A 72089-nucleotide genomic window follows, 5' to 3' on the forward strand; every position below is an offset into this window, starting at 1 on the left:
TGTCCTGGAATTGTTTTCAAGAGCACTGCCTTTAATTCTTAGAGCTGTGCCAGTGTGGATGATAAAGTCTTGGGTCACCTAGACACACAGAATATAGAGGAATATAGGATATCACTCGCACATTTAGTGGGAGAGGCAAGCTATATATGCTCTTTGGGCTATAAAGCCTCAAGTTACCCAGGCAGATGGACACTCAGGGAAGGAACTTCCATAGCTACACTGTCTGAGCCAGGGCACTCTTCCTCATATTTCTATTAAACCCCTCTGATTGTCACATAGGCTCATTTGCTGGCTAGTGAAATGGAAGTGGAGACAGAGGAGAAAACAGGAGGGTGTGGGGGCAAGGGAGGAGGGGCGGGATAAGCCCGAGGAGTCATAGGATCATCAGTCAGCTATTCCATGCTGTGGCGTCAAATGGGGAAATGGACTCAATGACTGTGCTTGTCTGCTGTGGCTCAGTTTGTCTTTTTGGAAGGCAAAGAGATTGCTTACAGCATGGCGCCATTAGTCAGTGGCCTGGCTTGGCCTAAGTCAGTGTCTCCTTACTTCACCCTTTGTGTTCTGAGATTCCTAGGAAGGATCCTAAAGAGGTCACCAGTTTCTGACCATTCTGAGGCTAGAACATGGGTTTTTGGTATTTGTCCCAGTCCCACCAGAAGTGAATATGTGTATACGTGTGTCCGGTGCGCCTCGTGGGTGTGCCTCATTGATCCAGGATGTGCACAAAGGCCTCACAGTCCCCATGCCCCACCCTGCTGGGCCCCCTGTGTTCTATTTTAACAGCTCCAGGGTAGCCTGATCTGAGGTCCTTCCATCCCGTCCCCTCCTTGTTTACTGGAACATTGGGTCACCGCAGTGCAGCTGGAATGCAATCTTTGGGCGATTCAGTAAGGCCGAGGCGGGCCCTGCAAGGCGTCATGTCATTGCATTGTTTTTCCTCCCCTCCCACTGAGTTTTCTTGGAAGTTCTGAGCCAGGCTCAGTGTGTATCTCCAAAGATGCATTCCAAATTCCCAGCTGCTTGCAACTCAGCAAGTCTCACTGCCTCTCCTTTTAAAACCCAGGCACCCTGAAAGGTTAGAGATAAAAAAAGCCCACACATAGGCAGAGGGGGAGTGAAGCGCTATATGGGGCCCGGAATGGGGGTGTCAAGCCTCTTGTGGTTTGCAACTGCCCATTGTCACATAGCATTCAACCACGATTTCCTCTCTTAAAAGCAAAGAGGAAAACAATATCTGTGTAAGATGTTTTTGTGGCTTCATTGAAAAGAAAGAGGGGCAAGCTTGTCCCCAGTCTGTGCATCAGGCCCAGCTGAGGGGCCTGGAGGTGGCTGTGCTGCCCTTTTCCTCTCTGAGCACAGATCTTGCCTCATTCTCCACCATCCTGAACTCTGGTGATCTATCTCTGTCCATCTCCCTATTTCCTGCCAACTTCCCTGTCCCCATACTTTTTTCCCTTTTGTCTTTGTCTCTCCATTATGATTACTTCCTTCCTTCCTGGACTAGAGGAAATAATGGAGGGCAGGGAAAAATAGCCAAACACATCAACTATTTAAAAATCACATTTATTTTTATCAAGAGTGAAAAAGGCACTGTGTTTTTCTTAGATTTGTTCTTGCTATTGAGTGATATATTGATAACTTAGGGATGAGCCTTGGGTTCTCAATGTGTGATCATCCTCTGACATACAGCATCAACAGTCTTGGCACTTGCTAGAAATGCACATTCCCCAGCCCCACCTCAGACCTCTTGGGGGTAAGGCGCAGAATCAAAATTTTAACAAGTCCTCCAGGTGATTCTGTTGTGCATAAAAGTTTGAGAACTCCTGGTGTAGAGGATTCTCCAAGGGGCTGGGGGTGAAAGGAGGTCTTGAGGTTTCTTTCTGCCCCCCAGATGTGAGGAGGATGGGGTCTGTCCTACACTGGTTAGGCCTGGCTCATGCACCTTGCCTTTCAAATTGGGGCAGGGGTGAGAGTGACAGTAAGGAGAGGAAGGACTGGGAGGAAGTTAATGGTAGCTCTGCTGGTGTTCCTTGTGAGCTGGATTCATGAGCCATCCTCTGGTCAGGGATCTACAGCTTTCTGATCTTCACATTGTGTTCAGCTTCCCTCTGAAAGCATGTGAACACCTGACACATGTTATGTAATAATGTGGATTCCATCACTCTGCTTCTCATCTGACCTTCGGCAACTAAGCTGACTACTGGTTGTAGATGGAAGTTGTGAAATCTATTGTTTATTTCTTTTCTTTTCTCGGACTAAAGCAAATAACTAAAAATAGGCTCTTTACCTTGTCAATTCTGTTCCTATCTTCTGAAAGACTTTCAAGAAGAGCTCCAAAGATTATGAAGAGTGTTGGGATTATGAATTTAGACTCGTGGTGTTTGGTTTGGTAGCTACTGGCCACATGGCTATTCAGCAATTGAAATGTGGACAGTTGGAACTAAGTTAGGCTGTAAGCATACAACACCCACCAGTTTGCAAAGGCTTAGTCCAAAAGAAAGTGTAAGTTATTTCATGGATAATTTTTATGTTGATTTCATGTTGAAATGATAATACTTTAGATATACTGGGTTAAATACAATATTTAAATTAATTTCACTCATTTCTTTTTATATTTAAAAATGTGGCTACTAGAAGATTTAAAATTACAAATGTGGCCTATATTCATGGCTCACATTATATTTCCATTAGATGGTGCTGGTCTGGTATTCTGGGGTTCTGGGGGAGACTGTGCCAGAAACAAATACAAGCAGTGAGTATAAATTATAGCATGAGTGTTCAGGTGAGGCAATGTAGCATAAGGCAAGAGAGCTAATCTCTTGGCCTTTAGAGAAAAATATACTAGGGTTGAATCTAGATTCTGCCACTTACTTGGAAAAGTAACTTAACTTCTATGAACTTCAGTTTTCTCATCTGTAAAATGGGGTTGTCTGAGTTCCTAAATCAGAGGGCTTTTGTGAGCATTAGTTAAGACAATGAATGTAAAATATTCCTGACTGTTAATAAGTTCTCAATAATACCAACTCCCCTTAAGTAAGAAGAAATTCTGTTACAAGATGGTATTTGGCATTGATTGTGGACTCTTTATTTCTGAGGGCCTTTAACATGTACCTGATGCTCCTCTATCTGTAATGGTTTGTGTGTCATCCTGCCCCAAAGTATTGAATACTTAAAATACCTTCTCAATGCTTCTTCAGCGGGAAATCCACAGCTGGCTATGCCCCACTCTCAACATCCCCTACCATGATACTACAGGTCCTTGTGGTGAAGAACTGGATTACATGGTGGACTGTTCCCGAACAGAGACCTATCTGGTATATTATGCTTATAAAACTTGACATTATATATGGCATAGACAGTGAATGGGCTCTGCCAGTGACAAAAGCCATATACTTTCTGAATGAGGAAAGCAGAGTCTATTCATTTGCAAATGCTCCAGTTGAGCAAAGTCAGGACTGAGTGGAAAACTGGGAGGAAATTGTGATCCTGGCTTTGTGATTATTGACTAGCCACTAAAGAAGAATTTTAGCCCTTCTGTCCATATGATAGCACAAAATATCTAAGTTAGATTCTTTCAAAGAGAAAACTGTTCTCTCATGAAGTTTGTATGTAGACTGGAATGAAAGAAAAGGAGGATAAGTGAGATGAAGAGTGGGGAAAATATCAAACAAAAAGGTAATATGCCAGGTTCCATTTTGAAAGACACTGAATGTTGCGTCGTAGTAGCATATCTTCAGATGCAAAGTCTCTGAGTTTGCAGAATGCTTATGCTGTGATAAAGCCTGTAACAATTTGTTAGCCGCTAACAAAAATGGTCCTGAGTTTTCTTCCATGAGTACTGTTTAAAACAATTACAGGAATGAAGAAGCAGAGATCATGCAAGGTGTTTCTATCCAAAAGTAGGCGTCTCGTGTCATCTGCTCTGGCCAGTATTTAATCTTGAGAAAAGAAGAAGTGTAGAGATGATGTACTTGCCTGAGGGATGGATTAAAAAGTCTTTGTCTCTTTCTGAATGGTACTACTGAATTTATCCTCATCACCATCATCATTGTCATTGTCATCATCATCATCAAAACAGGTACCTTTGTTTAGTGCTTGTTACATGCCAGAAATTTTGCCAAGTGCTTTTTATGGTTGATCTCAATTAATTTTCTTGACAGCTCTTAACTGCTATTAGTAGGCTACTTTTGCAGATAAGGAAGCTAAGGCATAGAGACATTAAGTAACTTGCTCAAAGTTAACGCCCCTGACATTGGGCTTGCTGGAATTTTCATGCTCATTAAACAGAAATGCAAGCTGAGAGGGCTTGCGTATTACAGATCACAAAGGGAATCCCCAGATTAGAAGTCTTTAACGTTATATCAACTGTAAGATACCTTTTTATAAGAAATATTTCATAATACCACATTTATTATTCAGAAATAAAATTAGTATTATACAATCCACCTAAACACACAATATTTGAAAATCAATATTTTGTCATAAAGAGACGTGAAATAGATATGTTTTACAATGAAGTAAATACATTTCAATAAGTAAACATTCGGGCACAATGAGATCATCAGATACTGGCACTTGTACACAGAATCACCATGAAACCTGCATCTACAAATGCTGACTACTCAAATACCAAAAGTGGTGTTGACTCTCTAAAAAGGTAAGCAACTCTTAGTAAAGTTTTAAATAGAATAAAGTACAATTCTACCTTAATTTATATGTTGATTACATTCTGGGAAAATTCAATATACATTAATTAAAACCATGCAAAAAATTCTTTGTGTTCATATGTAAGGTAGAGTTAAGTTCCAGATCATATAAGTTTTTCAAGTTTATCAGTTATCCAGTAGGACATTCAAAAGGTGGGTGGAATAATTTTTCATTGTGAGGGAACTGTTCGAGGCACTGTAGCAACATTGAACCCATATCCCTGCCAAGAAAATGGCAGTAACACTTTTGCCTCAATATCTGGGATACCAGGGATACTTTGCAAATTTCCAGAACACCTTTGGACAAAGGTTCTCTGCCAGCCTTGGCTGCACATTAAAATGAGCTGAACTTTAATTCAAATACCAGTTGGTGCTTGGGCACCATCTGCAGAGACTCTGATGTAATTGGTCAGGCAGGGCTGCTGCCTTGCCATGAGGGTTTTTTAAGCTCTTCTGTTGAGTTTATTTAGTAGCCAAGGTTGAGAACCATGCCTTAGGGATGGTTCTGTCCCTTTGAGTACAACCGCCCCTAGCTGAATCAGATCACCAGATCATTGACCTGGTAGATTTTTGTCTTTTCTGCAGCACAGAGTTATTTTCTGTCCAGATAGAGTCCAAGCCCCTCTTAATCTAAGGAAAAACATCTCTAATGTTTATAAGGTAGGGAAGTGGGTATGTGACTCTAGGATCTGAGAAGTCAAGAACCTACTTTCAAGAAATCCCAAAAGTCAAGTAAAGGATTAATAGCTTACTTGCAAATGTAGAACAAACAGGAAAAGAGTTAAACTAAATAAAAAACAAACTGATTATTTGAGAAATAAACTTGTACTATAGTATGGCTAAGCCCCTTCTAAAACCCCTAGTCATCCCTCCTTAGGCTAGACTTGGGCCTTTATCCTTGTAGGAAAGATAAACTTACAATCATCCTTCCTGGTCTGGAGAGGACGTCCATTGAAGCCTTAAATCAGAATGGCAGGTACATTTTATCTCCACCAACAACTTTATATCGATCAGATGTGGCTGCCTGGAGAGGGATTTGGAGCTCAGTCCAGGCTAATTGAAGAATTCTAGGGTGGGTTAGTTAGTGACACCTGTCATGGGCACAGAATGGGAAAAGGAGGGGAAGTACCCTCATTTTTCCCTTAGACCGTAAGGTTACTATGGGGAACGATGCACATTTCTCAAGAAGAACAAGTAAGCTGCCTAGTTCTGGTCAACTTTTGGAACCTGATTGGATTTTATCATCACCATTATCATCATCCAATGACAGTTTCCATTTACTGAGGCCCAGTTATGTGCCTTGCACTTTACACTTTATTTATTACCTCATTGATTCTTACAACAACTCTATAAAGTAGACATTTTAATCAGAGTCTGGGATCCCACAGGTGGTAGAAAAATTAATTTTCAAATCTGGTCCTACCTGACTTTAAAGTTCTATGGTAAAATAATATAGAGCAAAATGTGGTCTCAGACCATCTTCCAAAGTGCTAATATTCTCTATCCTGCATCTGCATTGCCAAGATTCTTGCTCGAATGGTATGAGAGTTAACAGATACCAACTGTCAGGCTTACTGTACACATTCCTTTTTTATTTCTGAGACAGAGTCTCTCTCTCTCTCGACCAGGCTGGAGTGCAGTGGTGCGATCTTGGCTCAGCGCAACCTCTGCCTCCCAGGTTCATGTGATTCTCTTGCCTCAGCCTCCCGAGTAGCTGGGATTACAGGCGCCTGCCACCATGCCCGGCTAAGTTTTGTATTTTTAGTAGAGATGAGTTTTTGCCATGTTGGTCAGGCTGGTCTCCAACTCCTGACCTTGAGTGATCCACCTGCCTCAGCCTCCCAGAGTGCTGGGATTACAGGCATAAGCCACTGCCCCCGGCCTGTTATTGTACACATTCTTATTTCTCAGCATTTTCCATCATTTCCTAGTATTTGATCCTGTCCATGAGTTTAAATGAAAAATTACTTTTAAATAACAGAGATATTTTTTCTTATTGCTTATCTTTCTAAAATGTATTTTCCTGCTCCAGTGTAGTATAATAGAGGGAATGCAATTCATTGTCATAATATAACAGCTAGGGGGTACTGGCACATAATAAATACTTGAATAAATGAATTAATGTAATTAACATTTTTAGGGGAGAAGTTTTTAATTTTTATGAAGTCCAATTGATCCATTTTTTCTTTTATAGTCTCTCCTTTTTGTGCTGAATCTGAGAAATCTTGGCCTAATCCAATGTCACGAAGATTTTATTCTATGCTTTCTTCTAGAAGTTTTATTGTGTTAGCTCACGTTTAGCTCTCTGATTCATTTAATAGGCATTACTTTTTATTATTAAGATTTTTGTAGCCATCAGGGTTTGCTCTATAAGCACACCTTAATCTGCTTTGCAGACACACATGAAGCAGTTTAAGAGTATACATGTGATTTTCCTCTCTTGAAACATGGTCTAAAAGTTGTTTTTTCCAGACAAAAATCTCTCACAGCATTCTCATCTTTATCATTTGACTCTTTCTCCTCCCCTCCAAAATCTCAAGAAACAGAAGACTCTAGTCTAGCTAGTGGTGTTATCTGATATTTTTCTGTTTCAGAAAAACCCTGTCTAAAAAAAAAAAAAGAGGTATTGCTCAATGCTTTCTACCCTCCATCCACTTAATCACCTAACAGCCCTGAGCACCACTCTCTAAAGTAATCTCCACATTGTCAACAAAATAATCTTCAACCCAGGGCTCAAGAAACAGACCACTAATAGGAACTTGAGGCCTGTGCCAGGGAGCCACATTTACAAAAGCCAAAGGCCTTCCATTCTGGTTAACCTCTAGCCACTCCTACTTCATGCTGTGAACACCCCCCGAACAAGACTTCACTATTTAGGGACTTTTTTTGAGGAGTTGAGGGTCGAGTATGTGATTAAAATAATCTTGTCCTATGAATTTGTGCAGCCCCTCAGAAGACTTTATTTCATAGCTATAATGGCAACCAAGGTTTCTGTCCACTTAAAATTCCAGTTACATTTTGTTTGTTTGTTTTTGAGACAAGGTCTCACTGTGTCACCCAGGCTGGAATGCAGTGATGCCATCATGGCTCACTGCAGACTCTACCTTTTGGGCTCAAGTGATTCTCCCACTTCAGTCTCTCTAGTAGCTGGGACTACAGGCGTGCACTATGACACCCAACTAATTTTTGCATTTTTTGTAGAGACAGGGTTTCGCTATGTTGCCCAGGCTGGTCTTGAACTTCTGGGCTCAAGCAATCTGCCCATGTTGGCCTCCCAAAGTGCTGGGATTACAGGTGTGAGCCACCATGCCTGGCCACCTACTTGCAAATTTATATAGTTTTACCCTTCTGACATTCTGGGAAGAACTGAGCAAAAGAAAATAGACTTTGTTAAATCTTCATTAGGTATATGAAAGAATGTTTTGCCTCTCACAGGTGGGCTTGTGTCCTTTACTGTTTCTTTCACACACCCTTGCTCACAATCACTCTCCCGGAAGAAGGACCTCCCCTTGCCTCTTCAAATCTTACCTACCCATTGGCCAGGACCCAACCCAGGTGTCTTCCCATGAATCCAACTACGCAGGTATTCTCAATGATCTCCCACTTCCCTGTCCTAAAAAAGGGCACTAATATACTCAAAGGTCCAGTAGCTAGGAGGGATGCTTTAGTACACAGAAAAAGAAGACACAACTCATAGCCATCAGGGAGCCTAGCGAAGGGACCAGACACCAAAAGCTTATTTTAATAAAGTGTTGGGATAAGAGATGTACATGAAAGTCAATGGGAATGCAAAGGCTTAGCACTTAATACAGAGCAGGCTAGGCCAGAGGGTAGCATAAAGTCAGGGAGTGTTTTATGATTGAGGCAATAGCTTTTGTTGCATTTTGAGATTAACTTGATGTAGAGTAGCAGTGGGGTGGTTCCAGATACAACTGTCAAAAGCACAGACAGAGCATGGGAAATCCAGAGAATACAGATGGTTCAGTAAGCCATAGCCAGCCCACTGTCAGCTGGCTGATAATTAGGTGCTTCTTTTGACCAGTTTTAGTTAATTTTGTTTAGAGGAGAAGCTAGGTGTTACAACAGTGGATAAACAGGGCTCTCTAATGACAATATGCAATTGTTCTTCTCTATTTTCCCAAGTAAGTCAACTCTTGGTCCCTGACTCAATCAAACAAAATTCTGATATCGGGTGAACCTACTCTTCTTAGAAAGCCATTTGGAATGTTTTTTTTTTTTTTTTTTTTACTGTTACTTAAGCATGTCACTGGGGGATATTACTTCCCACCCTTAGCAGTTTATTAGAGCATCTCACAAGAAGCCCTGTCTGACAATTCTCTTCTCTATGACTTGCTAGATTTCATATGTTAGAAAGCCTTAGCGATTGGCTTACCTGAAGGGCCTAGCCTTAAGCCAGTTTCAGGAGTGGTGGAAATATGGAACGCAAGATAGAAATGGCAAGAAATGTGGTTGAGTAGGATGTGGGTGGGAAACCAGATTATAAACACCTTTGAATGCCAGATTAAGGAGTTTGGGCTTGCTCCTGGGGGCAGGGGAGTCCAAAAGAAGATTAAGCCATTGACACATAAACTGAACCATAGAGATGAAGAATAGCTTATCTCAAATTTTAAGGTACAAATCAGTCTCTTCTACTGAACAATGCATACATTTTCTGAGGGCAAAATTCCTGCATAATATTTTCTTGGTGTCCTCTTTTTTTCTTTTCTTTTTAAAAATAGAGACAGGGTCTTGCTATGTCGCTCAGGCTGGTCTCAAACTCCTGAACTCAAGCAACTTTCCCGTCTTGGCCTCCCAAAGTGACTGGGATTGCAGGCATGAGTCACCATGCCCAGCCACTTGGTGTCCTCTTTGATTCCAGGCACATGTTTGAACAAATAGGAAGTTGTCAAAAATATGTTGATTGGTAGGTTTGAATGGCTACCAAGAGAGGCTGTATAGACCTTCAGAAAGAGATCTTGTGCCTTATATAGAATTAGATCATTAAGCAGCAGAGAGTAGAGTCTGCATTTTTACCTAGGATCTGAGGATCCTCTTCAATTCCTCCAGCCTATTCTAAATGGCTGTTTCTCTCAATTTGTCTCCCACTAGGAGGCAACATCGTTCCCTCTGCCCTCAGGACAAGGAGCTTTTTAAATAAACATACATAACACATATGTAATTATATGCACATTCCCCCAATATAAACAAGCACATTAAGTTTTGACCTTGATTGACTAGAAAAAATGTTTCTTGGAGTCTTGGTCAGTTAGCCTCAACCTAAAGACAGAGGGTTCTGGAACATACGACTCTGACCTCCAACTATCCCCGGAGGAGCTGCCTCCTATACCAATAAAAACTACTTTCTGAGAAGCATCTTCATGCATGATATTAATAGATTGATTTTGCAAGCAGGAATTGGCAAACATGATAGAACCCTATGGTAGGGAAAGAGCATTTGGACGATGTTGGATTGCCTTCCTGTTGAATTTTATGCAACCTTGGGTCCCTAGGGAGTTTCCCCAGAAAGTTGGTTCAGAATGTGCCGGCTCTTGTGTCCCAGCCTGCTGTTTATTTCATGGTGGCTGCAATAGAGCAGCATTTATGCTTACGTTAGCAGCTTAAAGCTTCTTGGAAAATTTGGAAAGTAATGCTCCAGCAAATAGCCAAAGTATGCTTTAAGCATGTTTTTCTCAAGGCCTGAGTTTTCCATATTACCTCTGCCAGGAGTGACAGGAAAATCCAAGAAAAGCTATTGAATTTGATCATCATCGTTGATATGCTTGTTGTACATTGAGAATCTCAAGCTGTCCTGGGAAAGATTTGTCAATCAATTCAGCAGAACTTCTCAAAACTTGTTACATCAGAGGAGTTCAGGTTATTTCTGTGTCACAAGAGAGTACAGCCAAGGCCAAGAACATGGTCAGCCCCACTCAGACGTACAATTCTGTCAAAACCTTGGGCTGGCTTCCCACTGAAGCCTTTTAAAGAATAATTTGCTTTGACAGGTGACTGGTGCCAAGCCCAAAATTAGAAGCTCCTATATGTGTGGGAGGCAGAGAGCATGAAATGTTTTATGAGGAAATTCAGCTTTTCCTCTTTTGGCCTTTGCTGAAGTCCCTCCAAGGTTTTCAAAGGGAAAGCCAACACCATTCCTTCAATGAACATGTGCCGAGCCTGAAATCTTGACAGGGCTGAGGACTGTCACAGTCTTGGAGTACAGCTTTGTCCATCACACCTGCTGCAAAGGGGCTTGCACTCCAGCTAAGAAGCACATGCAAGGTAAATTCTTTCAGCTTTCCATGTAACACATTCATGAGAATAGATAATAAAAATAAAGGAAATATTACTTTTGAGAAGGAAATAAACATGAAAACAAAACAAAGACACCAACCCTGATTGCTAAGAGCTTCTATTACAGCGGAAGAGTCACACATGTATATAATAAGATAAATTACCATAACATAGATAATTGCCACCCTTATAATATAGGTATTTTGTAAATTACTATGAGGCTGCAGAAGAAAGAGTTGTTGAGAGGAGCTTAACTATTTTGCTACAAATATTTTGTAATACAAATGATGGAGAAAGCCTGGTGGAATCACCTACCAGGAAGATAGTGGCTTAGCTTCAGGCAGATCTTATTCATTTACTCTACAAATATTTATTGAACATCTATCATGTGTTGTTAGGCTATTGGAATCCATCAATGAATCAAAGAGAAGAAGATCCCTGTTCTGATATTCTAATATTTATTGAACATCTATCATGTGTTGTTAGGCTATTGGAATCCATCAATGAATCAAAGAGAAGAAGATCCCTGTTCTGATATTCTAGGAAAAAGAAAACTAAAACAAAAACAAAATTGGCAATGACCAATTAAAGCATTTCTTCTTTGATAACAGGTAGAAATTAATTGGTTTTTGGTTGATGGGGATACTAAAAGCTGTAGAACATCATACCTTTTGATCCTGTAGTCTCACTAAATGACCACGTCAAGCAGTATGTTAGAATAATGACCCACCCCAATATCTACATACTGAAGACCACCATGCCACTTCAAGCTACCAATGAGATGTCTCTGAACATACAGTTGGGAAGAGATGCATATAATAAAAAAACCACAGGAACACAAAACCCTGAATCTTAGAACCAAAGCAATATTCAGTAGGTAAGGTGTCAATATTGATAAGAAATGCAGTGTTGCTGGCTGGCTTTCAAAAGAGAGGAAGAAGGTCATAACCCAATGAGTGTGGGCAATCTTTAGAAGCTGAAAAATACAATGAAACAGATTCTAACCTAAAGCCTCCACAAGGAATGCCATCCTGGCAACACCTTGATTTGAGCCAGTGAGATCCATGTTGGACTTCCAAACTATAGAACTGTAAGAGAATACATTTAGGTTGTTTCAAGCCACTACATTTGTTACAGCAGCAATAGGAAACTAATACACAAGTGTTCCTCCACATTTCCTAGCCTCCCTATCATGTAGATGGGGCCATGAGACTTCATGGAATGTGGGTAGACATGATGTGTACCCCATCCAGGCCTGGCTTCTGAACCTTCTTGTGCAACCTCCTCATAATCTCTCTCTCTGCTGGTTGGAGAACCAAATGCAGGAACTCAGTGGAGGATTTCAAAGAGGCTTTAGTGAATGGCAGAACCACTGGACACAAGCAGCCTGGGATCCTGAGTTGCCATTTGGAGATCTTTCCATGTCAGCATGTAGAGAAAGACCCAGTTCATTTTTTAGCAACTGGAAGATGATCCATTTTATGGAAGCACCATGAAGTATTCAACAAATTCCTAGTGATAGATTATTTGTATCCATTTGTTACTATAAACAACAGTGCAGTTATATCTATCTATCTAGCTAGCTATCATCTATATATATCTGTTATCTATATAATGATTTCTTTGCATACTTACAAGCACATTCTTACAAGTGGGATTTCTGGCTAAAGGGTACTTGTATTTCTAAGGCTTTGTACCAGCTGTCCCTCCAGCCTGGATTGCTCTTTTTTTAGATCTTCACAAAGCTAGCTTCTTCTTATCGTTCAGGTTTCTACTTTAGTACTTGATAACATATCACCTGCTTTATTTTTACCATAGAACTCATCACTACCCTATCTTTTATCTTTTGATTTACCAGTTCGGTTTTCCCTCTCGCCATTAGAATGTAAGCTCCTCTTGAGAGCTCAATAAATATAATTGTTGGAAACATGAGTAAGTGATGAATGAATGAATGAATGAATGAATAAATGAGTGAGTGTTACATGTAGAAATTAAAAACAAGGCAGCAAAATGTTAACTGTGGTTATAGAAGTTTTATTCTTTATGCTTATCTAAATTTTTCAAATTTCTTGACATAAAAATACATGCTTTTGTAATCAGAAAAAGATCTGAAAAAACCTATATTTTTAAAGCGTGGCTGAACCCACACAACAGTTGGGAGAACATAGTGAAAAATATCAAGAACCAAACTTAAATATAGTTTTGGAGAAAAGGAATAATGCAGAATATTGTTTACAGGGTATATCTGGTTTTTATTTATGTTTTTGGATGGAGATGGTCTCTTTTTGGCTATTTAGTGTTTTCTATATTTAGTGTTTGGTTATTTAGTGTTTAGTGTTTTAGAATTTATTATCGATCAAGTGTATGTAGTAATTAATAGCTACATAGTGTTTTTGCTATTTAAATTGCAAATATGCTTAATTTAAAGAAATATGTTAAAAAAAGATAGGAAAGTTATTAGGATAAACCAACAAAGCTGAAGTAAAAATGTTTATAAAATCTATTTTTTTTTTTTTTTACATTTTTTGCCTTAATTTCCACCTTAGAATGAATGACCTTCTGTTGGAAACTGGTTGCTCTTTACTTTGACTTAGACTCATTTCTTTCTCTTTTTTTCTTAATTTTAGAGACAGGGTCATTCTCTGTCCCCCAGGCTGGAGTGTAGTGGTGCCATCATAGCTCACCGCATCATCAATGTCCTGGGCTGAAGCAATCCTTCCACCTCAGCCTCTCTAGTAGGTGGGACTACAGGAGCACATTACCATGCCCAGCTAATTTTTTCAATTTTGTAGAGATAGGCTCTTGCTTTGTTGCCCAGGTTTGTCTTGAACTCCTAGCCTCAAGTGATTCTACCGTCTGGGCTTCCCAAACTGTTGGGATACAAGCATGAGCCACTTCATGGGACCTGAGACTCATTTCTAGTGTCTGATGAGGCCAACTCCTCCACCAAGGTGACGTGCTACAACCAAGGCACTGTAGCCCAAGAGTAACTATTGCTTCACATTGGAACTGGACAGCTGGCTTGTCCAGTTGTCCAGGAGTAGATTTCGTAAATTTCATAGATTTCATAAACATGTTTCAGGCACCGATGTATCTGTTGCAACTCCAGATGCTAAAGCCAGCAAGGAAGCCAGCTCCATAACGATCAGTTGGAAAGCCAGAATTTGAACTCTGGACCTGACAAACTCCCAGTGTCAGGTTTAGGAGATGAAATACAAATTCCTTGGGAAATCTAAGTAGCACATTTTTTTTTTCCCAATATACATGCCATGGCAGTACAAATTTAACTGAGATAAACTGATGGTCTGGATAGGTTAAAGAAGATAATCACATAAGGTCAATAGCTGGGCTGAAGTAACTCTTGAATTTACCTGCTGTTGCTAAGCCTTGACTGCTGTTATGAGTCCTGATGCATGTAAGTCTCTGGGATATTTCCAACTATTTAAGAAATCTATGGGATGATGCTATAGACTGAACATTTGTGTCCTCCAAAAATTCATATGTTGAAGCTCTAACCCCCAATGTGACTGTATTTGGAGATAGAGCCTTTACAAAAGCAATTACGGCTAAAGGAAGTGATACGGTTTGACTCCGTGTCCCCACCTCAAATCTCACCTTGAATCATAGTAATCCCCACATGTCAAGAGTGAGACAAGGTGGAGATAACTGAATCATGGGGGTGGTTTCCCCCATGCTGTTCTCATGATAGTGAGTGAGTTCTCACAGGATCTGATGGTTTTGTTAGCTTTGCTCAGCTCTCATTCTCTCGCCTGCCACCATGTGAAGAAGGTGCCTGCCTCCCCCTCACCTTCTGCCATGATCGTAAGTCTCCTGAGGCCTTTCTAGCCATATGGAACTGTGAGTCAATTAAACCTCTTTCCTTTATAAATTACCCAGTCTTGGGTATTTATTCATAGCAGCGTGAGAATGAACTAATACATCCATAAGGGTAGGGCCTGATCTGACACAATTAGTGTCCTTAGAAGACGAGGAAGAGAGACAGGAAGGTGCTCTCACTTTCTCTCTGTGTGTCTCTGTCTGTCTGTCTGTCTGTCTGTCTCTTTCTCTCTCTGCTCACCCACACCGAGGAAAAGCCACATGAACACACATGGAGAAGGTGGTCATCCACAGATCAGGAAGAGGACCCTCACCAGAACCTGACCTGGCACCCTGATCTCAGACTTCCAGCTTCTAGAACTGTATAAAAATAAATTTGTTTTTTAAGCCACCCAGTATGTGATATATTCTGTTATGGCAGTCCAAGGACATTAAGACAGATAGGGACAGAAAGATGTCTGTTGGAAGTGAAGTCCCACAGTAAAGGTTAAAAAGAAAAGTACCCATTCTAGTAAAGAAAATGTGCAGGCATCTTAGCCAGGGTCACCCTTTTTAAGCACGGGTCAGATTATATCACTCCTTAGTTTAGAAACCTTCCAAGATTCCCTGGACCTTACAGGACAAAGTTGAAGCTTTTTGCATGGCTAACTTAGCCCTCCCAGCTCTACCAGAGCCTACATTTGAGGGCTCTGCTTCAGCCACCATCATCCTGCCCTGGTTGTGGCATGTCACCTTGGAGTAGAAGCTGGCCTCAAAGGACTCAAGAAATGACCCTGGGTCAAAGTAAGAATCAACCAATCAGCGTTTCCAACAGAAAGTCCCTCTAAGGTGGCTTCAGCTTCTCTGCCTCAGAAGTTGGCCACAGCCAATGATAGCAATCTACTCATGGGGCTGTCCCTTCTGTCTTCTCATTGGTCTCACATTGATCCTCTCACTTTGCTCACCACATTCCCCCTGACTGAAACATTTCTTCTGCTGATCCTTTCAAGGCCACCCCACTTCCTCCATGAAGCCTACACTGATGCCCATTTCCTCCATTGCTATTCCATTGTTTTTAAGATGCACATTTGCTCACATCCTATCTTCTGTAGCAAACATTGTTGGTGTTCTGCCCAGATCCTCTTGGATTCTTTGTACCATTTCTGTGCACCTTTCCTCATATAAATGTGGGCTTCTGCTTCCAACTGCCTGCCCTTGCTATTCTCTTCAAAAGACTGCTCTAGGGCTGCCCAGAGCAGAGAGCTGAAAATATAATGTCCCCGGGCATCCTTGGCTCAGGACTAGTGCAGAAGTATGAAAGTCCAGTTCCTTGCCCCAAATCAGGACAGACTCTGAGATGCAACTTCCATCCCAGAGTTCCCCCTGGGGAATCAGGCTGCAGCTGCTGTCTTGGGACTTTACTTGGCTTCCTCCCCTTCCCCGGCCTGCTTTCCTTATTCCCTTATTGGGTTCCGCTGGAAGCCCTTCCTAATTAATCAGTTGCACATGAATGTTGGTCTCAGGGTCTATCTCTGGGAAACTTGACCTAAGATACCATTTCTAAAATTGGAGTTCATCTTCTTATCAATAGCATTTTAAATTTGATAAATAAGATAGTAGCATTCTTAACTGAGTTCTCTTTTTACTATATACCAGCTCCAAACATAGCATTTTTCACATGAAGATAGTTTACTGTGAATGCATGGATCTCTCTCACTTGGCTCTGAGATCTTAAGGCTGTGCTTTGCATTCCTTTGTCCTTTCATCTTGACTTCCAAGAATTTCTCTGTAAATGTGTGTTTAATGAACACATTAAACACAGCAGAAAGAAGGAACATGATTTTTCTCCCCCATACTGAAACAGAGGCTGTATCATACAGTTTCTTTCTATCTTAAGATAGAGTTATTTTAGGTCGGGTGCAGTGGCTCACACCTGTAATCCTAGCACTTTGAGAGGCCGAGGTAGGCGGATCATGAGGTCAGGAGTTCGAGACCAGCCTGGCCAACATGGTGAAACCCCGTCTGTACTAAAGACACAAAAAATTAGCCGGGAGTGGTGGCACGTGCTTGTAATCTCAGCTACTTGGGAGGCCGAGGCAGGAGAATCACTTGAACCAGGAGGCGGAGGTTGCAGTGAGCCAAGATCATGCCATTGCACTCCAGCCTGGGCAACAGGACGAGACTCTGTCTCAAAAAAAAAAGACTCCTTTATGAACTGACCTAGCCATGTGAAGGAAGCAAAGGAGCAAAAGCTATTCCAAAGTGAAACTCTGTCTGTTGTGTGCATGCATTTTAGAGTTGAATAGGAAAAGTACTCCATCAATAATATAAATAAATAATGTTTCAATCTGTGAGACTGTTATCATATCACTGAAAAGAACTTGTAGGATTTTCATCCAATTTGAAGAATAAGTTTGGAGACAGGCAGCCTTTTCCCAGAGCAAGTGAAATTAAGGGCCAGCAAGAGTGTCCACCAGCCAGGAAGACGTGCCTTGGACAGTGGTTTAACATATGAGCCTGCATAGACAGAGAAGAGACAGATGATCTGGATTGCAAGTATTTGTGTTCAAGCTGCTCTTCACTTCAGCAGTTTTTATATGGTGTCCTCTCTATAGTGTAAGACCATCAGAGATCTATTCACTTAACAGTGGTTAGTTTCCTGAGAAATGCTGGGGAGATCCATCTGCTTATGGATAAAAACTAAAATAACTATCATTTATTGAGCACTTACTATGTGCCAAGCACTGTGCTCAGCACTTCATATGCATGACTTCATTTACAATTCATAGCCCCACTATGAGGCAGGTACTACTACTATCCTCATTATACAAATAAGAAAACTGAAGCTTAGAGGGTGTGAGTTTCCCGAAGTTAGCAGGCAAAGGGACAGTATTTAAAATCTAGGGCTGCTTGACTCCATAGTTCCTCCCTAACCTGAAAGAACCTATCTATGCTGTTGAGTAGTTTTTATCATTTTTTAAAATGAGAGAAAGAGATGATGGGAGGAAGGGAGAAAATCAAATTATTTGAAGGTACCTTGCATTTTTGTCTTGTTACAGACCATGTACAAATCCAAGCCTGCCATAGAAGTTGTTACCCTACATAGAGTCCATTCCTGTTTGTCCAGAGTTTGGGAAAAGTCAGAGCACAACCTAGAATAAATGCGATAATGTATCACATGTATTCTTTTCCCTCTTATTTACATTTCTTCTGACAGAGCCCTGTGCTGCTTGTAGGACAAAGATGAGCTCCATCCAATGCTTAAGTCTCAACATGTGTAACTTAGTGAAAATGTGAAGTTAGAAGCAAAAAACCACATTATAAGTGCATAATGACTGCACCTCTTTAAAGACATGCATATTTGGTGGGAGGAGGAAGAGAAGGAAATAAGTGAAAATGAAAATGGTCCTATTATCACTCATAATGGCATTATGAGTGATTTTTGCCGCAATTTTTCAAACTTTCTGTGATCCTGCATGATTAGTCCATTCACTGAGTTGGTTGTATAGTGATTGCCTACTGTGTGTAAAGCTCTGTATTTGGCAGTAGGGACGCATTAGAGAACAATGCAATCCCTGCCTACTGGAAGCTCATCATCTAGTAGAGCTCATCATCTAGCAATTCAACAATAAGATCCATTAAAGTGTGACGAGTGCTGTTGAAAAGGAAGTTCAGTGTGTGATAGGAGCACATACCATGGATAATTAGCCTACTGAAAGAAGGGAGAGAAGTCTTCCTGCAAGAAGTGCAAGAAAAATGATACCTGAAGGCCAGCTAGGGTGTGGGGAAGGTGAGGATCATACAAAATTACAGCAGCTGCACATTGGGATGAAAGCCTAGAGGCAAGAACTTGATGAGTTGCAAAGACTGAAGTAAGCACAGAGCACATTGTTAGGAAGTGACAGAGGCAAGACTAGAGAGGCATGGAGAGCTGAAGCTGTTAGAGGCCAGGTGAGTGAAGGTGCTGAGCGGAGCTCTATCCCAAGGCAATGGGGAGCTGCAGAAGGGCTCTAAGCGCAGAGTGATCTGATCATTCTTGGATGAATGACCTGATCATTTTTAGATTGTAAAAGGGTATCAACCCTTTGAGAAGAACAGGTAAGGTTTGATGTAGCTATCTTAGGAAAAAGGAGAGAGACCCAGTTGGTGAGCCAATGGTGGATTGCCCCATGTTTTCCAAACTCAACTGGTTGCTGAAGGTCATCATCTAGCAATTCAACAATAAGGTCCATTAAATTTTGACAAGTACTATTGAAACGGACAGTGAATGTCAAATTAAGGTTGGAAAACATGTTTAATTAAAGGTTCATCTGAACCATCTGCTAGACAAGCTTGTCCAATCCGTGGCCCACGGGCCACATGTCACCCAAGATTGGCTTTGAATGCAGCCCGACACAAATTCGTAAACTTTCTTAAAACATTATGAGATGTTTTTGCAAATTTTTTTTAGATTATCAGCTATCATTAGTGTTAGTATATTTTGTGTGTGGCCCAAGACAATTCTTCTTCTTCCAATGTGGTCTAGGGAAGCCAAAAGATTGGACATCCCTGTGCTAGAATCCCAGTAAAGAACCAATTATACCAACCACTGCCTCCAAGAAGCTGGAGTTTGGAAATGTCTGAGTGAAAAGGGGTCAGTGTGGGGTCACTCTGATCAGAGCAATTGCTGGTTCTGAGGTGATTTCAGATCTCTGTCCCACCTGAATCCACATCACCATCTCTATTTTTGTTTGTTTGTTTGTTTGTTTCTTTAAGTGAGAGAGATAGCGGGCTGAGCACGGTGGCTCATGCCTGTAATCCCAGCACTTTGGGAAGCCGAGGTGGGAAAATCACTTGAGCCCAGGAGTTTGAGACCAGCCTGGGCAACATAGTGAGCCCTCTTCTCTACCAAAAAAATTAGCCAGGCATGGTGGTGCATGCCTGTAGCCCCAACTACTCAAGCAGCTGAAGCAGAAGGTTCACTTGAGCCCAAAAGGTCCAGGCTGCAGTGAGCCATGATTGCACCACTGCACTCCAGCTCGGGAGACAGAGCCAGACTCCATCTCAAAAGAGAGAGGGGCAGAGGGAGGGAGAGGGAGAGGAAGAGGGAGAGACTGCCAAGGAGACTTAAAATCTGAGCCTGTGAAAGACTTGAGAGAGGTATCTCCTGATTCTGGGCAGTAAGACATTGTGACTGCAGTTTTTATCACCGGAGGACATTGCTGCTCTCAGTCTTGCCTTTCCAAAAGCCAATGACAAGAAAAGAGTTTTAGGGAACTGGCGATAAAGCATAGGTCCCTGCTCTCTAATTTACTTAGATGAAGCCACAGAGGCCTATAGTAGGATGAGGATGAGAGAATGTGAAAGGAGAAAATATAGAGAAATAAATATGTCACTCTCTTCTCCAAAGTCACAATGGCAGACAAAGTTCTAACAGACAAGAATTTATTAGCCTGGAAAATGTGACAGAGTATTTGAAATTGGCATTGTGCAGTGTCTTAGTCAGTTTGCACAGCTCTAACAAATGTACCATAGACTAGGTGGCTTATAAACAGCAGAAACTTATTTCCCACAGTTGTGAAGGCTGAAAAGTCTGAGATCAGGGTGCCAGCATGGTCATGGTCAGGTTCTGGCAAGGGTTCTCTTCCAGGTTGCACACTTTCCATCTTTTCATTGTATCCTCTCCTGTTGGAAGGAGAGTAAGAGAGTCTCTGGGGTGTCTTTTATAAGGTACTAATCCCATTCATGAGGGCTCTACCCTCATGACCTAGTCACGTCCCAAAGACCCCTCCTCCTAATACCATAATATTGGGGATTAGGATTTCAACATACGAATTTTGGGGGACATGAACATTCAGTCCATTGCATCAAGATGTGAGTCATCTATGTTATTCTCCATAGTACCCACATCATCTAGCACAGTGCTTAGTACAGAGAAGATGCTCAAAATAATTGTATAATGAGTGATTGGTGTTCCTAGGTGGGGGACAGATCTGCTCATCTCAGGGCACCTGCCTCCTTCTGCTTTATGCCATACACTCATGGAAGGCTGCTTTTTTTCCCTCTAAATATCCATGGGGATTTTCATGTTGGAAAAAAAAATCAGATTCTTGGCTGGAAGAGAATTTCTTAGCCTGGTGACATTAAAACCAATAAGAGATGAATGTTGAGCCAAGGCAGAAGAGAATGGGTTCAGTGTAAAGACTGTGGGTCCAGTCAGGCTGGCAGGAAACCTGAGAACTTCAAGGTTCCAGGTCCGTCTGAAATGCCTGTTGCTATGGACTGAATTGTGTCCCACCACCAAATTCAGATGTAGGAGCTCTAACTCCAGTGCTCATTGTGATGGTATGGGAGATAATTAAGTTTAGATGAGGTCACGAGGGTAGGTCTTCATGATGGGTTGGGATTAGTGCACTGGTAAGAAGAGGAAGAGATACCAGAGCTCATGCACTCTCTCCTCCCCATCCCAACCTCTCTCTCTCCATCATGGGAGGACACAGCAAGAAGGCAGCCATATGCAAGCAAGAAAGAGAGACCTTGTCAGAACCTGATCATGCTGGGACCCCAGTCTTGTACTTTCAGCCTCCAGAACTATGGGGAAAACATTTCTATTAAGCCACATTTTTATCCAGTATGTGATATTTTGTTATGACAGCCAGAGCTGACTAATATACCCATAAATCAGCTGTCAAGGAGTTTGCCCACTGGTTTTGGTGGTGAGCTGCTAATATCATTCTGGTGGTGTGATGCCTGCTACCAGAAAGCTGCCATTAGAAATTCTCCCTGCATGAAAGTACAGCCCTTTCCAGCTGAATGAGCCTTGACAAACAAATTAGATGATTCATCCTATGCCTGAAGGCTGTTTGGCTTTGCTGGAATCCTTAGCATACCACTACTGAAGAATTTTTTAAAACATTATTTTGTTTTAAATAGAATCTGTGTCAAGCATTAATTGTTATCTATGCATTGATGCTGGAAAAATTTATCATCTCCTCTGTCTGTAATGAATTTTTAAAAATTAACTTCTTTTTTATTTAAACTAATGGTCAGCACTAAAATGGCAAGCCCTCCTCTGATCTTCTGAAATAGGAAAAAGAAAGTAAATGAATAACAGCCATGTACTAAGTTATTGAATTACAAGTGAACCAATAAATACTTAGATTTTGTAAGCATTATTGTACCCTAAGAATCATGGACAATGCATGGGATCTCCAGTAGATTACATGCCCTGCTGCTTTTGAGGATAATACATGGGAAGAAGTTTGCACATTTAAGGTTTAAATGTGCCCGCCAAAAAACCATGTGCTGGTAACTTAATCTCCATTGCAACTGTGTTGAGAGGTGACGTCTAGTGAGAGGTGATTAGGCCATGAGGGCTCCACCCTCATGAATTGATTAATACAAACCCACAGGATTGAGTTCATTCTAAAAGGGTGAGTTTGGTCCCTGGTCCCCAGCCCCCTGTGCCCTTCCACTATGAAATGACTTAGCAAGAAGGCCCTTGCCAAATGCTAGCCTTTCCATCTTGGACTTCCCAGCTTCCAGAACCATAAGCCAATACATTTCTAATCTTTATACATTACTCAGTCTCAGGTATTCTTTTATGAAAGCACAACACAGACTAAGGCAGGATGGTTTGCATATGTCAACTTGATTAACCTGGAAGTATACTTCCTAGAGTCCCCCCCCCCCATATGGTTCTTGATTGGAGTTGTCAAAAAAGAAATGTGCATGAGATTTGAAAGATTAAAGTGAAGCAGCATGATTACCTCTGAAAGTCATTGTGATTAGACATGATGACAGATGCAGAGGTGCTGGCAGGTTCCAGTTTGTCCTTGCTGCCATCTGCTCTACATTCTACCTATCTTCCTACCTGACCCCACTGATCAACAGTGGTCTGAGGGTCCAGGCCTATCGCCGTATGTTGGCAGTGGAGGCAGTTTCTCATGGGCTTCCCATGAGCTTGCCTTCGCAGTTTCACTTCTGCAGTAGGACATGCATGACTGTTACTTACTCTTGCTCTCATCTTTCAACTCTCCAGTGGCACCTTCACTTTCTCTGCTTCTTCCATAATTATGTAAGGTCTAAATTTTATAATAAATCCCTTCTTTCATAACTGGCAGTGGTTCTTCTTTCCTGTTGGAATCCCAAGATACCCCAAGGGAGGGAATTATTGTTGATTACTGGAGGATTCCTGTTTGGAGAAGCATTACAGTTTGGACTCAGAGATATTGGGTACCCACCTCAGTTCTACCACTACCAGCTGGTTGACCTCGTACAAGATATCTAACCTCTCAAGCCCCATTTTCTTTTCTTTTCTTTCTTTTTTTTTTTTTTTTTTTTTTTGAGACAGGATTTGGAGTGCAGTGATGTGATCTCAGTTCACTGCAACCTCCACCTCCTGGGCTCAAGTGATCCTCCCACATCAGCCCTCCCGAGTAGCTGTGACTACAGGTGCATGCTACCACCCCCAGCTAGGTTTTGTGTTTTTTGTAGAGATGGGGGTTTCATCATGTTGGCCAGGCTGGTCTTGAACTCCTGGGCTCAAGCAATCCACCCATGTTGGCCTCTCAAAGTGCTCAGATTACAGGCATGAGCCACCATGCCTGGCCCCCATTTTCTTTTCTTGTAACCAATAACATATAACATATATATATATATACACCCACACACACACATACATATATAAGCACATATAACATATATTAACATATAACAAATAGCCAATAACATGAGCTACCTTATATGAGAGGGTCTTTGTGAGGTTTAGATGACATGTTGCAAGTAAATCACTTAGTCTAGCAAATAGTAAATGCTCAGTAAATGTTAATTTTTTTTCACTGACAATTCTTGCTCCAGAATTGTTAGTTATTATTGAAGGAGCTTAATGCCTGAAGGGGAATCAGGTACTAGAGCCTAAAATATACAAAGAAAAGCAAACCATTGAGCATAGGTGTTTTAAGGTTTGGGGAGAGCTGAGGTTGGCAAGACAAGCAGGAATCAGCAACGGGTGGAGCATAACAGGGAGGAAAGATGGGAGGAATGGCGCAGCTCAGGAGAGAAGCTGTAAACATCAAGTAGCCAAGCACCAGGGGAACAGAGACTTAAAACTGCAGGTTCAGAATGGGCATCACTCACTCTCTGCCGCGGAGCCCTCCTGCTAAGTCAAGCCAGGTCTCCCTGGGATCACTGGCTGCTATGTAGGACTTGGGGGATTTCTGGATCACTCTGCTGGTTCACAGCTGTTACTCTGCTTCAAGTATTGAAGAAGTTTTTGGTGGCACTAAAAGAAATGCAGAATGGCCAGCGCCCATTTGGTCCCCTCTCAGAGTGTCACAGCAGCCATCACGGGGGAAGGAGGAGTTATGTCATACAGAAGCTCACACCTCAACCCTAGTAAAAGAGCAGAGATGCAGGGTGAATGTGCATGTGTGTCTGGGGTGGGTGGGGTGGGGGTGGGTATAATGAGTGATAACAGCTGGGTAGATACCGTGTTCATAACCTCTACCTCTTCAAAGAGATCCAAGAAACTATGTTTGAGTTGGAATCATGCCTATGTTGGAGAAGAAAAAAGCCCACACTTCCTTCTTCCTGAACTAACTGCATTAGGATCGTGTGCCACTAAGGCATCACCCACGGGCAATGAAAAGGCTTTAAACAAATGGAAAAAAATCTGGATATCACATGGAATGAGAAAACATGATTAGAGAGAAGTGTAGATGTGTGACTTTACAGAAGGTTCTGGACGTACTAATAGCTATCTTTGGCTGTCTGAAAGCCTTCATGGGAAGACAGGCTGGAGATCAATGAATGGAAATTAAGAGAAGGTAGGTTTGCCTCAGTGTATCTCTGTTATTGAGGATTTCCAAGCAGAAGCCAGATGAAGAAGAAGAGGAAGGGAGTGATGAGAAAGAGAAAAGAAAAGGAAGAAAAAGAAAGAGGAAGGAAGAAGAGGAAGAGGAGGAGGTCAGCATTTATTGAGCACTTCCTATGTACCAGGCATTGTTTTAAATAAGCTAAATATATTATCTTATTAAAATCTTACAGTATCACAACCTAGCATCAGGGGAAGCCCAGGCCAGCCCAGTTACGCCCACTGTGGGTTGCGTCCTACCTTTCACTTGCTGTTGGGAGGGTTGGTGTGTTCTTGCAACCCCTTTATTCTACTCACCTATGCAGGTTTTTAAAACTTCAGCTCCAAAAATGGGCAGAATTTTCCTTGATTATATTGGCAGTACCCATTTGTTTTCTCGTGCAAGCTGTGATATAATCCTGACCAATGGCTCAGAACTCAACTCATCTCTACTAGGTGCACAGGCACCACTAGCAGGGCGTTTCTTTGTCACAAAGTATTTAACCTACAGTATGGTGAAGTTCAAGATCAGATCATGCTCACTGGCTGCCACATGGTTCGAGATGTGAGCTACAAAAACCGCAACAGCCAACTGGGATGGATCTGTGAGTTTGCCACTGAAGACAGCCAGCATTATAAGGAAGGCTGTGTGATTCTGAAATGTGCTCTAGTTGGAGAGAATGAGGGCTTTGAGAAGCATGTACCATTCAATAACTCTTGGAAGAAAATGAGCTCAATCCATCTTTTTCCAGGTTTCCTTCACTGGAAACAAAAATCTGCTTATTACACACACTGCCAACTTAGTATCAGAGTCAGGTTCATAAACTGCGGAACAAGAGGTTGTGAGAATCTAAGATGGAAACTTTCTTTCTTTTTTTAAAAAAAATTTTGTATTTTCCATGTAATAGCAGAGTGTGGAAAGAATATTATGCAGATGTCATTAATTTTTCCCTATGTTTACATCTTAAGGCAGAAGAGTCTGTCTGCAACTATGTGATGGGCTGTGTAAAGAAAAAGTCTGGGCTATTAGAGTGGAAAAGTGTGTTTTATATAAAATTTGAAAGGAAATATGTCAAGAGCATGGGTTTTTAACTTGAGCTTCATTTTAAACTTATTTTTTAAAAACCCAATTATTTTACCTAATTCGCTACCTTCAGAGAAGAGATCCAAATCTGGGCCGAGCACTAAGGACTCAGTTTTGGCGTGACCTGTGCTGGCCAATGTGCCATATTCTTGTTGGAGATGAACCATAGCATTTTCCTTGCCAGTCTTGACCCAAAGGTATCACCATTCCAGTTATTTATCACCATGTAATTGGTGTTGATTGGAAACTTTTTGTGAAATGGGGCAGAACTGCTTTGTTGTCTTTTTCTTTGTAACAAGCATAGTAATATAAATAAAGTAATAGTTGGAAAAAAAATCTTACAATATCCCTATAAAGTATTGAGGCACAGAGAAGTTAAATAAACTGCCCATATTTACAGGATTTGGGATGATGGGGCTGAGACTTAAACCCAGGAAAGTCTGTTTCCAGATCCTAGGCTCTAAACCACTACACTCTTTGATTTATAATGCAAGGAGATTCCTGTATCCAGCAGGAGTTCAGGTGTTATTATTTCTGAGCTTCCCTCCAACTTAGATCAGTCAGGCTCTTTCCAGGGCTAAGATGGTTGGTATCCGGTGCCATTCAACAGTTATGGAACACTAACCATTCAACACGCTCTGAGCTGGGCACTAGGGGCATTCAGATAAATAAGACAAGACAGTCCTGTAATAGACAAAGGTGCAGGGAACTTCTATGATCCACAAAGACAGAATCACAGTCTTTCCTCTGAGAGTTGGCAAGCTTGTAAAGAAGGCAGTATTTGCTTTTGAAACACTCTGCTCTCACCTTAGCTCGTTTTGTCACCACACTCTCCTTTCCAGTGTCAACCAGCAAACCCACAAACATCTCACTGTTGAGGGAGGGTTCCTGACCGTATAAGCACTAAGAAGGCTGAGCAGCAGAGTGAGCGTGTATATAACCAGGCAAACTTGTTTTCAAGGCTCAGCTCAGCCACTGCTGGGTGGAATAAATCATGTGTTTAAGGCAAAGCAGCCAGAGATATTAGCCCCCCTCCGATACCTGCCAGTTATGACTCATTCTCCCCACTTCACCTAAAGCTATCAGATCTGCACAGGAAAATAAAGAAATATTGTGTAATCTGTGTAATCATTCCGAATTCTATAAACATGGGCAGTATATTTAACTTCTCTGTGGCTCAGTACTTTACGGGACTATTGTAAGATTTTTTTTCCCCAACTATTACTTTATTTATATTACTATGTTTGTTACATGGAAAAAGACAACCAAGCAATTCTGTCCCATTTGAGAAAAATATATAGGTACACACACACGTACATATCTATATATGTGTATATAGATATGTATGTATGTATGTACGATTGTCCTGTAGCTAAAGATATTTATTGAGCCCTTGCTATATACCAGGCAGCATTCATGAGCTTTATCCATCTTAGTTCATTAAATCCTTATCATAACCATGTTGGGTCAGTGTCATGACAGCTGCATTTTACAGATGAGAAAATGAGACACAGAGAAATAAAGCAAATTGTTCAAAATCACGGGGCTAGTAAATAGGGAGTCAGTTTAGCACATAAACAATACTGTTTCTGTCACTAAAATAGAAATTTGAGGCACTGAGAATTAATAAATTAGCCTGAAAGCCACAGTAGGGCAGTGAGACGGTCAGAATGCCACCTGTTAAGTGTGTTCACCATGTAGGGGCCTGTTTCTACCACTCCTGTATCTCCCAAGAGGACACAGAAAAGATCCTCGGCAATCCTTCCTCCAACAAACATGGCTGTTGGTGGCTTTGTGTAGTGATATACATTCCTCAATGTCTATGTATGCTCATGTATATATAGGTTGGTGCAAAAGCATTTGCAGTTTTGCCATTGAAATTAATGGTAAAACTACAATTACTTTTGCACCAACCTAATACTTGCTTTTCAGGGTCCCAACTGCATAAAGGCTAATCCCTCTGCTCATCCATTTTTAGAATGTCAGAGGCTAATCGCTTCCAAAGAAGTGATTCTTTGCGTTCTTTGCAAAATGCAGAGAATATACAAAATGCATATTCTCTGCATTTTGCTCCAAGCATTGATCCATCAATTGCCTTTGCTCTTCATAGAAGTGAATCAGGACACTGGAGATACACACGGTGCCAAAAGCCTCTGCCCCTAAGGAAAGAAAAGAGGAACATTGGATTGTTCCCTTCATAATCTGACAGGCGCTTGAGAAGAAAGAGCCCATATTTAATATGGTTAATGCATTTTGACTTTAGAGAAATAACATTTTTCATAGAAAAAAGGGTAATATATTTCAAGAGTAAGAAGTCATACTATCAGATGAGAAAGTTCAAAGTATATCCATGAGACAGGAACTTAAATTCTGGACTGATTGTACTTGTATAATCTATAGCAGGTAATTAAACTCCATGAATCTCAGCTTTCTCATCTATGAAATGAACCGAGTTTTACAGATGAGGAACGTTTGTCTGGCCGAGCATCACAATGCAGTAAATGCTAGTTTATGTTTCAGTAGTCAGAAAGAGTAACGGGCAAAAAAGCATATTTTCATATTTTTCTCTCTTTTTTTTTTTTTTTGACATGGAATCTTGCTCTGTCTCTCAGGCTAGAGTGCAGTGGTGCGATCTCGGCTCACTGCAACCTCCACCTCCTGGGCTCAAGTGATTCTGCTGCCTCAGCCTCCCAAGTAGCTTGGATTATAGATGCACACTACCGCGCCCAGCTAATTTTTCTATTTTTGGTAGAGACAGGGTTTCACCATGTTGGCCAGACTGGTCTCAAACTTCTGACCTCAGGTGATCTGCCTGCCTCGGCCTCCCAAAGTGCTGAAGTGATTGCTTTAGTGTCTATCACCCAGAGACGGAGTTAATGGAGTTGTAAGACTGCCTGAAAAGATTCTCTGAAACAAAGCCTCTGGCTTCATACAAAGCATCTCAACTCACATTAAAAAGTTCAAGGAAGTAAATTTTCAAGTCGAAATTGTAGAACTTTTAGAAAAGAACCTACATCCAAATTCCTGCCATTTGAGGATAGTCAAAAATTTATTAGACTCAAAAAGCATAAATCATAAAAAGTTAAAAATTGATATATTGGATTTCATCAAAATTAAAAGTTTCTTCCCTTTGAAAGACATCATTAAGAAAATTAAAAAGTAAGCCAAATACTGGGAGAAAATAGTACCAATTCATATATTAACAAAGGATTTGTATCCAAGACGTATGCAGAACTCTTGTAACTAAATCATAAGACAATCCAGTTAAAATGGACAAAAGACTTGAGCAGACATTTTACGGGAAATATATGAAGGGCTCCTAAAAGATGCTTAACATCATTAGATAGATACACATACATTAAAACCATTCTGAGATACAATACATATTTGTTGAATTACTAAAATTAAAAAGACTAACAAACTGTATTAGTTTCCTATTGCTGCTATAATAAATCACCACATACTTACAACAACACAAACTTATTGTCTTATGGTTCTTGACAATAAGAACCATAAGGTGAGACATCTGAAATGGGGCTTATGGGGCTAAAATCAAGCTGTCTGCCGAGCTGCCTTCCTTCTGGAAGCTTTAAGAGAAAACCTATTCTTTGACTTTTCTATTTTTTTTAGTGGCTTCCCTCATTCCTTAGCAGACGACCACATCACACTGACCTGTTTTCATCCTCACATCTCCTCTAACACTTCTGCCTCCACCTTCCATCTTTTAAGGACCTTTATGATTATATTGGCTCACCTGGATAATCTCTTCATCTCAAGATCCTTAACCAGGCTGGGCACGATGGCCCACACCTATAGTCCCAACACTTTGGGAGGCCAAAGTGGGAGGATCACTTGAGCTCAGGAGTTCAAGAGTAGCCTGGATAACACAGCAAGACCCTCTGTCTACAAAAAATAAAATAAAATAAATAGCTGGGCATGACAGTGCATACCTGTAGTCCCAGTGGGAGGATCGCTTGAGCCCAGAGGTTGAGGCTGCAGTGAGCCATGATTGCACCACTGGACTTCAGCCTGGACAACACAGAAGAGTTCTCTCTCAAAAAAATACTAAAAAAAAAAAAAAAAGGAGGAAAAGAAAAAAAGATTCTCAATCACATCTACAAAGTCCCTTTTGCCATGTAAGGTGACATATTTACAGGTTTTGGGGATTACAACATGGACATCCTTTGGGAGCTATTATTTTGCCTACTGCAAATATCAACTGTTGGTGAGAATGTTGTGATGGTTAATTTTATGGGTTAACTTGACTGGGCTAAGGGATGCCAAGATAGCTGGTATAACTTTTCCTGGTATGTCTGTGAGGATATTTCCAGAAGAGATTAACATTTGAATTGGTAGAAAGTAAAGAAAATCACCCTTCAATGTGGGCAGGCATTGTTCCATCCATTGAGGACTCAAATAGAGCAAAAAAAAAAAATAATAAATAAGGGCAAATTCACACTCTCTGTTTAAACTGGGACACCCATCTTCACCTATCTTTGGACAAGAGTACTCCTGACTCACTACTGGCTTTCTTGGTTCTCCAGCTTGCAGACAACTTCTTGCCCTCTGTAATTGTGTGAGCCAATTCCCATAATAAATTATATACATACATAGAATCTCCTATTGGTTCTTTTTCTTTGGAGAACTTTGATTAATACAGATGTAGAATACCGGGGACTCACACTGCTGGTGGGAACATAAAATGGTACAGCTATTTTTAAAAGCTATTTGCCAATTTCTTAAAAGTTTCTTACCTAACCACCCAGCAATTTCACTGCTAGGTATTTACCCGAGAGAAAGGAATACATATATCCACACAAAGACTTGCACACACATGCAACTTTATCATGTCCACAATCTGAAAAACAACTAAAATGTCCATCTACAGGTGAACAGATTTTAAAAAGCTATAAGATACAATATTATATTATACTCTAATAAAAATGAACAAACGATGGGTATATGCAACAACGTGAGTGACCAAAACACCACCAAACACAGAAGAGAGAGAACATATTGTGTGATTCTATCATATAAAATTCTAGAATAAGCAAAATTAACGTGTAATAACAGAATCACTTGGGGCCCAAGTGGACTGTAGACAGGCAAGAAGAAATTCTTGGGGTGATGAAAATGTGCTAAATCTTGATTGCAGTAGTAGTTACATGAGTGTATTCATTTGTCAAAACTAATTGAACTCCATCCAACAAAGGAGTGCATTTTGTTGTATGTTAATTATACCTCAATAAAGTTCAATATTTTTCTATTCTGAGAAGGATATTAACTGCCCTCTCCGATGAGGCTAAATAACTTCAAGAATTTCTTCCTGTCTAGCAAGAATTGCTTCAGGAGCCATTAGGCTCAGTTTCCTCTTACTTTGCTCTCAATTGAGGTTAAAAAAAAAAAAAACTCTATGGAATTTGGATCTCAAAGAGATATCTGCACTCCCATGTTTCTTGCAGCATTATCTACAATAGCTAAGGTGCTTAAGCAACCTAAGTGCCCATCAACAGATGAATGGATAAAGAACATGTAGTATATATACACAATGGAATACTATTCAGCCTTGAAAAATGAAATCCTGTCATTTGCAACAACATGGATGAACCTAGGGGATGTTATGCTAAGTGAAGTAACAGGCACAGAAAGACTAATATCACATAATTTCACTCATATGTGGACTCTAAAAAATTTGAACTCACAGGCCAGACGTGGTGGCTCATGCCTACAATCCCAGCAGTTTGAGAGGCCGAGGCAGGTGGATCACTTGAGGTCAGGAGGTCGAGACCAGCCTGGCCAACATGGTGAAACCCCCATCTCTACTAAAAATACAAAAAATTAGCTAGATGTGGTGGTGCATGCCTGTAATCCCAGCTACTCAGGAGGCTGAGGCAGGAGAATCGCTTGAACCTGGGAAGCAGAGGTTGCAGTGAGCTGGGATCGCACCGAGACTGCATCTCAAAAAAAAAGTTTTTTTTTTGAACTCATAGAAGAAGAGAGTAGAATGGTGGTTACCAGGGGCTGGGAGGTTGGGGGCAGGAATGGGGAACTCTTGGCCAAATGGTACAAAGTTTCAGTTAGGATGAATAACTTCTGGAGATCTCTTGTACAGTATAGTAACTATAATTAGTAATAACATATTGACTATTTGAAAATTGCTAACAGTAGATTTCAAGTGTTCTCACCACAAAAATTGATAAATGTGTGAGATGATTGCTATGTTAATTATTTAATAATTTCAGTATGTATACTTATATCAAAACATCATAAGGTACACTGCAAGTATATATAGTTTTGTCAATTATACCTTCATAAAACTAGCGGTGGTGGAGAATGGCTCCTCAACAGTCTTCAAGTGCTGTAAGGCACTTAGCCAGGACCTAAGTTCCCTGAAAACCATTCCTCCAGGAGGCTTCCTCAAACCGTAATTTGCCCCTGTGAATATGCCCATTCTCCCTACTGTGAAGAGCCCTAAGTTGCTCACAATTGGAGAAATGACTGAGCCAAAACAAAGGGATGAGCTGCAATGTGATCACAAATTTGGAAGGAACCCTGATGGACTGTCTCATTCTGATTTGTTCTGCTTTCTCCAAGCTGGGTCTGTTTTACTCAAGCAATTGAAAAATGTCCATGAAATGCCACATGCTATGCCTTGAATTAATTATGACAACAGCTCTCATTTATTCAGAACTTATTCTGTCCCAGTGGCTGGGCCAAGTACTTTATGTGCATTGTATATAAATTAATCTTCCTAGCAACCTCATGAGACAGATACTATTACCACCTTCATTTTATGGATAATGGATTAAAAGTCAAAGTGGTTAAGTGACTTCCTCTTTGTCAGTGGAGAACCGGGACTAGAATCCAGGGTTTTACAACTGCAGAGCCCATTAAACCATTGTCGTATACTGTTGATCCTTGTTCTCACAGATTTCAACATGTTGGGAGGATGACATAGAAACCTGAAACTAAGCATACAGGGAGTGGGCTCTAGCCTATTTGAAAAGGCTCTGGAGGGCTGGGCGTGGTGACTCACATCTGTAATCCCAGCACTTTGGGAAGCCGAGGTGGGAGGATTGCTTGAGCCCAGGAGTTTGAGACCAGCCTGGGCAACATGGTGAGACCCTGTCTCTACTAAAAATTAAAAAATTAGCCCAGCATGATAGTGCATGCCTGTAATCCCAGCTACTAGGGAGGCTGAGGCGAGAGAATCACTTGAGTCTGGAAGGTCAAGTCTGCAGTGAGCCTTGATCACACCACTGCACTCCAGCCTAGGTGACAGTGAGACCTTGTCTCAAAAAGAAAAAAAAGGAAAAGGCCAGGCACAGTGGCTCATGCCTGTAATCCCAGCACTTTGGGAGGCCAAGGCTGGCAGATCATGAGGTCAAGAGATCGAGACAATCCTGGCCAACATGGTGAAACTCCATCTCTACTAAAAATACAAAAATTAGCTGGGCGTGGTGTGTGCCTGTAATCCCAGATACTTGGGAGGCTGAGGCAGGAGAATTGCTTGAATCCGGGAGGCGGAGGTTGCAGTGAGCCGAGATTGCCCCACTGCACTCCAGCCTGGCCACAGAGTGAGACTCCGTCAAAAAAAAAAAAAGAAGAAAAGGCTCTGGAAAAACCCTTTTCTACTCTCCCCTCTCTAACCTGTGCTTTTTCCACCCAAGCATCCTAGGCTTTTGTAATTAGCAGAATGCTTCCAGACTGATGAGCTGCATGCCTCATCAAATTCCTGATTCCTGATATACAGAAGAGAGACATGAAGGAGATGCTTTTTAAAGAGTGTTTGCAGAAAGCAAGAACATGGCATTCATTCACTTAATCATTCTGGAGCTATTACTAAGCCAAGTCATTGTGTTGGTGCTGAAGATATATTAAACAGACTTGGATCCTATTCTCAAAATGTCATGTTCTAATAATTATCACCTCCTATCACACCTTCCCTGTTGTTGACCAAATTTCACCTCCCAATCTGAACTGTCATCGTAGTCTGACACAGCCAGCCCTGGCTCTGGGATGACTCTCTGAGTACTGCTTCCCCATGGCTGAGGTGTGGCGTTCCTGTGGATTGGCCAAACAATCATTCAGGAAGGAAGGAACTGGTCTCCCCTTTCCTATTCTCCCTTCCCTTCTCAGTGAACCATAAGGAAATGGTGAAATAGTGGTCTGGGACTAGCTGCAGGGACCCTTAATAAATTGCTTCTACACATCCCTCTTGCTTTTTAATGGAAAGAAAAGGGGTGGAGTAGATCTCTTATACAATTTCAAAATTGAATTGAGTTCAGTTCTGTAAAATAAATTCTAAGTTACATCATAATGGTATGAGAACATAGAGATCTGAGCCAAGGAAACATGAACAGACTGTTACTAAAAATAAAAAATAAAAATAGTCTTGGTGCAAGAGCAAACATGAACAAAGGAGTAATTAGCTTCTCCAGATGCTGGGAGTTACATTTCCCTGAAAAGAAAGAAGTTCTGGAAAGCTGAGCCTTGGCCAGAGGCTCAGGCTGACAGTGAGTCACTCACACAGAGCCTGGCACATAGTAGGCACACTCTGCAGGAGGTTGCAGCTGTCTTGATAGTTACAGAGGACACACTCTTCAGGATAGTACCTACTTTAGAGGGAGGATTTCTGAATTTATTTATTTTTTTAAGTTTTTGTAGAAACTAGGTCTTGCTGTGTTGCCCAGGTTGATCTTGAACTCCTGGCCTCAAGTGATCCTCCTGCCTCAGCCTCCCAAAGGTCTGGGACTACAGGTATGAAACAACATGCCTGGCTTTGAATTTATTTGTGAATGAATAAACCTGTCATGGGAGCCCTTACTCCATAGAATGGAGCAGGGCTACATGATAATTTAAAAGATACTAAATGGCTGTGTCTGCCAAAAAAAAAAAAAAAAGATGGTTTTACTAAAATTCAGTAATGCATGGAACTTTTACTACATTCTGAGCACACGTTATGGTGAGGGCAACAGTGAGTAAGAAATAGTATCTATTTTCTAAAAGCTACAATTTAGCATATGCATGTGTATATATTATATGCATACGGGTAAAACCTGGTGCCATTTGGAATTTAAATGGCCACTATGAAATGAGAAGGGTGAGCTAGTGGGAATCAGGGGCCTTAGATGGACTCATTGGTTTATTCATCCAATTTGGAATTCATCCAAATCCATCACAATTTGTACTGAGGGGTGGCATGGGAAGGGTCAGTTATAAATGTAATAGGTATTATGAAATAATACATGTAGAGGAATAAAATCTATCACTCCTTGGAGAATCTAGGAAGTCTTTTTGGAAGAAGTTAAATTGACCTGAACTTGAAGGAGAAGTTAGGGAAACATTCAAAGAAAAGGGAATCCTCAAACAATAGTAGAAGGAGAAGTTAGGGCAAACATTCAAAGAAAAGGGAATCCTCAAACAAAAGTAGAAAGCTACAGGAATGGAAAGAATATTTGGGAAAGGGCTGAAAGACCCTGTAGAAACAACAATGAGCTGTTTGTCTTTACTCTGAAGCTGTGAATCCTCAGTGCTCTGGTAAGCAGAGCTACTGCAAGACCTTCATAAGCCCCAAGCATAGAAATTATTATGGTATTTTCCCATATGCTATTTCAAAGTACTAAATTACAAAATAAGTTTAAGTCCAATAAAGTTCTCATTTTGCCCATTAAGAATAGTTTAATCCTTTAAAAAAACCCAAATATCAAATTCTTTTTTTTTTTTTTTTGGATAGTTTTTCTTTTATTTTTTTATTTTTTTATTTTTATTTTTTTCTTTTATTATTATTATTATACTTTAGCTTTTATGGTACAAAAATTTGCTTCAGAATCTCTGGTTTGAGATATTATTTAGAATAGGAGAAGCTTTGCTACAGCAAAAATGAACTCTAAAAACTCAATGGTTTAACACTCATGAGTTTGGTCAGGGTAGCCCCTATGGGCAATTCTCCAACTGAATTCCACCTTTTAAAATTTATTTGTAAATTCAGAGATATGAGAGTTTGGTTTGCCATATACTTGCAAATATTCACTCTCCCTTTCATCCAAGGAAACTTCCAGAGAGGCATGTGAAAGTGATTTTTAAAACCATATGGTGCACACTTCAAATTGAAACATTATTATCAACAGTAACAAAGTGGAAAAATGCATACACTTTTAAATTATGTTATCAAGATACTCCTCTCAGCACCTTTATTCATTGGACTTCAGATTGCACTTCCAACTCTACAACCTTCAGCTAAGGAAATGCTCTCAGTTTTGGCTTCCAGGATGCAAGGCTGAACAGACTTGGTCTACGTTCTGGATGAATAAACCAGCGAGTCCATCTAAGGTCCCTGATTCCCACTAGATCACCCTTTTCATTTCATAGTGGCCATTTAAATTCCAAATGGCACCAGGTTTTACCCTTATACATATAATAAGGCCTTATATTCCAGTGACATTCTCAAATGAAGAAATGACATGCCTCATAAATTCAGAATATAATCCCAACTTCAGAAATGTTCAGCAGTAGTAGCATTGTAGAATACCATTTTTCTGAACTACATCACTGTTACATGGATCCAAGTGACTTTTCCACTGAATTAATTTGTTATTCGGAAAATATTTGAGCATATCATATGTTTCATACACTGAGTAGTGGACGAAAGTAATAGTTATCATTTATGTATTGCTTACTATATTCTGTATGTTTACATAAACTTACTCATTTAATTCTCATAATGGTCATATGAGAGAGCTACTATTATGAGTCCCATTTTACAAATGGATAGGATGACTTTCTTAGAAAATTAAGGTGCAGAGGCCATAAGTAACCTGATTAGTCTATACCAGTGGTTCTCAGCCCTGAGGTGATTCTTCCTGTCTTCCAGGGGACATTTGGCAATGTCAGGGGACATTTTTAATTCTCATGACAGGTGGTGCTGATGGGCTATAAAGCCGAGGGATGCTGCTAAACATTCTATAGTACACAGAACAGCCCCTGCAACAAAGAATAATCCAATCCAAAATGTCAGTGTTACTGCTATTGAAAAGCCTTGATCTATACCAGTTAGCACATGACATCCTTCTGGCAACTGTTATTAGGCCAATGATGAACGTATTACTTAATTTGGCCCAATCAGACTAAAGGAGGGGCCTTTGGGCAGAGGATACTTCCATTCATTCTTTCCTACTGGATATGAACAGGAAGTGTGTGGCCAGCTGATAGCCAGTGGCCGCCATCTTGTTGAATGAACCCCTGCTGAGGACAGCAGACTGGAAGGACAGAAATAACCTCTGTCCCTGATGACATTTACTGAATAGCACTGAACCGTATCTTTCCTGAAACCCAAGCCATTTCTGGACTTTTAAGTATGTGAGACAATACATTTGTTTGCATTTTTCAAGCTGTGTGAGTGGGAGTTTTCTGTTTCAGGCAGCTGAAAGTGTCATAACCAACATATTTGGTTAATCACAAAGATTTCTTAGAAAATACAGCAAAGTCTCCTCCACATGGTCAGATTCCTCTTCTGAAACTTATGCTTCTCGTTTCTGGCTGAACTTCGTCTTACGAGAAGATTAGGAGACAATGCTGTCAGCTAGGTTCTCCTTCTGTCTGAAAGACTACATAAGGTTGAGACTTCCTGGCACCCGTCGACAAGCAGTTAGAATACAGGCCAGAGAAGGAGGGGAAGGCCAAAGGGGGATACTGCCGTCTATGTGGAAACACGGAATAATAGACACATGGAAAAAAACATAGGGAAATGAATTGCTGAACTCTGTGGTAACGACACTCTGTTTATCGGAATAGATAAAATGGAAAAGAGGAGCAGGATATGTTTGGAGGAGATGAGCTTGGGAAGGAAGGCCATTCACAGGTGTCCCAGGTGACTTGGGACAATGTATTGAAGGAATTGGAAGAGATAATCTTTAAACATTGTTATAGCCTAGCATTTCATCATTTGAAACTAACAGAGATGCCAGCCTGAACTGTTTGGCACTCATATAGCATCCTATGGACTCCGATGGTGGCAGTGCCCATTATTTATTCTGGAAACCACAATCTTGTTATTGCCCAAGTACCTGTATGAGGTAGCATAGAGGGCCCCACCTCCTTTTAGATCATTAGGCACATCTTTAGAAAAGGGAGGTAGAAGCTAGCTTGCCTTAGGAAACCTGAGAATGCCTTAAAGGAAGTGTGTGGAATGACTTTCTTAAACATCTATGGCACATTAGGGAGTGTTCTGGAGCTGGCATAGACAGCTATCATTTTGTTTTGAATGATTATTAGTTTTTTTTTTTCTTTTTTTTTTTTTTCTTTTGGAGACAGGGTCTCACTCTGTCACCCAGGCTGGAGTGCAGTGGTATGCTCGTGACTCACTGCAGCCTCTACTTCCCTAGCTCAAACAGTCCTCCCACCTCAGCCTCCTGTAGCTGGGAATACAGACACACGCCACCATGCCCAGCTATTTATTTTTATTTTTTATTTTTTTGGTACAGATGAGGTCTTGGCATGCTGCTCAGGTTGGTCTCAAACTCCTGGCCTCAAGCAATCCTCCTGCCTTGGTCTCCCATAGCCCTGGGATTACAGGCATAAACCACCACACACAGCCTTAGTTTGGTGTCTCAGCCCTGGAAAATATAATAATTTGAACATAATCCGCCAAAAATAACGTGTATTTATGGTGCCTGGTACTTGTCTCTACATTATATGTGCTTCCTCATGACATTCATGATTTCAATGAATGTCAATTCCCATTCTGGGTTTGACTATGAATAGACAGTAAGCACACATTCCCCAGGGGGCTAACTTCCTCCAGACCTCTCTGACATGCACAGAAAAAAATCAACAGAGAGATCAGGCAAGAGGTGCCAACATTCCGTTTCCCAGATCCCTAGACAACACAGCAAGAAAGACAGAGTTAGAAGCATGGATAAGTGAGTGCAGAAGGCTCCGAAAAGTAGAGGTGACACCACATGTGTGTTCAAAGATTTCCTGACTTTAAATTCTCTCTGAAAAACTAGCATAGTCTATGGACTCCTCTCGTTACTGAACTCTTTAGCAAGACCACAGAGTTTCCTGTTTTTGCCTTTTCCCCAATTTCCCAAATTAGCTTTGATTTTATAATTTTGCAGTGATATCCAAGAAGGGTGGACTTTGCTGACGGTCCATATTCAGTGTTTCTGCTGAAGTGCAGACACATGATCCTGGGCTCTCCTGCTGAGCCTTGCCTGTAGACCCGTGGCTCACACGCACTCATTTTGCAATCCATTTCTTTGCTACCACATCAGGCTTTTTCCCCTCTGAGACTGAAGAGAAATCGACCTACCCGATCAACTCTCTCACTTGCACAGGAGTCTCACCTGTCGTTAGTCCTCTGGAGCAAGCAGTTTCGTCTTAACCCAGTAGTGACAGCATCAGACACAGTTCAGTATTTTTCAAACTGCAGATCTAGACCTATTCGCGAGTCCTAAAACAAATGTAATACATTACAACCAGCAATAATCCCAGCTATTCAGCAGGCTGAGGCAGGAATATTGCTTGAACCCGGGAGGCAGAGGCTACAGTGACCCGAGATCATGCCACGGTGCTCCAGCCTGGGTGACAGAGTATGACTTCATTTCAAAAAAAAAAGGTGAAATAAAGTAGATCAGATCAGAACTGTGGAAAGGAGTGGCCTAAAATCTTAGAGTGGCCTTCATGTAATAGGGGCAAGTATTGTATCACAAAACTTCAATTGTTTCTTCTGTTATATAAGTGCGTCAATATAAATGCACACATTATGTCATGATGTAAAATTCATTTCTTAATGTGGGTTGCAATCAAAATAATCTGAAATCTACTGAAATATTTCATTGGAATATCATTCTACTATCTCCAAATCTCTTTCTATTGGGAAGTGGCAAGTATGTTGTTTATTTAGGCAACTGGAGAGAAATGCTTTTAGTCATCTACTACAAAAACCCATGGACTCTGATATTTCTCTTAGGGAGTCTGTGCCACATGCTACCCAGAAAAATGCTTGGTGGTTCAGCCACCTTCCCTTCCTTTGGCTCCTTCCACCCCCTTAGCAGAACCCTCAAGAGGAGCAGGCATTGGGACTGGAAAGCTAAATTGAAAGATTGGAGCAGATTCCACATCCCTCCAACAAAATCCACTCAAAAATATTTAGCATAACATCTGTTATGGTAAACATCTGCTACTGTACAAGATGAGAAAAGGATAACCATTCTGTAATAGGCCCAGAGCAGAGCAGCTGTGCAAAGAGGGAGCAGAAACTTCATCCACTGCTTGGACATCATTCTTCTTGATGCTTCAAGTTTTTTTTGTGTGTGTGGTAAAAATATACATCACATAAAATTTACCATTTTAACTATTTTGGTACCAATTAAAAAGCAGTTTAGTTTCATAAGAAAAAGCATGCAAATGCAGGTATATTGTTTATTCCAAATATCCAGGTATATTGTTTATTCTGTGTTACTTCATGACCATAATAGTAGAGGGTGGCCATTCTGGAAATTATATTAACATATGGGTAAAGGGGAGATATAAGAAAAACCTTATGCATAGAACCATGGATGACCCTAAGACACCTTTTTCTTACGTGGTAAAGTGCATATATAAATGAAACACCATGCTGTTTTAAACCATTTTTAAGTGTGCAGTTCATTGGCATTAAGTATATTCGCATTGTTGTGTAACCATCACCATTATCCATCTTCAGAACTTTTCCATCACCAGGCACAGTAGCTCATGCCTGTAATCCCAGCATTTTGGGAGGCCAAATCAGGTAGATCATTTGAGCTCAGAAGTTTGAGACCAGCCTAGGCAACATGGCGAAACCCTGTTTCTACAAAAAATACAAAAATCAGCTGGGTGTGGTGGCTTGTGCCTGTGATCCCAGATATTCCAGCGGCTCAGGTGGGAGGATCGCTTGAGCGCAGGAGGCAGAGACTGCAGTGAGCCAAGATTGCACCACTGCACTCCAGCCTCAGAGACAGAATGAGACCCTGTCTCAAAAACAAAACAAAAACAAAAAAACAACAAAAAAGAACATTTTGATCATTCCAAACTGAAACTCCATATTCATTAAACAGTTCCCCACTTCCCTTCCTCCCAGCCCCTGGCAAGCATCATTCTATTTTCTGTCTGTATGAATTTGAACACTCTAAATACTTCACTTAAGTAGAATCATACAGTGTTTGTCTTTTTGAGACTGGCTTATTGCAGTCAGTGTAATGTTGTCAAAGTTCATCCATGTTGTAGCATGTGTCAGAATTTCATTCCTTGTAAAGGCTAAACATCGTTCCTTTATTAGTATATATTCAGATGTCATTTAAAAAATACCTTTGCTTCTCCCTGGCATTCACTGTGTCATACTCATTTTGGAACAGGAGCAGAGGGAAGAATGCTATGAAGCTATTATTGTTCAAAAAAGACCTGGAGACAGTGGATTGAAAATCTCACAGCCAAAACGCAATCTGGTGACTACCTTCTCTGGCTCTCATTTGTTGGCTTTGGAAGTTTTAAAAGGTTAAAAAAAATGCTTTTTTTTTTCTTTTTTTATTAGAATGCCAAACTTCAAAAGCTTTTGAGAATATTTTTGGTTCTTACCTCTAGAAGGAGGACCCAGCATCCCTTGAAAACAAGCTGATTACTCTCCCAGAAAAGCATCTCAGCATCTGTTAGTGGGAAACGGGAATGTGCCTGCTTTGGTTTCTTTGTTTCTCTCATTCAACCCCCTCATCCCATTTTCCTTAACGGAACTTAACTATGATTTTTAGGGAAGACCTTATGCTAAGTGTAGTTCCTCTCTTTTCCTCACTGTGCAGATTCTAGACAACCTAGATGCTCAGTAAGAAAGTGAACAGGACATTCATACAGAGTGGAGTTGTTAGAAATGAGACTGGAACAGGGACAGAGCAAGGAATCCTCATGTTTAGGTATTTGATCTCATTATACTGAATGATTCAGCAACACATTCAGGTGTAAAATGCTGCTTGATAGGAGACATAGACACAGTTCATGTTCTCATGGGCAGAATCCCATCTAAGCATGTCTGGGGCTAGGAGCTGTAGTCCTCAGCCTTTGATCGTGAGCCAATCCAGTTATGGTCACTACTCAATCACGTAATCATAGTAATGTTTATTGGGCTCTTACTATGGGCTGGGCTGTTTCCTAAATGCTTTGCATGAATTCTCTCATTTAATTCTTGCAGCAACCCTACAGCAGATTCTATTATGACCCCTGTTTTACAGATGAGGACAGGTTGAGTAATTTGTATGAAGTCCCACAGCAATGGATGATAGAGCTGGAATTCTAGCTCAGGTGGTTAGTATCCAGAGCCTGCCTTCATTTAATCCTTCAACTCAGAAGCCTAATGAGTGATCAAGCTCAGTCTTGCAGGTGCCTCTGAAAGATCTTATCCAGCCAGTCCCTCTGGAGATTTATCATTACAAACATGGCAGGTACACAGGGATACGCTAAGGAAACATTGCAGGTCCCTCTCTTGTCACCTCACTCCAGGGACAATATCCAGTAAATGCAGCCTAAAAATAGCTCATTGAGGCATTAAAATCATCTGCTTTTTAAAATTCACCAATTAACAATGGCTTTATGAATACTTACTAAATGGCTAGCATTGTACTGGAAACTATGATGAATACAAAGAAATGTCACACGATCCTTATCCTTCATTAAAACCAGCCCCCAAGAACCTATACAGAGTAATATAAAAGTGCACCATTTTGTGATACATGAGCACTAAGTAGTGGATGGGCCCCTTCAGGGAAATCTCTGTGTTAACTTTTTTTTTGAGACTGAGTTTCACCCTGTCACCCAGGCTGGAGGGCAGTGGCATGATCACAGCTTACTGCAGCCTTTACCTCCTGGGCTCAAGTGATTCTCTGGAGTAGCTGGGACTACAGGCATGTATCATCACACTTGGCTAATTTTTGTATTTTTTATAGAGATGGGGTCTCACTATGTTGTTCAGGTTGATCTTGACCTCCTGGCCTCAAGCAATACTCTTGCCTTGGCCTCCCAAAGTGCTGAGATTACAAATGTGAGCCACTGAGCCCAGCCTGTGTTAACTTTTGATATGTAATGCCAGCACATTTCTGACAGAAATCATTATGCATTTTTATCTCTAGAACAGACAGCCAATCACTTCCAACTTCCTCCTTACTGTATACTCCTGCTCAATCAATTCCTTTGATGATTGAAATATTCCTTTGCAGAATTTCTTCATTTTTTGCCATAAATAGGGTAGCTAAGGCCGGATGAGTCTCAGAGCAAAAGTATTCACTGCACACAAAAATTAAAATAACTCCATTTAAAACTAATCAGTACCAAACAAGAAAGCAAGGTCAACACAGACATTTCTTCCATTTCCAACATAAGAGAAATCCCTCCCGGCTTTTTAGTCGTGGTCATTTCTGTTCATTTTTTGGTTCACTTCATGTGCTTTTCCCTGGGTCTGATTTGGGTTGTTAGAATCAGAAATGACAATCAGTGAACCCACTTTCACTTAAGCATTGCTTGAAGTTGGTTCTTGGAGAACCCAGAGACACCCTGGAAGAGGGAATAGATCATGTATTCACTAGGAAGAAAACTGGAACCTCCTTCTTTTGAAAAGTTTTAGTGTTGGCTGAAAGACATTTAAGGATACTCACAGCTCCAAAGGGCCGAAGGAGTGCACACCCTGGGGTTGGGAAGGACCTCTCCTCACACCAAAGGACATTTTCTCCTACATTTCTCCTACATTTTCTCCTACATATCTGCCACCCATGATCTTGGAAGTCAGTTGATCCCATGGCCTTGGCTTCATTCCAATCCAAGTGACCCCTGAGATGGCGTTTCTTTAATGTGTCTAGCATCCACCAAAATCTGCATAAACCTGCGTGGGAATAATGTGAATTTTTAGAACTCCATTCAAGGCATAATGACTCTGAATCTTGAAGGTGGGGCTCAGGAGTCTACTGTCTTTAACATTCCCAGGGTGCCTTTCCCTTTCCTTTAATCTGTCAGCCACTGAAAGGGCAGAGGGACTTTGGCCAGCTCAGATTTAGGGGAGGGACCATTAATTGACTTGGGAACAGTATTGGGCAGCAGAGCATCCCTTCCAGCAGGCAAGAATGATGACTAGGGAGGGCCAAGAGGAAGTAGTGACCAGTGGCCTTTGGCAATAAAAGCCTTGGGCAAATGCCAGAACTGGAAGGAAAGTTGGGCTCAAAAAAAACACAGCCTGATTAAAATTTGCCTATGGATCCAACAGCTTTTAATTCTCCAACTTCATGTGAAAACCAGATACCTTCTTCCTATTCCTTGACACTCTCTCCAATATCTACCCCCACTCCCAGCACCTCTTATCCAACCTGGACATTATCCAAAGTGTAGGTTAGATACAAATGGCAAGTTTATGAGGGGAAAAGAAGGGGATGTGGAGGTGGCGGGGAATTGTTGGTTGTCATGGAAACCCTGCCTGCTGCAGGGTCTGAATGGTTTTCTGTTTGCTGATGTCCAGTTCTTTAAGGCAGACCCTGGCATCGGCAAGGACTGGGCACCACATCCTCTGTGTCTCCCATTTCCGGCATCCGGCCCAGTGGCATCCACTCCGGCAGGTCTCCTGGTAGCAGGCAGGGTGTCCAGGATTGAATGCTTCCTCCTGACCTCTTTGTCCTGCTGCTGCCGCCCTCCCCAGTGGGAAATGAAGGGAAGCAGAGGGTGTTTCCCAACTGTTTGAAGAGACAGTTCTTGTTTTCCTCTTGCATTTCATTCTTTCTTCCCTTGTCATCCAAACATGAACCATTGGCCATTTGCCTGTCTCCTGCTGGCCAGCTGTCCTTGCCATTCTCAATTCTGAATTTTTATTTATCTTGCAGGAACTGCGGAATTTGTTTTCACTCAGCGTGGTACACTGGATGAGCTGTTGCTGTCTCTAGTTTGTCCTCTTAAATGTCACCTCCAGAAGCTGATTAGAAAGGCTGAAATGACCACCATCCAAAAGACCCAGGGGCATATTTCGTGGTTTTAGTCTATTTGAAAGGTTGTTAGAGCAGTTTAGGAAAGACCAAGGCCTGTAGCTCAAGGTGGTCAGCTCATGCTGTGTATGGACTGTATACTATCATGTTGTAGGCCACTAATTTCTCATGCCAGTCCCTCCAAGTGCCACCGGCTTCCTATTTCTAGGCCTTTACATGGCCCACTCCTTCTGTTTGAAAAGTCCTTGATGCTCATTTTTACTTTGGCCCACCAAGCCCTGAGTGCACTGATCTTTGCTTCCCTCCCAAGCAGCGTATCACAACCTCTCTCCTTTTCTAATTCACGTTGTTTGACACCAAGGTCTTTCTGCAGTTTTTTAAAACAGACTTAGCCATTTCCTGCTTCAGGGCCTTTGCACACCCACGTCCCTCTGTCTGGAACTCTCGTACCTGGCTTTTCACATGGTTCATTCCTTCTTATTGTTCAGAAACAATCTAACAACCTCCTCAGCAAGGACTTTCCTGATCTCTAACAGGCCCCCTTCTTGTTCTCTCTATCTTAGTATCCTTCCTAGCACTTCACATTTTGTAAATATTTGTTTATCTGTTCATTGCCTGACTTCTAACTAACTATAAGGGCCAGTGAGACAGGAACTATCTTAGTCTGTTTTGTGTTGCTATAAAAGAACACCACTGAGTGGGTAATTTATAAAGAAAAGAAATGCATTTCTTACAGTTCTGGTGGATGAGAAGTCCAAAGTTGAGGAGTCTACATCTGGTGAGGATTTTCATGCTGCGTGATCCCATGGCAGAAGGCAGAAGGCAGAACGGTAAGAGAGCAAGCATGTTTGCACGTGAGAGGGACTAAACTTCCTTTTAGAACAAACCCACCCTGCACAATAATGACATTAATCCATGCATGAGGTAGAACCCTCATGACCTAATCACTTCTTAAAGGGCCTACCTCTCAACACTGTTTTGCACTGAAAATTAAGTTTCCAACACCTGAACTTTGGGGGTCACATTCAAACCATAGCAGGGACTTTTTCTGTTTCCACCAACTCTGTACTTAGAACGCCTTATCTCAGTATATGGTGCAGAGGGTACTCTTTGAATATTTATTGAATATATGAAAGAGTGGCTAATTTCTACTCATCTTTTTAAATTCCACCCTGGAGTCAGTTGCCTCTTTCTGTAAATCTTTCCCGACTGCCTCTCCCACAACTCACTTCCCAGATCTAGTCTGGTGTCTGCCTGGGTGCTCTCCTGTGTCCTGGGCCTACCTCCACATGCTGCATCATGGTGCATGTTGGCAGTCCCTTTCTTCAAGAAGATGGTGAGCTTTGTAAAGGCAAGATTGTAACTTTGGTTTCTATATCGCAGGATCCAGAAAAATACCTGACATATAGAGATTGCTTTACTTGACCAATGTTGGTAATATGAATGACTGGATGATTAAATAAATGACCGTTAGGTGACATTTCAGAGATGTATGGAAAATTTGGTGTGGGGGCTACTACCAAGTTCAAAAAGAGACAGGGATAAGTTTCAGTTCTTATGTTTCCTGGTCCTTCATTTTATCTGATGATATTCCAGTAATTTAGATGGGAAATAATTCGGTAAAAGCCTTAAAGATAAATTAAACCAAGGAGTCCTGACTCTTTTATGACTGAAAAGACCCTATGTTTACAGGATATTATGATGTTCAATTTCCAAATGTTGAAACACTTGAGTGGGAATTGAGTTTCAGACACCTCTTTGGGCCTCACCTTTTTTCATCTGTAATCAGAAGGATGGTTAAGATAATCTCTAAAGTATGTTCCAGCTCTAACATTTTGTGTGTGATTAAAAATAAAAATCAAGGCAACTAACATTAACCTTCCAATGCATTGAAAAATTCCCAGTGACTTTAGAGTTCACTAGAGGTGCTCTAGGGAAGAAGAGAATCCTGGCTGAGAACCTCAGCTTTGAGCATCTCAGGTTTGCTGCTCTCCCTCAAGTTCAGAGTCACCTCCTTTCCCACATGAAGTGGGTCTTGGTTCAAAAGATTATGGGGGGAAAGCAGAATGTGAGACAAAGTGTATTAGGAGCAGAAGAGAGACACTCAGGACATGACTCTAACTCATTGTTCCAGGGAGGAGTGATGCTAAGGGGGCAAGAGGCAGGCATGGCTGCTTCAGAGAGCATGAGAGGACTCAGAAGGAAAGAGAGAACAAAGATGGTGGAGAAATTGTTATTAAAGTTCACATGAATTGAGAGGAAGAAACACTGAGACAAACAAAGGAAGAAGAGGATAAGAATAAAATGTAGCAGAAAAGTTACAAGTCCAGCAGTCAAACTTTGTATTTAGCTTAGCTTGGCCACTAATAGTTGTGTGAACTTAAGAAAATCTCTTGACATCTCTGGTCCTCGATATCTGAATCTGTAAAATTGGGACAAATAACACCCTTCCTACAACACAGACTATTTTTCAGATAGAAATAAACGTATGGATGTGAAAGTGCTTGAAAAGAATTTTTTTAATATAATAAATGAAACAACTAGACAAAAGATAAATAAGGAAATAGGGGACTTAAACAACACAATAAATCAACTAGGTTTAACATACATTTGTAGAAAACTCTAGTAAACAACAATGGCATTCACATTCTTCTCAAGAACACATGGGACATTTTCCAAGACAGACCATATGTTAGGCAGCAAACTAATACTCAATAGATTTAAGAAGATAGATATTGTACAAAGTATCTTCTCCAACCACACAGGGATGAAGTTAGAAATCGATAACAGAAGTAAAACTGAAAAATTTACAAATTTATAGAAATTAAAGAACACAACCTTTAACAACCAGTGGATCAAAGAAGAAATCAACAGGGAAATTAAAAATTACTTGGAGATGAATGAAAATGAAAATACAACATACCAAAACTTATGAATGCAGCAAAAGTAATAGTAAGGGGGAAATTTATAGTATAATTTATTACTTTATTTTTAAATTTAATTTAATTTAATTTAATTTTTTAAGACAGAGTCTTGCTCTCTGTCATCCAGGCTGGAGTGCAGTGGCATGATCTTGGTTCACTACAACCTCCTTCTCCCAGGTTGAAGCAGTTCTCATGCTTCAGCCTCCAAGTAGCTAGAACTACAGGCATGTACCACTACACCCAATTAATTTTTGTATTTTTAGTAGAGGTGGGGTTTCACCATATTGGCCAGGCTGGTCTTGAACTCCTGACCTCAAGTGATCCTCCCACCTCAGCCTCCCAAAGTGCTGGGATTACAAGTGCGAGCCACTGCACCTGGCCTAATTTCCTTCTTTAAAAAACAAGAAAGATCTCAAATCAATAGCATAACTTTACAACTTAATGAACTAAAAAAAAAAAAATGGAAAAACAATAAAAAAATTAATGAAACCAAAAGTTGATTCTTTAAAAACAGCAATAAAACTGACAAACCTTTAGCTATATGGACTACGAAAAAATTACTAAAATCAAAAATGAATATGTGGGCATTACTACCAATTCTACAGAAATAAAAACAATTGAAAGAGAGAACTATGAAGAATTACACACCACCAAACTGGATAACCTAGATGAAATGGACAAATTTCTAGAAGAACAAAAACCTACTGAGACTAAATCATAAAGAAATATAAAGTCTAAATAGACCTATAACAAGTAAGGAGATTGAATCTGTATTCAAAAATCTCCCAACAAAAAAAAGCACTAGACCTGATAGAATCACTGGTGAATTCAACCAAACATTTAAAGAAGAACTAATATCCAACTCTTCTCAAACTGTTCAAAAACTGAAGAAAAGACAACACTTCCTAACTCATTCTATGAGGCCAGCATTACCCCAATACCAAAGCTAGGCAAAGGCACTACAAGAAAAGAAAATTACAAATCAATATTTCTTATGAACATTGATACAAAAATTACCAACAAAATACTAGCAAACTGAATTCAACAGCATATTAACATGGTTATTTATTATGACCAACTGGGATTTATTTTTGGAATGCAAGGATGGTTCAACATACAGAATTGATCAGTGTAATATACCACATCAACAGAATGAATGAAAAAAAAGATCATATTATTGATGCAGAAAAAGCATTTGACAAAATTCAATACTCTCTCATGATAAAAAACACTCAGCAAACTAGGAGCAGAAGTAAACTACCTCAACATAATAAAAGCCATATGAAAGAAAGCCACAGTAAACATCATACTTAATGGTGAAAGACAGAAAGCTTTTCTCTAAGATCAAGAAAAAGTCAAAGATGTTTGCTTTTACCACTTTTATTCAACATAGTACTGGAAGTTCTAGCCACAGCAATTAGGCAAGAAAGAAATAAAGGACATCCAAATTGGAAAACAAAATGTAAAACTATTTCTGTTTGCAGATGATATGAACTTGTATGTAGAAAACACTAAAGATCCCACAAAAATTGTTAAAATTAAATGAGTTCAACAAAGTAGCCAGCTAAAAAGTCAACACAGAAAAATCAGTTGCATTTCTATACACTAACAATGAACAACCTAAAAATGGAATTATGAAAACAATTTCATTGACTATAGCAGCAAAAAGAATAAAATACTTAATTTAACCAAAGAGGGGAAAGACTCATATAATTAAAACTATAAAATATTGCTGAGAAAATTAAAGAAGACATAAATAAGTGGAAATACATTTCATGTTATTGAATTGGAAGACTTAATATTGTTAAGATGGCAATACTACCAAAAGCAATCTACAAATTCAATGCAATCACTTTCAAAATCCGAAAACTTTTTTTGTAGAAATAGAAGAGCCTATCCTAAAATTCATATGGAGTTTTAAGGGATCCTGAATAGTCAGAATAATCTTGAAAAAGAACAAATCTAGAGGACTCATATTTCCTGATTTCAAAATTTACCACAAATCTACAGTAATCAAAACAGTGTGGTACTGGCATAAAGACAGACATACAGATCAATGAAATACCATAGTGAGCCCAGAAGTCAGTCCTCACATATATGGTCAAGTGATTTTTGACAAGGGTGACAGGATCATTCCATGAAAAAGGACAGTGTTTTCAATAAATGATGTGGGAAAAACTGGATATCCACATGCAAAATAATGAGGTTGAATCCTTACCTAACACTATATACAAAAATTAACTCAAAATGGATCAAAGATCTTAATATAAGACCTAAAACTATAAAACTCTTCTAAGAAAACATAGGGCAAATCCTTCATGACATTGGATTTGGCACTGAATTCTTGGATATGACACCAAAACACAGGCAATAGAAGAAAAAATTAGAAAATTGGACCTTATGAAAATTTTAAAATTTTGTACATCAGAAGATGCTATCAACTTAGTAAAAATGTGGTCCACAGAATGGGAAAAATATTAGCAAATAGTATAACTGTAGAGATTGTATCCAGACTATACAGAGCACTCCTAAAACTCAGTGAAAAAGCAAATAACCAAATTAAAAAATGGGCAAAAGACTTTAATAGACATTTCTCCAAAGAAGATATACAAATGGCCAATAAGCATATGAAAAGATTTTTAACATCACTAATCACTAGATAAATGCAAATCAAAACCATAATAAAATACCACCTCACCTCCTTTAGGGTGGCTACTATTTAAAAAAAAAAATCACAGAAAATAACGTGTATTGGTGAGAATGTGAAGAAATTAGAACTCTTGTGCACTGTTGTTGGGAATGTAAAATAGTACAGCCACTGTGCAAAACAGCATGGCAGGTTTCCAAAAAATTAAAAACAGAATTTTTATATTACTCAGCAATTCCACTTCTGGAGATATACCCCAAATAACTGAAAGCAGGGTCTGGAAGAGATGTTTGTACACCCGTGTTTTTGGCAGCACTATTTACAATAGCTAAAATGTGGAAGCAACACAGGTGTCCATTGATAGATGAATGGATAAGCAAATGGTGGTATACAAATACAATGGAATATTACTCAGCCTTATAAAGGAAGGAGATTCTGACATATGCCACAACATGGATGAAACTTGAGAACATTATGCCAAGTGAAATAAGCCAGTTACACAAAGATAAATACTGTATGATTCCACTTATATGAGGTAGTTAAAGTAGTCAAAAATCATAGACACAGGAAGTAGAATGGTGTTTGATGTGGACTAGGGTCGGGGGAATGGGGCGTTATTGTTTAATGGATACAGAGTTTTAGTTTTACAAGATGTAAGAGTTATAGAGATGAATGGTGGTGATGGTTGCACAACATTATGAATGTATTCAATATCACTGAACTGTACAATTAAAAATGGCTATGATGGGAAACGTTGTATGTATTTCATCATAAAAATGTTATGTGTATTTAATCAGATAACAATTTTTAAAAAATGTTTACTATGTCAATAAGTCAACAAGTTTGCAAAAAACTACTTGAGAGTAAACGGTTTCCAAGACCTCTCAAGTATTTCAGAAAGGTACCTTTAGATTTTGACAGTAGAGTCACTAACTGATTGATTAATAATGTTGATTTTTGTGCTAATTTAAAATTGTTCTAAATGCTATGTGATATCCTACATTATGTTTCAGAACAGAAAACTGAAATGTGAATAAAGTGTCAAGTTTAGTTAATAGTATTGTACTAGTAGTACTAATCGTAATGCTGGCTTCTTAGTTTTAGCAAATGTACCATGGTAATGTAGGATGTTAACATTTAGAAAATCTGGATGACAGGTAAAAAAAAATGAATAAAAGCAGAAATGATTGGGTCAACAGGGTTAAGAGCAGAAAGATTTATGGAATAATACAGCAAAAAAATACTACCAATTAAAGACATGCTACCAGGAATTTATAAATCACAAGGAAATGGATCAAAGAGGCCAGATAACTGTTTTTCTCCCCAAAGGCTTGGTCATATTTTCCCAATTGTTTAAAAGAGAAAAATTAATAAATGTTATCTTTATTTTGCCCAATGGTAACTTACAGGAACTGGAAGGGTTGGGCCAGGACATTGGGTTGATTGATCAAAATATGCTTTGATGGAGCTAAATCCCAGGTAATTACAGCCCTGGAAAGGTTCCCTGAACTCAAGGGCCTGGGCTAGTCTGCCCTCCCATCATCCGTGCAGTCAGCCAGAATGACAGAAAAACCAAGTGACCAACAAAGTTTGGAATCCAGAGCCAGAAAGGATAGCCAGAGGGGATGCAGCTCAAATACTGGACATTGATGGAGGTTGTAAAAGCTCATCACCAGGTAAAAACAGACCTTTAAATACAGAAGAGTGACAAATGAAAGCAGGCAGCTGCTGTTATTCCTACTCAGTTAGGATTCAAATCCAAAATCCATACACAGGAAAATGGGTCAAGCTGGCCAAATCCATCTTCAGGGCCCCTTCTTGCATGGAGTGTCACCTCCAAACCAGACCCTCGTCTAGTGTCCTCCCAACTAGGATGTCCTTCCTTGCTCCACGCCCTTGTATTGGGCCCACCTGACTTTCCTCTTTGCTGTGGCATCCCCATCAGCACTCCATGTTATTGGTAAGCCCTCTGAACCTTTACCATCCAGCCTCCCAACCCTTTCTGTAGAGGCTTGCTATGTCTCCAAGCCAAGCACTAGCCAAACCTTGCTTATATGCAAATAGCAGAGGGCCAGAAGGAGCCAGCCCTCTAGGGTAGCCTCTTATGCTTCCTCTCTGTGGATTCCTAGAGCACACATCTATCAACCTTTTTCTATAATGGATCAGACAGTAAATACCTTAGGCTTTGTGGGCCATATGGTTTCTCTTGTAACTACTCAACTCTGTTGTTCTAAAACAAAACAAAAAAACACACAAAAAAACCAGCCATGGATAATATGTGAATGAATGAGTATGGCTACATTCCAATAAAATTTATTTATGAACGTAAAATTTAAATTTCATTTAATTTTCATATATTTTGAAATATTATGCTTCTTTTGACTTGGCCTATGAGCTATAGTTTGCGGTTCCCTACCCTATTGCAGTGCTGTCTAGTAGAGTGTTCATGGGTGACTCCTGAGCACTTAAAATGTGGCTATCTAAATTGAGATGTGCTGAAAGTATAAAATAGGCCCCAGATTTTCAAGACTTAAAACCAAAAAATATAAAATATCTCAAGAGTTATGTTGATCACACTGAAATGATAGCATTTCAGATATATTGTATTAAAATATACTATTAATTTCACCTAGTTTCTTTTCACTTTTTGAAATGGAGCTACTAGAAAATGTACATGTACATATGTGGCTTGCATTGTTTTTGTTGGACGGCAATGCCAGAAAGGGAAAGCTTCAGCCTCCCCTGAATGAATTCATAGGTTAATTAGAGCACCCTTGGAGATCATCAGGCCTGGCTCTGAGAGGTGAAGTACTCCTCTCAAATCTCACAGCTGCTTGGACAAGGACTCTGGAGTTCTTGTGCTATCAGCCTGTGGCAATCCCATCACATCAACTCGATTCAGGTGAGATGAGGGGTTCTACCCCTGCAAGGAGCAGGCAGGGCCCTGTGATGACCCTACATCCCCCAGAAAGTAAACACCATTCTGCTCTGTCAGTCCCTGATGTTATGATAACTTCTTTACAATCTTTCTCGTTTACCAGTTCTATTTTTTTCCTCAAAGTCTGCCCCAGGGCCACTGATCAGCATTCTAGATGGACTTGTTAAAATATACAGATTACCAGCCTTGCCCCCAGAGATAGCAAATCTGTAGGTGTGAACTGGTGCCTGTGTATCTGCATTTCAAAAAGAAACCCCTTGGATGATTTTTTTAAATTGTATTTTTTTATTTTAAGTTCTGGGATACATGTGCAGAACGTGCAGGTTTGTTACATAGGTATTAGTTATTTCTCCTAATGCTATCCCTCCCCTAACCCCCACCCACCAACAGGCCCCAGTGTGTGATGTTCCCCTCCCTGTGTCCATGTGTTCTCATTGTTCAACTCCCACCTATGAGTAAGAACATGTGGTGTTTGGTTTTCTGTTCCTGTGTTAGTTTGCTAAGAATGATGGTTTCCAGTTTCATCCATGTCCCTGAAAAAGACATGAACCCATCCTTTTTGTGGCTGCATAGTATTCCATGGTGTATATGTGCCACATTTTCTTTATCTAGTCTATCACTGATGGGCATTTGGGTTGGTTCCAAGTCTTTGCTATTATGAAGAGTGCTGCAATAAACATACATGGGCATGTGTCTTTATAGTAGAATGATTTATAATCCTTTGGGTATATACCCAGTAATGGGATTGCTGGGTCAAATGGTATTTCTGGTTCTAGACCCTTGAGGAATTGCCACACTGTCTTCCACAATGGTTGAATGAATTTACACTCCCATCAACAGTATAAAAGTGTTCCTATTTCTCCACATCCTCTCCAGCATCTGTTGTTTCCTGATTTTTTAATGATCGCCATTCTAATTGGCGTGAGATGATATCTCATTGTGGTTTTGATTTGCATTTCTCAAATGACTAGTGATAGTGAGCTTTTTTCATGTGTTTGTTGGCCGCATAAATGTCTTCTTTTGAGAAGTGTCTGTTCATATCCTTCACCCACTTTTTGATGGGGTTATTTGTTTTTTTCTTGTAAAAGGATGATTCTTTACACACATTAACCTTTGAGTTCTGCTATTCCTGAGGTGGCTTTGGAATCCTGATCTATAATGACACAGCGCCAAATTGTTTTATATAGTAGGAAAATAGACTAAAGATTAAAATGGGTTGAAAGCCCTCATTTTGCAAGCACTATGTTCTCCTTGAGAGAAAGTAATCACATAGGTAACATAATAACGACTGCAGCAGTAGCTTTTGGATAATCATGATTTCCCTTCCGTGTACACTCTCAGGTCTCTCGAAAAAAGAGCAATTTTGGATCTGAAAGGCAGCTTTGATGCCTTTGAATTCCTTGCAGATTGTGCCTTTTAGTACTCTGTACAACACCAGCTGCATGTGGGTGCATAATATATTTTAAATAGTTTTTGTCAAAATATTCCCGGTGTGTGCAGAGAATGAAGGTTTAGCCAATACTCACCACATATATTGCCATTGTTGACAGTTCTGCATTCTAGCATGAGCCAGAAATGCAGAACAATTTATGTGCAGACTTTAAATACTAGGGGAGATAAATTAGAATGCTGTTTCTTTTGCCATGGAAGGGTCTTTAGTTTGAGATTTTGCTGGTAGTAATGGTGCATGAAACAAATGACAACATGTCCATAAGATACATAATTTGAAAGTGTGGCCAGTGCAATCTCAATATTGTAGGTAAGATAAGAGTATTTTCAAATTAAAGTTAAGCAAAGAAATAATGCATTTATGAGAGAAGTAGCCACATCCTGTATCAAGATGACAAACACAGGCTTCCCAGTTATGATCCAGGAAAGGGTTCAATTTTCCCAAGAAGACTTTGATGTGCCACTGCAATTTTAGTGTTAGTCAAAATATTTTAAATGTTGGCAATTGCCAGAAGGATGTCAGATACAAACTAAAAGATATTGTCTTAGCTTTGTGTAAACTCATGATGATCTATTACTTGGAATGCCTCAAGCAGTTAGAGTTATATCATTCTGATAAAGAAATGGAAATGTTCTGAGAAAGAAGTCAAGTACAAGTATTTATGTATATATTAATTGATGCATTGAGCCAATATGTGAGTACCTAATTTAATGTAAGTCACCAGAAAATATATACAGAACTTTGTCTCAAGTAGCTAGGAGAAATATGAAATAGTGCAACCAAAATCCAGCAAGAAAGTGATAAGTACCATGTAAAGAATACAGGATATAGGTCCTATGGTGTTATTTCACTTGAGAGTGGAATCACTTCCATCTGGGGGCCACCAAAAAAGGCTTCAAGGAGGGAGGCAATATTAACCCAAAATCTACACTACAAAAAAAGTATAGATTTTGCCTATGAGGATACAGGGAATAGGTGTTGAAAAGGGAAGAGTATTTCTATTTGAAGGGTGGTGGGAAAATGCAGGCATATACAGGGAACAGTCTGGAGCTTGTTGGTTCACTTGGAGCTTGGGGTCAGGAAGTAAGGTGTTGAGACCGCCGCCTTATATAAACACTGTACATGTAACTTTTTGGCCTGGAAATATGAGACCTTTAAAGCATGATAAAATAAATCTAAAGAAAACCAAAGGTTTCTACTAGGGGAAATTGAAATTCACAGATCTTATAGTATTAGAATTAAGGACTACTCTGTAATGATTGAAGACAGCATTAGCTCAAATAAGAGGAAGCACATAGAAAGCACTAATCTAATGAGAACTGTTGGCTGGGCATGGTGGCTCACGCCTGTAGTCCCAGCACTTTGGGAGGCCGAGGCAGGCAGATCATGAGGTCAGAGTTTGAGACCAGCCTGGCCAACATGATGAAACCCCGTCTCTAGTGAAAATATAAAAATTAGCAGGGTGTGATGGCGGGCACCTGTAATCCCAGCTACTCAGGAGGCTGAGGCAGGAGAATTGCTTGAACCCGGGAGGCAGAGGTTGCAGTGAGCTGAGATGGTGCCATTGCACTCCAGCCTGGGCGACAGAGCAAGACTCCGTCTCAGAAAAAAAAGAAAAGAAAACTGTTACTCAAGACTTTATGTAAGCAGAACATTCACATTCAAGAGGAATTGAATTAACTTATAGATAACACAAGACTGTCAGGTTGTTAAGAGAACTAAACAGTGTTTCAGGGGACCTTATGTGGTCAGTGGCTTGTAAAGAGTGTGATTCTCCCCAAAAATGCCTTAGTCCAAGAGCTTTTTTTTTTTTTTTTTTTTTTTTTTAAGATGGAGTCTCGCTCTGTCACCCAGGCTGGAGTGCAATGGTGTGGTCTCAGCTCACTGCAATCTCCACCTCCTGGGTTCAAGCGATTCTTCTGCCTCAGCCTCCCAAATAGCTGGGATTACAGGCACCTGCCACCACATCAGGCTAATTTTTGTAATTTTAGTAAAGACAGGGTTTCACTATGTTGGCCAGGCTTGTCTTGAACTGCTGACCTTGTGATCCTCCCACCTCGGCCTCCCAAAGTGCCGGGATTACAGGCGTAAGCCACTGTGCCTGGCCAGTCCAAGAGTTTAATTGATTCAAAGCTTGGGTTTGGGATTCAGACAGATCTGGGTCCAAGTCCTGTTCTATAGCACGCAAGATAGGTGACATTGAGCAATTATAGGTGAGCTTTGAATAATGCAGGGATTAGGAGCACTGACACCCAGTGCAATTGAAAATTCATCCATGTATAACTTTTGAGTGGCCAAAAACTTAACTACTAATACCTACCATTGCTTGGAAACCTTACCTGTAACCAGAAACAGATGATTAACATGTATTTTGTATGCTATATGTACTATACTGTCTTATTACAATAAAGTAAGCTAGAGAAAAGAAAATATTATTAAGAAACTCATGAGGAGAAAATACATTTATAGTACAGTACTGTAGGTATTGTTACTGTAAGTTTATGTTGTCTGTTTCTAAGATGAGTCCTCCATCTGAAATGGCAGATGCCACAGCTGCAGACCTCAGTCTATGGTACATATCAAGGAATTCAGCTTCTTCTAGGAATATCATGACTTTTCTCTACTTTTTGGGAGCACTTCCAACATTACTAGTGGCACTTCGTATGTGTCCCACAGTGTTACTCAAAGTTTATAGGAATGCACTAAACATGATGAAAAATAAGCGAGAACCAATTTACTGGAGAGACAAACTGCTCACTCTAGATGATCAGCATCACAGTGTTTTAAGTGGATACTCATAATATTGGAGCTCACTGCAATAGCAGCAGGGGGTGACTCCAAACAGTTAACTTTATGCAGTGACAACTTAATACTACATCTTTATGTTTGTTTGGATTTCTCTTGACTGCAAATGGCACTGGTCTGTAAGTGTGTGTGTAAATCTTGATAAATTTTAACTTATTTTTACAGATTTGTATATTTTATGGTAGTAAATGATAAAATAGACTAACATCTTTTTATTCTTCATGTATTTGTGACATATCCTTTTCTTAATTTTTTGATATTTTTAGGCTACATCGTTGGTCTGTGAGTTTTTTTCAAATTTTCACAAATCTCCAAACAATATTCCAATATATTTGTTGAAAAAAATTCACCTGTAAGTGAACCCATGCAGTTCAAACTTGTTCAAGGGTGATCTGTGCTTTATCTAAGTTCCCTACTTGTTTGTAAACTGTTGATGATGATATCCACCCCTCAGGATTGTTTTGAGAACAACCATAGTAAGTAAGCAAATGCTTGAGAAGTGGTTAGCAGAATGTCAGCACCATGTAGTAGATGTCGGCTGTTGTTGTTATTGCCTGATTTGGATGGACCATGGGCCCAATTTGAGGTGACATTTCCTTTGGTCTAAATTTAGGGTTTCAAAGGAGTAAGTATGTCAGTGCCTGCCTTCATGAGGGATCCTAATGAGCATGCATGTTGTATGTCACATAGCAACATACCCAAGAACTGTCCCTCTGTGTACTTGCAGCATTGAGTGGCCTGGGTCACAAGTGAATTTGATTTTAGGTATCTAAAGTCTTCAACTGTCAAGTTCAAAAATCCACACAAGACTAATCCTGTCTTGTTCCCAGGGCTGGGCTAAGACTTAGAGGTTTTTCAGGGCAAGAAATGAATAAATTAGCTGTAAGAATGTCAGGGCCAGGCTAAAACAACATGGTCTGAGGGAATGTGATATTGAGCTGGGATTGAAATCACAGGGAGCCGTGGCTGGTCTATGCAAAAAAAGAAAGTTAAAATTGCTTGTAGGGGAAAAACACCAAAACACACAGCTTTCAGGAGTCAAGGCAAACAAGGAGAGTAATGGCCTAGTAAGAGAGAGGCCATGAGGAACCTACCTGGAAAGACTGAATGGTCAAACTAGAGGCCATGAGGATCCTATGTGGGAATATTGAATTCAAAGCTGAATTCTTGAGCCAATAATTTACCCAAAGCTGGGCTGTGAGGGCCAGTCTCAAGAAGCTCTGAAGAAATGCAGTGGACAGAGAGTGGGAAGTTAACTACAGTGACTCAGCAGGGCTTGAGTCAGCCGTCCCTTCCCCTTTGCAGACTGCTTTTGTCATGTGTTAGGTGATGTCTGTTGTAATGGAGCAAGGATGTTGCCACCATGGCAACGTGAAGTCAGAGCTCTTCTGAGCTCATTTCTCGGAACCACTTCCCCCTTCCCTTGACGAGCTTTCTCATGGAGCCCTCTGTTACCAGTCTTTCAGAAGCACCTCCACAGAGATCTCCTTCTGTCGTCAGATGCTCCTATCAAAGAGAGCTCCCCTTCTTCTTCTGTCTTCCTCTAAAACCTAACCCCAGGTTCTCCTCAAAGGCTTCTTCCTGAAGCTTCTCCTGAGTTCATATATCTCAGTTACTTTGAAAAAACCCCAGTACTCAGGAACAGTCAAGATGTGAAAGAAATGAGACTGAATCAGAACAAAGTTGGACCTCGGATAGTGAACAATAATCACAACCTTCAATCTTCCTTTAGTATGAAAGCTCTGGTCTCTGACATCCCTCTCCAAGGTCACTGCCTGGTGAGGGTGGGAAGGGCTGACATAGGTCTTAGGTCCTTCCTAGCAACCCGGCCATGCGTGGGAAGGAATGCAAGTGTTTTCTTACTCTCGTACATCTTTGCTGCATCTCTTAGTTTTCGTCCACTCCTGCCTCTTGTCCCTGCATGTTTATCTCCCTGCCAGCAGCCCTCCACCTTTAGAGCTTTCCCTAATAACCTGAGGACTTCCAGAGTGAAGCAGGAAAAGGGAGGCAGTGAGATGTAATAGGAAGATCTTCCCAGAGCTGAGATGTCCCAGGTGTTCAATAAAATATTTTGGGTTTGGAAGAACATTTTTTTTAAATACTTCTGAACATTGGCACTAAAAATAAAACCCAAACTCATCCCTTCTTCTTTAGATTTTTTCCCAGCTCCTTTGCACCAGTATTCAGTAACTGATACTCCTTGAGCATCTACTATGTGCTGGGCACTATAATAAGCTCTAGTGAGACAGAGAAATCAGAGTTCTTGCCCATAAGGAGTATACCATCAAAGAAAATTCCAATTATATTTATCATTTGTTCACATACACCTTAGAGACCTACTATGTGCCAATTCAGTTTTTATCAAACATAGTCTACAGGCCTAACCTGGTGAGTTTGCTGGTAGAGGAAAGGAGGTAGGAAAGTTGGTGCCTGCCACTGAGGGGTAGGGTTTCACAGTAATAGGAGAAGGAAGTAGGAGGAAGGAAGGATGGGAATCGGGTAGGGAACCACAGTGCCCTCCCCTTGCCTGGGGCCGTTGGAGACCCCCCACATGCTGTTACTCACACCCATGCAAGGGGCTTCTTTGCTTATCATCTGGGTTTCCAGGTAGGGCTGGGCCAGCAGAAATCTATAGAGGCAGAACATCCCACCCTGGTGCCTTTCTCTGAGGCCAGGGCCTGTGGGAAAGGCTAAGGCAGGGCTGTGGCCTCAGATTACACTGTCACTCCCACGAGGCAGAGGAGTTTGGAGAACAGGGTTCTGGCACTGAGGAAGACCTCTGAATTCCGTCTCAAACCCATGATTAACACTGTAATCTTAAGTCACTTGACCACTCTGTGCCTCGGTTTTCCTCAGCCGTAAAATGGGGACAGAGTACCTAAATCATTGGGTTACTATGAGAATTAAATAATTTAACCCTGCATAGCATATAGTTCATGCTCAGTAAGGGGTCACTGGCTCAGACAGTACACCAAGGACCCACGCATGTGTCTTCTAGACAAGCAAGTGTTCAACCAGACTCAAATTTTATCAAAAACTATTGTCATTATCTGAAGCACATGGTAATGAAGTCATCTGAATAACTAGTTCAAAATTGTTTTGAACATAGTGATCCTTGGAAAACGAAAAAAAATATGTAAGTATTTTTCTAAACTGGAATGTGGCAGGGAGTAGATTAGGAACCCACTTTCCATCACTTTCCAAACATGACCAGGTTTAACTGGACATATTCTGACACTCCATCCTGGAGATGGCTTCTTTAAGGAGCAGTTGTTGGGCAACAGCTACTTTCATCATTTTGGTTAGAAACTAACTCTGAGTGACCAGTCTTATGAGAGAAAACAATTAATGTCTTAAAAATCTTTCTGACTCCAACTCCAGTGAGTAGGAATTTTAAGTCATGAATACTACTAATTGTAATACCCTGACTACTGATTATCATTATAGCTAACATGTATTGAGACCTTACTAAATACCAGGCACTGTCATAAGTGCTTTGCCTGCATTAACTCATTTAGTCATGAGAAATAACCCCCAAATTGGTGTTATTTTCATTTCTGTTTGACAAACAAGGAACTAAGGCGCACAGATGTTGAGAAACTGACCCGTGGTCACACAGCTACTTTGCAGGGAACTGGTACTGTGGCTCCTACGTGTAACTGGCCCTAATAGACATAGCTCCTCGCTGTTCTCTTAAACTTAGTACGTGGGGTTGAATATTCCTTTCTTATGGAAAGATTATAAACAGTTTCATTTTTCTCAGTGAGGAAATTATTTTCATAAATTGATTGGTTTATTCTACACACAAGGTATTAGAATCAATATAGTTTTTTTTTTTAAGGTTCTATGTTTCCATTTTACCTTTTTTTTTTTTTTTTTTGAGACAGGGTCTGGCTCTGTCGCCTAGACTGGAGTGCAGTGGCATGATCTCAGCTCACTGCAACCGCTGCCTCCTGGGTTCAAGTGATTCTCCTGCCTCAGCCTCCTGAGTTGCTAGGATTACAGGCATGCGCTACCATGCTCGTCTAATTTTTGTATTTTTAGTAGAGACGGGGTTTCACCATGTTGGCCAGGCTGGTCTCAAACTCCTGACCTCAAGTGATCCGCCCGCCTTGGCCTCCCAAAGTGCTGGGATTATGGGTGTGAGCCATTGCGCTTGGCCCATTTTACTATTTTTATGCTTACTTTGTATCTACAGAAGTGATACAGGTTTTGCATGTAAAGTGAAATTATCACTTTTACTTCTGAAACAACATGATTTAAATCAGAAAGTCTGCTTACAGGAAAATTAATGTAGTATGAAGCGGTATTACCAGGTGTCCGTGGGTGTGGTCGAGCGGGGCTGGTATGTGTACCCTGAGGCTTGGTGAGCACCTGGTCAGTGAGCCAGTGTTTGCCTGGACAAGTCTGAGCTGCAGTTGACACAATGGCCATTGGACAAACTGGTGGAAAGTTTACATGACAGGTAAACAAAAGACTGAGGACCAGGAGGGGAACAGCCAAAGAGGATGTAGGTATCACAAAGGACAATTTAGGAAACATTCTACTAGCCCGATAAGTAGCCGTGTGTTCAAAAACATCTTTTGCCCTTCCCTGAGCCAGTCTTCCTTCAAAATGGTAACAATACCACTGTTTCTTTCATTCCAAGAAGCTTGATCTTCACATCTGACATTTCAGAAATCCTGTGTCTTACAATTGTTGCGTATGTTTAACAGAGAAACATTTTTCTTCTCCTTTCCCCCTAAAAGCTGTTATTAACTCGCTGCTGTATCTTAGTCAGTGGCTTCTTAGAGTCTAGAAAATACAGTAAGAGTGATGTACGAGAATAAATGGTTTTGAATGTGGTGCTTAAGATACATCTTTGACTTAACAAGTGCCTTAAAATCCTGCCTTAACACAAATTTAGCTCTTACTTTCAATTTTGATTTGCTTTTGATTAGACACAAGTAAGGAGTGAAGCCAAACACAAACCCAGCTCTTCTTATTTGAAGTTCAGAATTCTTTCCCCTGCGTTCCATAATTTCTCCATGTTTATCTCAGAGGACTATGCAGAATATGACAGTGGGTTACCATGGAATATCTGGGCAAGGAGCTCTAAGAGTAAAACTCCAGGTCAAGGACAAAACAAGTATTCAGATCCCAAGGCATCTCTGTGAAATGACAGATGCTCTTGTCTGCTCTTAGATCCAAGGGGTTTCCGGAGGGCCAGCAACCATGCCCCCTAACATGTAGATGGCTTAGCTTGCCTGTAAGAAGGGCGGGCATCATAGAAATCTGGACAGTTCTGCTGACCTTCCTCTTCCTGTCTCCCCACTCTTGATTTTTTATGTTAGTCCCCATGGCACCCTCTTTGTGAGGTCTCTCCAAATGGAAGCACAAGCTCTCCCGAAGGATCCCATACCCCGCAGAGTGATCTCTAGGGTTGCCCATAGCAACAGCTGGTACCATGGAAAAAGGCCTTCCTTTCATCTGTCAGAGCTAGGCAGAGGGACCCTCTCCCAGGACCCCAGAAACAAGGTCTTTTTCTAGCTCTGCTATGGAAACTTGGGTAACACACATCACCTCTTGGAGCCTCAGTTTCCTCATTTACCAAATGAGGCTGATGTGAAGTCATTTTAGAGTCCCATTGAGGACCACTACTGTGATTTTGCTTCACCAACATGAGATACCCGCAGTTGGTTTCAGGCTCTTTCCTGAAGCAGATCTTAGTACTGGGGAGGATGGATGGTGATGTCGCCACTGAGAGTGATGAGAGAGAGCAGACCCACCACCAGCTGCCCTCCTGATCCTCGGAAGGCCAGTCTCACATCTCAACATTCCCAGCCACCTTGTTACCAACCCTTGTGGAAAATTTGATTTGGACAGAAGGGACTCCAGCCCCTTTTAAGTATAAATATGCTCATGCTTTAATTATTAACTGTTTAATGTTGTCATTGAAAATATTTATTTTAATACTACTCTAAAAGGGTGAACATTTTTCATGTATTAGATCCACAGCTGATTTCTTATCTGCTGTTGCCAAGATCAAGAAAGGAGAGAATAAAGCTGAGGAAGGTAGCAGGCTCGATAAATGTTAGATTGAACTGTTCTTTTTAAGTGCATGCCCTGCCCTTATCACTGATATTGCCATTTTCTACTTTCTTTTTTTTTTTAAAGTGTATTTTGAAGGCAAATAAGAAAAGAGAGCTATGGTGTAGTCCGGAAAACCAGGGTGTTTACCATTTAGAGGAACCAGAAGTTCATAAGGGCCTGGCTGGACTAAGAAATGACAGCTCAGCACAGGGAAGGGGGGAAAAAAACCAACAGCAGCAGCAGCAGCAATGCAAGAACAAAACATTTTAAGAGATCTGGCCAGAACTGGTCTGTACAAATCCCCAGCTTGGCCTTCCTCCTCCACTCGCCCTGGCTCCCAGGACTGTTTCCCGGAGTAGTAGCAGCCTTGCCTCCCCTTAAGAAACCTGCCCACAACTCACACTCCCTGCATGCGAGTCATGCACACTCGTGTGTGTCGCACCCTCTGCTCATCCCCCCACCCACTGAAGTCAGACCATGTGTGAGGGAGGGTGAGAAGCCGGGGAAGAGGAAGATAGCTCAGCTGGCTCGCCCTGGCCCCTGAAGAAAACAAGCAGAGGCAGGGAGGGAAACATACTGTTCCCTGCAATCTGATCACCTCCGTGCAAGCCTCTGGGCTACACACCCAGGCCCAGGCCCAGAGGCCACGCTAATGAGACCAGGCAGGAAAAGTGAGCTGGTGACTGTTCCTGGGCAGATTAGAAACACATTGTGGAGAAGTGGGGGCACGGTGAGGGTGTGCAGGGCAGTGTGGTCGAGGCTGGGTGTGTGGCTGGGGCATGCGGGCCCAGAAGGGAGCAGAAGAAGGACTGCGTATAATGCTGTCTTTCTGAGCTGAGATTCCAGCTCCTGGGGTGGCCCCCTGGCAGCTGCTGAGGCCTCACAGTGAGAAATCTGGAACAACAAAGGCTCTGGGACAAAAGACTCTCTGGCCAGAGGGCTGCTGCTTTGCGGGGGCCAAAAGCGTCACTTCTGAGGGGCACGTGGGTCCACCAGTGTGGGAGGCTGGAGGCTGAGAGGCAAATGGGGTTTATTGAGGAAAAGGAACAGATGTTTATTGGGCATTTGCTGGGTGCCCAGCATTAAGCTAGGCTCTTTTTATGTATTTCACTGTGTTTGAGATCACTGTGGAATCCTCACTGCATCGGAAAATGGGAAGCAAATAGCTTTTTTCTTTTTATCAGGTCAGTGACACCTAGAGTTCGCCCAATATCACAACAGTGCCATTTGTTTGAAAAGTTAACCAGAGGCCAGCTGGGATTTTTGTCACTAGGAAAACAATATAGCATGCGCTTCTTTAGCTTCCAGTCCAGGCAAGGACCTTCGGGGGTGTGAGGATGGAAGTATGTCTTCATGCTTTATCCTGTGAGCCGCCAACCCACAGAACTGCTGGACCCTCAGCCCTCCAATCCATCCTCCAGGAAGGTGCCTCTCAAACCTGCAGGGCCACCGTTGAAGTTCTCCCACGGACTCTACTCTAGCGCCCTCTGGTGGCCACCACTGCCAAGCCGGGTTGACTTGACTGGGAATTTCTGGTTAATAGCAGCTACGTTAATATCACCTAGCCCAGCTTTGTGAAGGTTCACTTGTGCTTTTGCTTTACCTCTGATCTCTGGGTTATCATTACTCTTTCCATGTTTCCACAGCCTTTGTCAGTTCTCTGCTGCTTCATCTACGTTATTTTCATGGGGCCCCGTGTTATTTTCATGGGAACCCCAAAATCAGGGAGATGTTTTCTTACCGAGATCTTTGTTTTGTACTATATTGCCAGTGGACCAACTTTTTTTATTGGATTTTTTTTTTTTTAATTTTCTGGAGGATCTTTCTCCCTTCCTCCCCTTAGGAATTCGGGACATATTTCTGAAAGATTGGTTTTACTGTGTGAGAAGCACAATGTTGTATACTATTTGAATTTGAGCTTCCCTTGTCCAGGGATGGAGTGTGGGCATGCCACCTCTGTTCAGTTATGGGGTGAGTTTCTTGGCCACCTGGGACCCCTGCCTCCCACCCGAGAATGCAGGTGAGAGCATTTGCCCCTGGTTTTGATCAGGATGCCCAGTCCTGGTGTCTGAATTCCACCCACGAAGCCTGACCAAACACAGTGGGAAAATCAGCCTATGGCCAATGGACATGGAGGCCAAGTTTGAGTGAGAGGGAGTTTGCCCAGAGTGGCAGCTGCAGATATGATCTGAAGGGTAAATGCTCACTGCAAAACAGGAGGGGAGCCAAGGTCAGAACCAGAGAGGCAGGGTCAGGCAAAGGGCATAGAAAAGAGCAAGAAGCTAGAGAGAGGAGAGGAGGCACACAGTTAGGACCAAAGAGGCCAGGTGAGATCTGGGAGGGGATGGTGAAGAAGCACAAGGCAAGGATGCCAGGGCTCTCATCAGGGGCCTGCTGTGTGTGGCATGGGTCTAAGTGGGTAAACCACAAGTCTGCATATCTGACCTAGTTCACAGAGCCAAATGTACTCTCCAGATGTCAGGTTACTGTTTCTCCAGGGAGGCCCATCAAGACCACAGGTAAATAGAATCCCCAGTAAGCCAGCCCCATGGCACAATTCCATGGATATAGAGCATGGGTATCTCTGGGACCTTTGTCACACGAGTGTAGCTGGTAGATTAGTAGGGCCTTTATTTATATAGGGCTTCATTTACTTGTTAATTTGTTCTTTAATCATTTATTCACTTTTATTTGACCAATGTTTTCAGGTGTCTACTGATGTTCTAGGTAAAATCCTGGGTAATGGAGCAGAAAGACAAATAAGATATAGTTTTGACTACTGTAAAGTCTGGATTTTCTGATTCAAAATTCAGTATCCCAGCCAGGCATGGCAGCTCAGGACTGTAATCGCAGCACTTTGGGAGGCTGAGGTGGGCAGATACTTGAGGTCAGGAGTTCAAGACTAGCCTGGCCAACATGGCGAAACTTGGTCTCTTTTAAGAATACAAAAATAGGGGCCGGGTGCGGTGGCTCATGCCTTAATTCCAACATTTTGGGAGGCCGAGGTGGCCAGATCACCTGAGGTCAGTAGTTCAAGACCAGCCTGGCCAACATGGTGAAACCCCCATCTCCACTAAAAAATACCAAAAAATTAGCCAGGCATGGTGTCTGGCACCTGTAGTCCCAGCTACTTGGGAGGCTGAGGCAGGAGAATTGCTTGAACCCGGGAGGCAGAGGTTGCAATGAGCTGAGATCACGCCATTGCACTCCAGCCTCAGCAACAGAGCAAGGCTCTGTCTCAAAAAAAAAAAAAAGGCTGGGTGTGGTGGCACATGCCTATAATCCCAGCTACTCAGGAGGCTGAGGCATGAGACTCACTTGATCCCGGGAGCCAAAGGTTGTAGTGAACCAAGATCATGCCACTGCACTCTATCCTGGGTGACAGAGCAAGACTCTATCTCAAAAAAAAAAAAAAAAAAAAAAAGGAATCTCTGTACTCTCATTGGCTAATCTCCAAAATCCTGCTTTAGGCTCCCCAAAGCCAAACCTTCGCCAAACCTTTTATCTGAAGCTGAGGTGGCAAAAGGATAACCACACAAATTCCTTGAGCTCTGCAGGTAAACAGCTAGGTCCAGGTGAGGCTACAGGGTGACCTCACCCAGCCTTAGGTCATAGGCTTATGGTAAGCCACAGCTGCAGGTATTATCTGCACCTTAGAGAATTTCTCCAGGCTTCACCACCTGACCTCTGCTACAAACCCTTCCCTTCTCTATGCCATTTTCCCTGGATCATGATCCTAGAGTCTCCTCGCCTAGGTCCTCTGCTTTGATGATGAATCTCTGGAATGTTGCCCATGAATTTAACTTCCATTTTTCCCTTGGATCCCTCCCTCACCTACATGCACTACATCCCTCTGCAAGATTCCTGGAGCCCCAGCATCCCCATTTTCTAGGATACAGCATCCCAGCCTCTGTCTAGCTCCTAGGGTTCCTGCTTGTTTAGAGAAAAGATCAGGGTTGGATTCTACAGCCTGAGATGAAACTTGGCTGTTTCCACCCATTGCAACATAGGACCCGAGAGCCAAGAAGGATGACAACAAAGTAAAAGTCAGTTAGGAACAGGTGAAGGAGCTGGGTTTTTGGTAATGGTAGCTAAGACAAGCTGGGATTTTCAGTTTCTCTCTATGGGCCAAAAATCCTGAGTGCTTCAGATTGATTTAAAGGGTCAGAAATAAAGAAGCAGATGGTTGTCAGCCTTGGTTGCACCTTAGGATCACCAGGAGAGCTTATAAAGAAAACCATGCAAACTCCAAGTAAACATGCTAGAATGCAATTTATGGTGGTAGATCAGCATTTGATGTCACTTATTCAGGATTCCAGTGCTGAATCAGAATCTGAGGCTGCATCTGAGATGACGTCACTGGAGTATAGGCCAAGGGCAGCAATGATCCCATCTCATGTACCAATTCTGATTAATCTACAGTGGCGCCCTAGAACACTGCACTAAAAGAAGTTGGGAGGCTTGGTCTGTGCTGAGTGAAAAAGAATGCAATGATCGGCTGGGCACGGTGGTTAACGCCTGTAATCCCAGCACTTTGGGAGGCCGAGGAGGGCAGATCACGAGGTCAGGCATTCGAGATCAGCCTTGCCAACATGGTGAAACCCGTCTCTACTAAAAATACAAAAAGTAGCTGGACATGCCAGCGCGTGCCTGTAGTCCCAGCTACTTAGGAGGCTGAGGCAGGAGAATCTCTTGAACCCGGGAGGCAGAGGTTGCAGTGAGCTGAGATTGTGCCACTGCACTCCAGCCTGGGTGACAGAATGAGACTCCGTCTCAAAAAAAAAAAAAAAAAGAAAAGAAAAGAAAAAAGAAAGAAGAGAATGCAATGATCAATTAGTGATATCTGGCCTGGGCAGGCTAGCATAGTAGCCAAGAGCATGACTATTATAGCTAGAAGGATTGAAGTTCCAGCCCTATCTCTGCCACTTATTAGCCAAGTCTTTAAGCAAGTTACCTAACCACTTTCAGGCTTGTTTATTGATCTTAAGCAAGTTACCTAACCACTTTCAGGCCTGTTTATTATCTATAAAATGCAAATAGATTATAGCACCTGCTTCACAGGGTTATTGTAAGGATTGTTGAGATAATTCATGTCAAGTGCTTAGCACTGTGTCTGATAGCGTGCTCAATAAATACAAGTTGTTATTATCATAAATATTATGGGCCCAGATGTGGGGCAAGGCCGCTTGTGTTCAGCATATCTGCCATCCCAGGTGCAGACTTATAGGAGTCCTTGAAAAGACTTGTGATTAAGACACCATTTAAGGGTATCTGTAGAGACAGTCAGGACTTCTTCGTTTCTAGGATATTATTAGCAAGAAGTTTTCAGTTGATGTTGATATTTTCCTTTATTCAGATTCTCTCCAAAAAGTCCTTTGAGCTCCAGCTATACTGAACAACTTGTTTCCCCAATTCAGTGTGTTCTCTGCCTTTGTGCCTCTGCATGTACTGTTCCTGCCTGGGATGTGCGTCCCTACATTACCTACCTATGCCCTATGCTCTGGGATAGTTCACATAAGATTGGCATTATCTATTTCTTGAATATTTGATAGAACTTTCCGGTGAAGCAATCTGGGACTAGAGTTTTCTTTGTAGGAATATATATATTTAAATAAAGGACAGATTCTCACTATGTTGCCCAGGCTGGTCTTGAACTCCTGGCCACAGGCAATCCTCCTGCCTCAGCCTCCCAAAGCCTGGGATTACAGGTGTAATCCCACTGAGTCTGGCCAGATATTTTAAATGGTACATTTAAATTTTTTTAGTTAAAAATTGCTCGGGTTTTATATATATTCTCGAATTAGTTTTGATAAATTATAGGTTTTTTAATTTTTAAAAAATCCGTCTTGCTGTTTATCTCATAATCACAATGCTATCAAAATATCTGGGGGAAATTTTTCAAGAAAAATTAGAGAATGATAAGTGCAATAGAAATTTTTGGTTAATTTGGAAAGATATAAAAAATGATAATTATTTAGGTTTCTAACTATAAAATTGTAAGTGACTAGGTATTGACAAGTTCAGAAAAGCTCAAGGTTTGTAAAAATGTTCAGCCTAGTAAGATTCCATAGTGTGACAGCCTACTTATTTCCATGGAGCCAAGGGAATTCAACCTCAAGGACAAAACAAGGACTCTCCTATCAGAATCCCTGCCACCTTCTCTGTGCCCTACTCTTCATGACTGGAAGAAATTTTCTCCTTCCTTAGGGATGGGAATGCCAAGTCATATTCTTTCAACACCATGCCTTAGAGTAGAACCCTATGCTCAGACCCCTAAAGTATTATTATTTTCCCACCAATAATAGGAATAGAATTTCCACTGGAAATTGGCCATCTAACTACAGAACACTTGTCTTGTAGTTAAAGGCATTATTTGGGTGTGCACCTCCCCAATACTTTTTCCCTTTCCCTGACTGGGAGATACTGGCAACTGGATCAATTCCTTTGGACCCAATGAGGGGAGCCACCTGTTGGAGGTAGCAGAGCCATCCGCTGATCCTTGATTACCGAATTCTGGACCAATATATGAAAAAGAAATTAACTTTATCTTGTTTATGACATGGCACTTTAGAGACGTATTTGGCTACAATTGGATCTGTACCTTAGCTAGTATACTTAATAATGAGGGAACTGCAGGCATTGGTTTGATGCTTTATACTGCACTATTCTCCAGAAGTCTTACATCCATTTGTTTTTTGTTTGTTTATTTGTTTGTTTTTTGAGACAGAGTTTTGCTCTGTCACCCAGCCTGGAGTGCAATGACATGATCTTGGCTCACTGCAACCTCTACCTCCTGGGTTCAAGCGATTCTCCTGCCTCAGCCTCCCGAGTAGCTGGGATTACAGGTGCCTGCCACCACGCCTGGCTAATTTTTGTAGTTTTGGTAGAGACGGGGTTTCACCATGTTGGCCAGGCTGGTCTCGAACTCCTGACCTCAGGTGATCCACTCACCTTGGCCTTCCAAAGTGCTGGGATTACAGGCATGAGCCACTGCACCCGGCCCTTAAATCCATTTGAATTTAGTCCTAACCCAACTGAGATAGGTCAGTGGGCAATTACGTCTAATGGAAATAACCAGTTGATTATATGCAACTTAGTTTTCTATTTTTTTCCCCTTAGAATAGGAGGTACATTTTTATTTTTCAAGAAGAATTAATGTAACAGCTGCATAATGAAGACCTATTTTTGAGATAGTAAGTCACTGTATTTTTGGTGTAGAAAACAGTTCCTTGTTTTCCCTTGGCTTCTCCACCCATTGTGACACTGGCATTTCCTTAAGGGGAAGTTCAGATACAGCCTAGAACAGTACTTCCCAACTATCTGTGGTAAAGGGTCATTAAAAAAGAAAATTCCAATCTATCATTTTAAAAGATGTCATCAAAGTACAAATTACTAGAAAAATTAACAGACATAAGAGGTACAAGATTTTAATTAAATTCAACAAATAAAATTGCTCTGCCAAATTTCTATAAAAGTTTCCAAATATTCTCAATTCCTATACTTTATTATTTCAGACAGTAACAAACAGTTCACACACAGACATCAGAGCCTGTGTAGGACTGGTCCAGAACAAGAGATCATTCCTGAGCTTTTCATTTGAAATTAGACTCTTTGGGTCCATGAAGAGGAATTCACCTTGAAAGCCAGGATTTATTGAGAGAGAAAGGGTTTCTATGTTTCCAAAGATTCCCTTTATATATCCAGAGCAGACCTGAGGGGTCTGAGCAAAGGGTTCTACTCTGAGGCACGGTATTGAGAGAAGCAGGATATGACTTGGCATTCCCATCCCTAAGGGAAGAGAAAACTTCTTCCAGTCACGAAGAGTAGGGCACAGGGAGGGTGGCAGGGATTCTGAGATAAGAGTTCTTAGTTTGCCCTTGAGGTTAAATTCCCTTGGGTCCATGGAAACAGCCAAATATATCTGGGGAACTCCCAAACTGCTTCCCTGGGTCTAGCTTGGGAAGACTGTGGGTCTCTCAGAGTTGTCCTCATTCAGTATAGCATCATGTCAATCTGGCATGGAAGCAAAAGCCTGCCATGGCAGAGGGAAGTGTCTAGAATGATGATCCCAAGAGAGCAATCTCAGATTCCATGCCTATATGTGGTGTCAGCAGATCCAGTTCTGACTTGTTCCAGTAGGGGAACATAGAAGTGCAGAGAGGCTTGTTGGATGGGAAGAGGCCTGATCACGGTCAGAGGGAACAGAGGGTCCCTGTGGGCACAGGCAATGATGAGATCCGTAGTCTTTGGCAGTGAGAGCCACTAAAAATGTCTTAAATAACATAACACATCTCTAAGAATCATCAAAACTACAATGCTGAGACAAGCAGCATTGCCTTGTTGATTTCAGTTTTTGGAATGTAAATTTCTGAACAGTAACTGCTGCTGTAACTGAATGGAATGGCTTCAAAATGCTAAAAATTTGTTAAATAACCTAGGCAGGTTCAGCCAGGGCTGTGATAACTCTTCTAATGGAGGGTTGAGAGCTACTGAGGACAAAGGCCTTGGAGTTAGACTGATCTGGGTCTAATCTTGGTTCTGCTATTTCCTTGCTCTGCA

The 72089-nt window shown here is 41.1% G+C and overlaps 2 long non-coding RNA genes and 1 pseudogene across 2 annotated transcripts; 1 reads left to right on the forward strand and 2 right to left on the reverse strand.

Annotated features, from left to right (window-relative positions):
• Positions 1-1547: 1547 nt before the first annotated feature.
• Positions 1548-7134, reverse strand: LOC134761810 (uncharacterized). The gene is made up of 2 exons (XR_010140956.1): positions 5626-7134; positions 1548-3938 (listed from the first exon to the last, which is right to left on the reverse strand). It is a non-coding gene; the product is annotated as an uncharacterized LOC134761810 (long non-coding RNA).
• Positions 7135-23303: 16169 nt separating this feature from the next.
• Positions 23304-26941, forward strand: LOC129060210 (protein yippee-like 5; annotated as a pseudogene).
• Positions 26942-40149: 13208 nt separating this feature from the next.
• LOC129048664 (uncharacterized) lies at positions 40150-58739 on the reverse strand. The gene is made up of 2 exons (XR_008511189.1): positions 58553-58739; positions 40150-43610 (listed from the first exon to the last, which is right to left on the reverse strand). It is a non-coding gene; the product is annotated as an uncharacterized LOC129048664 (long non-coding RNA).
• Positions 58740-72089: the final 13350 nt, after the last annotated feature.

Source organism: Pongo abelii, chromosome 1 (genome assembly GCF_028885655.2).
Source record: "Pongo abelii isolate AG06213 chromosome 1, NHGRI_mPonAbe1-v2.0_pri, whole genome shotgun sequence".
Lineage (NCBI taxonomy): Eukaryota > Metazoa > Chordata > Mammalia > Primates > Hominidae > Pongo > Pongo abelii.